The following is a 60,948-nucleotide window of genomic DNA, read 5'->3' on the forward strand; positions in this document are numbered from 1 at the left end:
CTACTCATATTGTATCCATTAATATTATATCAAATCATTTTAATCCAAGTGGTACGGTCCCGAGATAGTTCAACCGAGTTACTCGTTACCACGTGACATAGTCCCGAGATAGTTCAACCGAGTTACATCATGTCACTGCTTAATCCCAAAGTGTGAGTCCCGAGCTAACTCCGGCCGCCGGAAAACCTTACCCTAACACTCTCTAAGTTCAGCCATCACCCTACATATTTCTTTGCTCAATTTCACCATCAAACAACTCTCAAACTCACCAAAAACTCAAAAACAATATCAATTATCATAGCTGAATTCAAACACCAAAATTCATTATATCTAATCATCTCCTAATCCATGAATCTCAAGGGTTAACCAACAAAAACCTCAATTAATAAGGCTAGAGTGTTTACCTTTAATCAATCCATGATTTGCCTCCAAGAATCCTAAGTTTTGGTGAGAATTTTGATGGAGATGGTGATGGGTTGATGTAATCGGCAAAGAGGAGTTTCTTGGAAGAGTTTTGGTAGCTTCTTGAAGACTTAAGAAAGTGAAGAGGATGATATCATATGGCCTTATCTTGTAGACTTCAAATGGAAAAAGATCCAACTTAGTTCCTCTAAGTTTCTTTACGATTTAATCAAATTCCGTAATTTACGTCGCATCAAACTTTAATACGACTTCGAAATTTAACAAAATTTTCACGATCACTTCTTAATAATATTTCATGGAAGATGTCATATAATTTATTATCTTGGGACTAAATTCTTATTCTTATTTTTATTTTAAATTTTCTTTATTATTAATTAGTCCCGCTAATAACCGTCCTAGCGAAATAATAATTTTCCAATTCAATTATTATTTCTCGACCAATTCAATTCATTTATTCTCATCATACTTCTTGACTTGAATCTCATTTCCGGCCTACTTGACATAATTTATTAATTTAGGCTTCGTGGCGCAATCTAACTCCTTAAATTTTTTACGGGTTATTACATTCACCCCCCCTTATAATAAATTCGTCCTCGAATTTAAACCTTTGCCACTTACTTAATCCATTGTAATGTTTTTCACACATTATTACTCCTCGTATCGTCCTTTATAATGATTACGTCTTTATAACAAACTCGTTCTTATTGTGTCCATAATCCTTATATAAACCTCTCATCTATGTTCTTATGAAGTTGCCACTTAATTCTCCGTTCAACAATCGCAACAATTTACTCCTAAACATCCTTTTTAGGAGTGTCATATTTTGATATTGACCCGATCCAACGGTCTCATCTAAAGATATATTGGTTTTATTAATCTCGACGATCTTCCTAATACTCTTTCGTACAACAATTTCTATATTTACTTCTTCTGTCTGTGGTTAAATTCACAGAAGAGAAGTCTAATTTCAACTTTTTATTCTTATTCAAAACGACTAAACTTTTCATTGGTGTTCTCGTTTCTTTTGTATAGTTTACACTTGAATAACGAACTTTGTTATCAAGCTTATGATTCACTTTACGATGTCTGCTAATCTTTTTAAAGATGCTTACCCATGTCATACTTTCTTAGTATGATACTTACTAGCACGTTGATGCCTAATGTCCGTTGTATAAGAGATGACTAATCTCTTCGTGAACTTCCTTCGTTCGCGCATAGCTGTAGACGATTTTTGTAATGGTGGAATAACAACTGATAGGATATTAATTGTTATCCCGTTGGGATTTTAATCCCCTCGTCTATTAACTCCTTGCCTTGTAAGGCTTGTATTCTTTTACTTCTTAGTGTTGATACTCGTCAATCTTTATTCGTCATTCACTTCCTTAATATTATAAGGATAGTGTCATCCTGAACACCAACTCTGAACTTTTTTTTTTATATACTTCCTTATATTTAAATGCCTCTTATAGGAATCCTTCTTTACTGTCTCTTGTTTCTATCTATCCGATAACACCTTCGTGTTATAGCTCAACCCTTTTGTTGAGTCTTTCCTTCCTATTTTTTTTACATCCCTTGATATCTATATGGCTTATTAGCCTTATCGATCATTTACTTGTTCGCTTTTTTTTTAGCGTCGTCGATCTATATCCTTGTTCTCTTTAGGGCTTATGTATTAGCATATCACAACTTCACATCACCGTGTCCATTATCTATATCAATCATATCTCTTGGTATCGATGTTTTCGATCATACATCTAGATGTCGTTACTCTCGATCATCGTTGCACCTCTTACTCTCGAGGTGACTTACTTGCATTATACTATTCTTACTTTCATAGGTTTTACCTATGAGGTGTGAGCTATGTTCACCATTAAACTATCTTTGTACAATCTTTTATATTTGTTATTGCTCTTTGTTAAAGATTATATATTGGTGTCACAAGAAATTCCATCTGGTTTTCTTACGTTTCAAATCAATTTAACTTTGCCTGCAGGACTTTCAAAACAATTTCTTTTCAAATCAAATACAATTCCAATCATATAGTTTCAAAACTTTTAGTATAATTGCGCATCAGAGTGATGACACCTCTCATCACTAAAGAGTTGCTATTTAAAATTCTTTGAATTGCTCATATCAGCGAATGCATGATGCAGAGTAAAATTATGGTTTTATATCAAAATATTTATACATATATGCTGATACTGCAATGTGTTTTCAATCATGTCTTTCATGCTTCCTATGGCACACTACATGTTGGGTCTGCGCACAATTATACTTTCAAAAGAAATTTCAAATCTTTATTTCTTTTGTAAACACCATAAGTCAACTCAGACCGGAACTTCTGTGACATTTTAACTTTTCTTTATATGGCTTTTTATGAGTCTTATTGGTGTATTTTATTCTCGTTCTCTATCTTTATATCACATACTATCAAGCTATGTTCAGCGCATAGCTCAGGTTATTCGGCATATTTGACATTTTGTAGAGAATGTCGAACTCTTTCAATGTATGTTCGATGTGTGTTCAATGTATGTCCTCTACGTTTTGTTCCCTTCCTAAAGGAATATCTTAGGTTATGCACCTAGGTTCTCATTCTCCCTAGTGCATCTTATATTCAATAACGATCTACCTCTGGTAAGATATGTCTATACCATAATGGCTTGCCTTATTGGCCAAACCATAGCTACTATAAGAAATGTGATAGCACAAAGTATATGCATCGTACTTGGGGGTGCTTGACTAGATTCGCCCCGTTCTCATATCACTATTCCTGATCGGTGATCTTTGATTCGCTATTTCTGATCGGCGATCTTGCCCAGACATTCTTGTGAAAGTCCATTTCTCACAAGTCCTTCTTCGTATGCACATTGTGTATGCATACTCTATCATAAATGAAACACGCATTCTTATCACATATACATAATCCATATAGAACAAACAGTGTTTTGCAAAGCAATCGATCATATGGACTCGTATCCTATCGAGGAGAGTGAGAAGTTTTGAAAATAAACAAGGACTTATCAATGATATGACTCGAATCCTATAGCTGCAGTAGTTCCTAGCTTAACCTTGTGACAATGTCAAACCTAGGTACAGACGATCACCTATAAGCAATGGCCTATGAATCTAACCATTGCTCTGATACCACCTTTGTCACGACCCGAAATCTCGAGCCGCGACCGGCGCTAGGGAATGGGAGTGGTAGCTCCGAAACCCGTAGCAAGCCTAGAAATCACTATAAATTTTTCGCGAAACATTCACAAAACGTTTTTATAAAACTTCTTTAAACGATACAAATCGATCTTTAGAAATCAGGGTCTTACAAAGCGATATCCCATATCAAGCAATGCCCTGTTTCTCACATATATATATATATATATATATATATATATATATATATATATATATATAAATGGTTAAAAGCGCAGTCTAAAACCTTTATACATATCAGAGTATAAACAAGATATTTAAAACCGTTTGATAAAACATAATTACACTCTAGGACTCGACTACTGCAGCACTATTGATTTATTCCTTCTTTCTGTACTCGCGGACTTCTGGAATAAGGATAGAAGTCCATTACATCCGATATTATACACCTGAAACATAACACTATTGGGGGGTCAGACAACGCTGAGTGAGTTCGCATTTACTTAAGATATTATAAATATAAATTGCATAAACATATATTAAAACAAACAACAATATTTGATCCGATGAAACCCTAATCTTAAATTAATACTATTTCCTATTCGTATCCTACTCATATTGTATCCATTAATATTATATCAAATCATTTTAATCCAAGTGGTACGGTCCCGAGATAGTTCAACCGAGTTACTCGTTACCACGTGACATAGTCCCGAGATAGTTCAACCGAGTTACATCATGTCACTGCTTAATCCCAAAGTGTGAGTCCCGAGATAATTCAACCGAGTTACTCACTAGATACGGGTCCCGAGATAGTTCAACCGAGTTACTCACGTATCTACCAAAAACATAATCCTCCTTACTCCCATACATAATCATCATTTAACGAGATCATATCAAACATTTTTAAATACAAGCATCTATCTATACTAATTCTATGACTGACTCGGACACTGGTGATCACACAGCCTATTGACGCCCAATAGGTAGCTCGTTTCCTCGGATCATTAAAGCAAACATCACAACTTACAAATAACAACAATATGTCAAATAATGCATCCAAGCGATATTATGAACAAAGCATTCACATGAATTGCCCAAGTATGAAGTAATAATGTATATGTAATGCAATTAATGGATTACCACACAATTAACAACTTATAGTAATAATATACGAAAGTAAATTGCAAAACTCACAAATTGATATCCAAAGACTTCGGTCCTAGCAAAGCGATGTCGCGTTCTTTACATTCCGCGTCCCTTTGATAATCGCCTCGTCGAGTCTATGAAAATACGATAGTAAATCGTAATTAAAATGGATCCTAATTCAAAGGTGTTCTAGCTATAGAATACTTAGCGACTAAATCAATATATTTTTCCTCGAAATAAATTGATAGCGTTTCAAAATTATAATCCCATTTAATAAATAACATTAGTCCAAATGTTATTTATTAGCTGTCCAATTTAGCTAAATTAAATTAATTATCGAGTTAAACTGATAATTAATTTAATAAGTCACTTTTCTCTAATTTATAATTAATCTTAGCTCAAAACGTCAATTTATAACTTAATTAATTAACGACTTTACATTTCGTTAATTAAAACTAGTTTTCCCAAAACTAGCTAACTAGCTGACTTTGGGCTATTAAAACATTTATTTAAAACGGCCCGGCTCCAAACAAACTTGACGTCCTTATAGTTCGTAATCCCGTCTACAACTTTCGTTTAGATTCTAAACTGAAATTATCGTCCTAAGTTGTCGGAAATTGATCCTGAAGTTGTTTCCTTAAAATTGACAGTTTTGGCCTGAAAACAGTTTACTACAGCTGCTGTTTCGGGCTTAGAAACAGAGCACGTAAACTGGTCATAACCCAAAACAAATTTGACATTCCTATAGTACAAAACGTCCTCTACAACTTTCATTTAGACCTCGGACTCAAAATCAAACCCGAAGATGTCGGAAACTAGCCTTGAAGTTGCTAGCTCGGGCTGTTTTGTTGACAGCAAAGCAGCCCTATGTGCTGCTGTTTGCAGCCAATTTTGCAGCTGTCTGGCCACTGTTCTGGCAGCAGCTGTCCTATACCTTCGTTCTTTATTCTGTAACGAACAAAACGACACCAAAATCGACTCATTCCGGCATTTCGTTAATCCGCAATTCAATATCAAAGTTCGCTCCTAATTATACTTTTATAACAATCTAAACAGATTTTGACTTGTTCAAACCACAACTAATTCGTTTTTAATCCGTTCTTTTAGACTTTATTCTCCTTTAAACTTCGATACTTAATACGTCTTAATTCCGTCAATCCATTTTACACTACCTACACTTTAACTTATAATACCAATCCACTTTTCTATCGGATTAAATCGCTATAAACTATCGTCGCTAACAACTCGTCAAACTCACGTTTATAACTCAAACTTAAAAGCATTCGAACAGGGAACGATTTAGCGTCGAATTTCCATCTTCCCCGATGACCGAGGGCTGCCTCAGCTCTGCTCGTTAGAGCAGCTTTGCTGCCCTTCGGCAGAATTCTGCCGAAGCAGAATTCTGCCCGTAAGGGCAGATGAGCTGCTCTTGGTGAGCAGCGTTTGCTGCTCACCGGAGCTAACTCTTGCCGCCGGAAAACCTTACCCTAACACTCTCTAAGTTCAGCCATCACCCTACATATTTCTTTGCTCAATTTCACCATCAAACAACTCTCAAACTCACCAAAAACTCAAAAACAATATCAATTATCATAGCTGAATTCAAACACCAAAATTCATTATATCTAATCATCTCCTAATCCATGAATCTCAAGGGTTAACCAACAAAAACCTCAATTAATAAGGCTAGAGTGTTTACCTTTAATCAATCCATGATTTGCCTCCAAGAATCCTAAGTTTTGGTGAGAATTTTGATGGAGATGGTGATGGGTTGATGTAATCGGCAAAGAGGAGTTTCTTGGAAGAGTTTTGATAGCTTCTTGAAGACTTAAGAAAGTGAAGAGGATGATATCATATGGCCTTATCTTGTAGACTTCAAATGGAAAAAGATCCAACTTAGTTCCTCTAAGTTTCTTTACGATTTAATCAAATTCCGTAATTTACGTCGCATCAAATTTTAATACGACTTCGAAATTTAACAAAATTTTCACGATCACTTCTTAATAATATTTCATGGAAGATGTCATATAATTTATTAGCTTGGGACTAAATTCTTATTCTTATTTTTATTTTAAATTTTCTTTATTATTAATTAGTCCCGCTAATAACCGTCCTAGCGAAATAATAATTTTCCAATTCAATTATTATTTCTCGACCAATTCAATTCATTTATTTTCATCATACTTCTTGACTTGAATCTCATTTCCGGCCTACTTGACATAATTTATTAATTTAGGCTTCGTGGCGCAATCTAACTCCTTAAATTTTTTACGGGTTATTACAATTAAAAATCAACCTGATGCGAACCAGATGTATATCAACTGAACTAGTTTAATTCAATTTTGAATAAATTTTGTATTGCTGCTCTTTTCAATTTTAAATGACATTTTATATAGAGCGAATTTTGAAAGTTAATATAATATACAAATTAAATATCTCTTTTAAGTGTGCTTTATTGACAGTCTACAAAATTGAAAATCAACATGATGTTAACCTGATGTGAACCTATATCAACTGAACTACCTTAATTTATTTTTATTATAAAATTTGTCTTACTGCTCTTTACAGTCTAACTGACGGTTTATATAGATAAAGTTTCGAGATTTAGTGTAATATAAAAATTGTATATCTCTATTAAATAAAATGTATTTGATAGTCTATAAAACCAAAAATCAACCTGATGTGAATCTGATATGAACGTGTATCAACTGAAGTACCTTTATTTATTTATTTTTTTAAAATTAGTCTTGCTGCTCATTACAATCTTGTCTGATATTTTATATAGAGAGAATTTTGAGATATAATCCATCATAAGAATTGAATAATTATTTTTAAGTGAAATGTAATTAACATTCTATAAAACTGAAAAACAACCTGATGTGAACTTAAAATAATACCACATGCTGAACTTTTAGGTACAGTTTCTATTTTCAACAGGCATATTTTGGCTTGTTTCAGATATTCCACAACTTGTGAACATAATAGAGGATTTTTGTCCTCAAACAGCACAATGAGACATACATGATTTACAGAATATTCTCCCGGAAACAAATGCCTGATTCACTACTCAATAGCATTATTAGGTAATCTTTTAAACCAATCGTAACAACATTGGAATGAATCATACTTATCATTTATCATTTGTTCTTATATTAAAAAAATTTGTGTACCATTTTGTAACATAATTCCTCCACTAATTATTAAGCTTAGAGGGCTCAGCTTCATTCTTAATTACTGAGGTTCATGTTTTATTTAGAATTGTTGCAATTAAATTCTTAAATATGAAATTCAAAATCCATGTATAGATACATGCATTAATTTAATTAGTGGACCATCTTCTCCCTTAACTGTTCATTTTCCTATATGTTGTTGTTTAATTATTATCTATGACATCAATTTATTGTAATCAGTATTTGTTCTAAAGGTGCCGCCGGTGGTTAGATCGCCGTTGTAGATATGTCAATTGCCAACTAGCAAAACCCATACATCAAACGGAATCGTCAACCCGACGTAGATATGTCAATTGCTGTAAATAAATCCATAAATATCAAATTCAAAATCAATCTACAGTCATTTTTTATGAAAATTTCAGAGGAATTAATAGACCATCTTCCCCACTTAACAGTCCATTTTCCAATATGTTGGGTAAACAATTGGAACAACTTCTAAAGGCGGCAGGATCATCATCGCTTTGATTTTCCTCCCTCAAGTTACTACTAAAATCGTTATGGCTTATAAAAATCATCATCGGCCTGACCTCAGATCGCCGCCGGTCCGGCCTCCAATGACTAGTATTTGATTTTTTCAGCCATAGATTTACTAGATTTCTCTTGTGATAAAATTGATTGATTCCTTGAAGTTATTCATCGACTTGATTTTTTCAACCATCACCGAGCACTTTAGAGACCATATCCTATAGCCACCAAGCCATCTTTTGAAGTGAGGGTAAAATAGGTCTAAAACTAAAATGAGGCACACCATGAAAACAACTTTTAAAAATTGGGAGATTTCTGCAAAAAAAAAGATGGATTATTAACATAAAGTTTTCAAATTTTGAGTGATTTAGTATAATTTTCTCAACAATAAATCTGCACTGTAGATATCTTAACTTTCAAAAAAAATTCTAAACGTTTTCTTTTTAATAATTAAAAAGGAAAGAGTGTTTGTATAAAAAAATTAAATCTACGACCTAACAGTTTGCTGCATAGCGCTTCTTCCATTTGAGCTATAGTTTAATGATATATTTTATCAAAAAGTTAAATAGTATTTAGTAACACGAATTTGTTATCTAGTTTTTTAGGGTGTTGTTAAATACCGCCCTAATTTGACTAATTACCGCATTAATTATTACAATTTTGGCCTTTTACTAAAAATTGAAAAGAAAAAAAAAACACATTCTCTCAACCTATTCGAATCTCAAAAAAAACAATGATTGATAAGACTTCAAATTCATTGGTATTTGAATATCAAGTACCAGAAACAGATTTCTCAGCTTCTCCCGAGGTATTTTTTAAATTTTTTTATGTTTTTTCACGTTTTTTTTTTCTTTAATTTTTTTCGTACTGTTCACCTGTCGGACGTCCCAGAAAGGGCGTCCGACAGGTATGGGGACGTCCACAAAGGACGTCCCAAATTATATTGGACGTCCTAGGAGGACGTCCCAATTGTAACAGGACGTCCTACCAGGACATCCGGTATAACAGAAAACATCCATCTTGGACATTTCCTTATTGTTGAAATGTCCAAGATGGAAACGTCCATCCTGGATGTTTCAACAAGGTGAAAACGTCCTTCGTGGACGTTTCCACCTGCATAACCTGAAAAAAGGTATCCTTTTAATTTTTTTAAAAATATTTTATAAATTAATTATTAATATATGCACATAATTTTTTTTTATTACTTTACAGGTTCAATTTGAAGTTTTTAGTGATGATATTTTTTTATTACTTTACAGGCTGCCAACGCTCCACAAATGCAGAAAGAAGCGGAACGTTTAGGTGAGCATACAGAGTATCTAAGAGATGTGCCAAACCGGTAAGGTTTATCAGACCCCTAACCTCTTTTGAGGTTTTCTTATACCACAACACCAACTTCTGACAAGCAGAGTATCTGTTCTGGCACTTCATCATGCCTCTAAACTCCCCCTCCCATATATTGGAAGCAACATGACCAAGAAAACTGGGAATCACAGTACCGTCACGGGTCGACCCGACACTGGAGCATGAATGATCCAATCAACAACAAGGTTTACTTGAGATCGTCTAGTCGACTCTATAATTATGAATTCAATTATTGATACAAAATTATATTTTTTTATCAATATTCTCAATTTACGTAATAATTGAATTATACTTACCTACGGACGATGAATCGGTCCTCCGTCGGGAGGGAGGGCGGGGTGCTGGCTCCTCTAAACTCTGAGGATCATCATCACTCTGGAAGAGATCGGGCCAACTATCATCTGAATCAGTAGTCCTCGTCCGGTTTCTCTCTCGTCGTTGTGAGGCAGCCACATTACGGCCCCAGATATGTCGAGCTCCTGACCCCTCAATATCCATACGTATCAGTGGACCCTTTCCTCTACCAGGCTGTCTCTGCATTTACCAATTTAAAATAATATTAATTAAATTATTTGAATTAAGTAACTAAAATTAAATTCAACTAATTAATTTACCCACTAGACTAACCTTAAAAATACAAATGTTAATTATTTTACTGATAAATCATATAATTTATTAACAAATTAAATACCAATAAACTATTTAATTTACTGAATATCTAATTTATAGAAAAATTATTTAATTTAATTAAATAATTTACCAATTAATTATAATTAATTTAATTTTAAAAAAAACTAAAAAAAATTAAAAAGGGGACGTGCTGCTTTTCTGCACATCCACTATGGACGTGCAGCAGCACGCCCGTCGTGGATGTCCTGCTGCACGTCCCGGTGGACGTCCACCGGAGACGTGCGGCTTACTGCCGCACTTCTCCGGCGGATGTCCGCCGCTGCTGCGGACGCGCGTCTGCAGCCAAAAAAATTCAAAAAATTCAAAAAATTAATAAAAATTAAAAACGATTACTTATCGGTTGATGTCGTCCACTTTCCCGGTTAGAATCCGATATTTGATCTCGATATAATGATCGTTATTCTTCGGGTTTGAATATGAGTTGAGAGAGTTTGAATTTGAGTTTTTTAGGTAAAAGATAGAAATGTAATATTTAAGGCGGTATGTAGTTAAATTGGGGTGGTATTTAGCAGTCCACTTTTTTTATGGTTAACTTGGAGTATATATTATTTGTTTTTTTATGGTTAACTTGCAGTATATATTATTTGTTTTTTTATGGTTAACTACGTAATTTCCTAATGTAAAAACTTCCCCTATTCATTGAACAAACCCAAAACAGTCCATTTAACTCCAAAAGCCCCAAATTTTAAAACTGGGCTTATTAATCCAATTTCATCTTCACCCTACCGCCGTCCCATTCAAATAAGCGTACAAACCCTAACCCTAACAATCATAAGAAACTAATCACAGCCGTTAACTCTCAACTAAAACCATATATAAACAAAACCCTTGATCAGTAACATTTCGGCTTCTCATCGTATTGGCAAACTGCGCCTTTGTTCTCCGCCGAGGTACTATCGTTCAGTTTCTGTACTCATTTAGCTAATTCAATTAACAGTTCTGATTATTTCAGTTTCATTCAGTAGGTAGGTTAGATAATGTGTTATAATTTTTTTGTCAATTTTGATGGTTTAATTTTTTAATTCAGCGAGTCAGATCTTGGGTTAGCTGAATTTTATCTGTCATTTTCAAATGTTTGATTTACTGTTGTTATATTTATGATTTGAAATTTTATTTGTGATGGTGAATTTGATTGATATTGAGCTAAGCTAAGTAGTGAATTTGGAATGGCTATCCCTTGTGCTTGAGTAATCAAGGCTGGAATCTCAGAAAAGGGCTCTCTTCAAATCAAATACCCAGAGATTTTGGGTATTTGGTGAAAGGAATACTAAAATGAGCCCTTAGAGAATTGGCATTTACATATTTGTAATGCCATAGGCCTTTGGTTGGGAAGCATTTTCATTTTCATTTACTTTGGCTTTTGTTGTCGATATCAGCTTAATTTACTGTGGTCAGAAGGTTAATTAATGATTGTTACTCCTCTTATTGTGAAGGATGTTTTTTTTTTGACGGCGTGTATTTGTAGCTTCCAAGATGAACTTTCTGTTTTAATTTTTTCAAAAATTGTATTTGTGTGCTTTCATGTTTCAGAACAGGTTTTGAATATATAATGTAATTTCACATATTTCTTTTGATCCTTGTGAATGTTGTGTTATTGGTTATTTGATGCATCTGATTAATTACTTTACTGATATGGAACTAGTTTTCTCTCTGTAATTAAGGAAATGATTAACGAAGTTTATTTGACTTTATTTAACAACTTCTCTTATACAATGTCATAGATTTGTTTTTGTTTAATTAAATGAAGTTTGAAGTTGTTTAGTCTTGCAGTTGAATTACCGAGATTTGAAGTATGTCTCATCGAAAGTTTGAGCATCCTAGGCATGGCTCTTTGGGATTTCTCCCAAGAAAGAGGGCTGCACGCCAAAGAGGAAAAGGTTTATAGTGCTTGTATTTTGTTTAATATTTAATTGATTTTTTCTTTGTTTATGGATTTTGTTGTTTATAAAGTAGCAGCATAGAGTAATATTTTGTGATAGTGCTCCTTAGGAATTATATGCTCACACTTTTTTGTGATGATGTCTTTATTTATTTTCTTTAAAGTTGCTCATACCTTTGTTGTTGTCATCAAGGGTTGATGTTCTATAAGTAAGATTGTTCCAATACTAATGAATTTGACCTTAGTTTGATATGAACTGATTATAGCCCTGATGTATGTTTATTTTTTTTGTAAATAATGGTATTTATGATGTCATGTGTATTGAGAATGTATTGAAATTTTAAATTTAAATCATAGAAAAATAGTTACCCTACATCTTTTTGATGTTTTGGAAGTATATTCATTTTATTATAATTTCAGTTAGGGTCAAAGATGATCTAATATCATTTCCAATTTTTTGCCAGTCTTTCTTGAACTTCGTGTAAAAATTTGATATTGCTTGTACTACCTATTTTTATTTCTCTTCATTCTTTAGAACTTTGTATTCTATGAAATATCTTCATATAATAACAATATAGTTTGCAGTTTCAGTTAGATGTTTTGCACAGACAAACACTTGATGCTAGTTTTTAATTCAAGATTTTAGTTATCATTTTCAAAATTATTAATTATTCATTTGTTATAGAGGTGCGTTCATTTTATGCTATTTACACTTCATTTGTTTTGCTATTTTGAGTCGAGGTAGTGACTCTCTTACATTTCTTTGGTGATACATAGTGAAGGCATTTCCAAAAGATGATTCAAGAAAGCCATGCCGATTAACTGCTTTTCTGGGCTACAAAGCAGGGATGACTCACATTGTCAGAGATGTTGAGAAGCCAGGGTCAAGTGAGTCCTGGTTAAGTTTTGTTAGTACTAGTATGCTACTATATAATAATAATAGGCTCTTGTCATTTAGTTCCTGCTATGAGCACTTGATGTATCTTTATCATTCTGTTTTCCTCTCTAATATTTAATGCAGTACAAATGCGCTGCTGTGTTGTATGCTTAAATAACTTCTAATTTTTGGCTTCCAGAGCTCCACAAGAAAGAAACATGTGAGGCTGTTACGATCATTGAGACACCACCATTGGTGGTGGTTGGTGTTGTTGGTTATGTTAAAACACCTCGTGGTCTCCGTTCACTGAACACAGTCTGGGCCCAGCATTTGAGTGAGGAGCTGAAGAGGAGGTTTTATAAGAACTGGTGCAAGTCTAAGAAGAAGGCATTCAACAAGTACTCCAAGAGGTTTGAATCTGAGGAAGGAAAGAAAGATATTCAAACTCAATTGGAGAAGATGAAGAAGTATTGCACTGTTATTCGTGTCTTGGCTCATACACAGGTACTATACGATAACCAGATTTGTCTTTAAGATCTTTTATAAGCTGTTTTATGCTTTTCCCTTCTTTGCATCCACTTTGCTATTTTCTGTAACTGGAAATCATGAGCTAGCATTTGATTATGATCAAGGCTTTGTTTCTCTGTCCGCAATTTTCGAAGAACTTGTGATTTTTCCTTTTGCTTTGTAAATCGTGTTGTCATTTTGAAGTGTTCATCTTTTGCTGTAATTTTACCTCACTAGGGCCTGAAATTGATTGTGATTCATGCAGATTAAGAAGATGAAAGGACTGAAGCAGAAGAAAGCTCATCTGATGGAGATTCAGGTGAATGGTGGGGATGTTGCCCAGAAGGTGGACTTTGCCTACAGCTTCTTTGAGAAGCAGGTTCCAATTGATGCTGTTTTCCAAAAGGATGAGATGATCGATATAATTGGTGTGACCAAGGGGAAGGGATATGAAGGTGTTGTTACTCGTTGGGGTGTGACCCGACTTCCTCGCAAGACCCACCGTGGTCTTCGCAAGGTGGCATGTATTGGTGCATGGCATCCAGCTAGGGTTTCATTTACTGTTGCAAGAGCTGGGCAGAATGGTTATCATCACCGCACTGAGATGAACAAGAAAATCTATAAGCTAGGGAAGGCTAGCCAAGAGTCTCATTCTGCAAGTACGGAATATGACAGGTTAGCACTTTGGTTCTTGATCTCGTATATTAATCTAAAACGAACTTGTTTTCCCGTATTCATCTATGACGATCTTGTAATTATTGGTATTTTTTTCAATCAACAGGACCGAAAAGGACATCACCCCGATCGGAGGGTTCCCCCACTATGGTGTTGTAAAGGAAGACTTTTTGATGATCAAGGGGTGCTGTGTTGGTCCAAAGAAGCGTGTCGTGACACTGAGGCAATCTTTGTTGAAACAGACATCAAGGGTGGCTATGGAGGAGATTAAGCTCAAATTTATAGATACTTCCTCCAAGTTTGGCCATGGTCGATTCCAGACTACACAGGAGAAGGCCAAGTTCTATGGGCGCTTGAAGGCTTGATTGTTTTGCAAGAGAATAATGTTTTTATTTCCTTGGATTTTAGGATTCTCTGTTTATTTATGCAGTTTAGCTTTTAATAATGACCTGAACTTTTTTTTTTTTTTTTTAAGAATCTCCAACTTGTTTGGTTCGTACAATAATTTTCATTCTTGTTCAAATTACTTTTCATTCTTTTTTTGAAACAATTCGTTCTATTTTATTTAGGAAGTTTGTTTACATTTCTCTACATTATTGCAAATGGGGGACTGAACTGGTATTGCCACTAATTACTGAATTGTCTGTTGTCATGCAATTGATTGCTAAACCTGTTTATTCACTGATTTAACAATAACTTCAATGTATGTTGAAGTAGTAAATTATTTTTAGTTACATACAAAATTATAAAATAAAGATACTTGTACAATATATAGGATTGCTTATATAATATTTTAAGTAAATTTGTATGTGTAAAATTCATTTATATGAAATCTTAAATTTAGTGAACTGAAATTTATATTTAGATTATAAATTAAGTAATAAATAATTTACTAATTCAACATACAAATTAGGGTCATTTATTTTCATTCTTATTAAAATAATTTACTACTTCAACAAACTAGAATACTGGATATTTATTTTATAAACAAAAAATAGGGTCATTTTTAATAGTTTAAGTTTAATTGGTTTGATAATTTTTGGTTTATATCACACTTTCTTGTTAGAGAATTGGCTAATTATGTGCTAAATGTTGCATACGTCAAACCTTGTGCTAAATTTGACACCTAATTTAGCATATATTAAATTCTTTTATTCATAAAATTTAATTATTAAAATGCAATTAATTATAATTTTATTTAGCATAATTGTAACAATACAATTTGTTTTTATAATAATAATAATAATAATATATTTTATTAATTTTTATTCAATACTTTGTGGACAGCCTCAAACGTGATTTTCTTAGCATCAACACAATTACATGAATATTTATCTGCTCAAATTACAATAAATTAATCTTCCACTTTCGATGATATATCAACTCGGCAGGTACAGCGATGGAGGCCTTATCCGTTTAGAATGATCAAGGTAAATTTTAATGTAGCAGTTAATATTGGAAACTGCACTATAGTTGTTGGTATAATTTGTACAAACTCTACGGGTTTTATTACTTATTGTACTTTTCATCGTTTTCCAGGCATAACATCACCTGAAATTGCGGAAGCATTAGGTATACAGAAATGCCATTATGATTATATCTCAACGTGGATTAAGCAATATTATTATTAAAAGTGATTGTTTAAACGTGATCTATGCAACACCCAGAATGAAGGATATATCATCAGCAATAAGAAGTCATAATTCTTGACACCGTTCGCTTATCATCGTCGTTTATTATTTGCAACTTCGCATATGTTAAGTGAATGAGCAATTGGATGGCGCATGAAGTAACTAAAAGATCCTTATAGCCTCCTTTTCTATGAGTTATTTTAGTATATTCTGTTATATATGTCTTACCCACATTATGTACTTCTATTTTCCGAAATTAATATAATTGTCAATTTGTCAAAAAAACTATGTAATTTCCTAATGTAAAACCTCCCTTATTACTTGTAGAAAAACCCATTTTATGACCATAAACTATAGTACTACTTTTAATTATCTGGTTTTTAAATTGAATTTTGTCTTTTCTGATCCTTAAACTAAACTGTCTTTTTCTAATTTTTTAATTTAAGCGAAAACGTATTTATAAGTCCCTGAATGATAAAAAGGATGATGTTTTGTTATATTAGAAAGGCTTAATGTCTTAAAACCCCCCAACCTTTCACCCCCTTTTCAATCCTACCATGACGTTGCAAGTCAGTCAATTTTACCCTAATTTGTATTTTTTCATTTCAATTGTACCCTAAGACATAAAATTGCCTTTTCTTTATTTAACAAAAATTCAGAAAAATTATTTAAAAATGATCAATTTAATATAACAAGTTAATCTAATGCAAAAAAGGTCAATTTAGAGAATTTTTTTGAACTTTTGTCAAATAAAAAAAGTTCAATTTTATGCTTCGGGGTACAATTAAAATGAAAAAAATGCAAAATAGGGTAAAATTAACTGATTTGCAACGTCAGGGTAAGATTGAAAATTGGGTGAAAGGTCGGGGTTTTTTAAGACATTAGGCCTACTAGAAAATGTAAATTTTTATCTTTGATGACATTTTGAAAATGTGTTTTTCCTGAGTTGAAGGTAGGGGTGTAAATGATCCGAGCCGAGCCGAGCTTTAGATTGTTCATGTTCGGTTCGTTTAGCGAATAAGGTGTTCATGTTCGGTTCATATTCAGTCGAGCTTTGAACAGGGTGTTCATGTTCGGTTCGTTTAAATTTTATAGTGTTCATGTTCGGTTCGTGTTCAGCTCGTGTTCGTTCGTTTAGCCGCTAAATGAACAAGTTCGCGAACGAGTTCACGAACAAGCTCGATAAATACTAAACGAGCTCGTTCACGAACAAGCTCGCGAACGAACTCGATAAGTACTAAACAAGCTCGTTCGCGAGCCCGCTCATTTAGCGGATAAACGAACGAACACGAACTTTTAAACGAACAAACACGAATATGAGCTGAATAAATTAAAAACAATCTAATCGAACTCGTTCACGAATATGAGCTGAATAAATTAAAAATATAATTATACAAATTAATCTAAATATGAATTAGTCCGCGAACACCTAATCGAGTTTCTAAACGAGCTTGTTCGTGAACTATATACGAGCTCGTTCACGAACTTGTTTACGAACTCTTAATCGAGCTCGTTCACGAGTTTGTTCATGAACTCTTATTCGAGCTGTTCACGAACATAAACGAGCCGAACACCACTATGTTCATGTTCGGCTCGTTTATATTAACGAACATAAAATCAAGTTCGAGCTCGGTTCGTTTAGAATACGAACGAACATGAACCGAGCTCTTATCGAGCCGAACACCGAGCTGCTCGCGAACGGCTCGGTTCATTTACACCCCTAGTTGAAGGATAAAAAATCACAAAATGTATAACCTAAAAACAGTCCATTTAACTGGGCTTATTAATCCAATTTCACCTCCCACCCTACCGTCGTCGCTTTCAAATAAGAGTACAAACCCTAACCCTAATTTCCCAAAAATTGTAAATCCAACGGACAACAAAAATCATAAGATACTAATCACAGCCGTTAAATCTCAACTAAAACCATATATAAACCAAACCCTTAATCAATACCATTTCTGCTTCTCATCGTATTCGCAAACTGCGCCTGTGCGCTCCTTCGAGGTACTGTCGTTCAGTTTCCGTACTCATTTAGGCTTTAGCTAATTCAATTTACAGTTTTGATTAATTTCAGTTTCAAATTCATTAGGTAGGTTAGATAATTAGTGTTATAATTTTTTTGTCGGTTTTGATGATTTCGTTATTAATTTTGATCTGTTAATTTCAAATATTTGATTTACTGTTGTTATTTTTATGATTTTGTAAATCTTTGATCATGGTGAATTTGATTGATATGGAGCTAAGCTAAGTAGTGAATTTGGAATGACTATCCCTTGTGGGTGAGTAATCAAGGCTGGAATCTCAGAAATGGGCTCTCTTTAAATCAAATACCTAGAATTTTGGGTATTTGGTGAAAGGAATACTAAATGAGCCCTTGGAGAATTGGCGTTTACAGTTATGTAACGCCATAGGCCTTTGGTTGGGAAGCATTTTCATTTTCATTTACTTTGGTTTTAGTCGTCGATATCAGCTTAATTTACTGCGGTAAGAAGGTGGATTAATGTTTTTAACTAGGCTTAATTACTTAAAAAACCCTCACCTTTAACTTTGTTTTCGTTTATACTCTGACCTAGGAAAATTGTCACAAATACTCATGACCTTGTCTTTATGTTATTTTATACCTTTTTCTAATAAAAAAATTACAAACAAATACTTCATCTATGAAAACGCTCAAATAAGTCCTAAAATTAATTAATTTTATAATTTAAATAAAATAAAATAAATAAAATATTTATTATACTCCAATATAAAAAACCGCTAATATTATTATTTTCAAAAAAAAAATTCAATTTTTGTATAATTAATAACATTGACGTGTAATTAGAATATATACTAAAAATGAAGGACTATTTTAAACTTTTTTTAAATGAAAAGAGGTAAATTTAATACCTCGAGGGTAGAGGTGAAACATAAAAATAAGGTCATGAGTATATGTGACAATTTTCCTAGGTCAGGGTATAAACGAAAAAGAAGTTAAAGGTGAGGGTTTTTTAAGTAATTAAGCCTTTTTTAAATGAAAAGAGGTAAATTTAATACCTCGAGGGTAGAGGTGAAACATAAAAATAAGGTCATGAGTATATGTGACAATTTTCCTAGGTCAGGGTATAAACGAAAAAGAAGTTAAAGGTGAGGGTTTTTTAAGTAATTAAGCCTTTTAACTATTTTTAATTATGTGAAAAAATAGTTTTTTGTTTTGTTTCAGTGTGTCTTGTAGCTTTAAAAATTATTATTTTTTTAGAAAATTGTATTTGTGTTTGATGATTCAAACATATTTTGACTTTATCAAGTATCGAGTTTTATTTCTTTTGATCTTTGTGAAAGTTGTGTTTTTGTTTATTTGCTGCATCTGATTAATTAAATTACAGTTTTGGAAGTTGTTTTCTCCATATTATCAAGAAAATGGTTATTGGAGTTTACGCTGTTATGGATTTGTTTTTGTTTAATTAAACAAAGTTTGAGGTTGTTTAGTCTTGCAGCTGAATTACTGAGGTTTGAAGTATGTCTCATCGAAAGTTTGAGCATCCCAGGCATGGCTCTTTGGGATTTCTCCCAAGAAAGAGGGCTGCACGCCAAAGAGGAAAAGGTTTATAGTGCTTGTATTTTGTTTGATAATAAATTGATTTGTTCTTTGTTTGTGGATCTTAATTGTTTTTAATATAGCAGCATATTCTAATATTTGCGATAGCAATGCTTAGGAATTATATCCTTTTTTTGTGATGATCTGTGTTTAGTTGTTTCTTAAAATTTGCCCATTCCATGTGTGTTCCAATACTAAAGAACATTGCCTTACTTTGATAAGAACTGATTATAGCCTTGATGTACATGCATTTTTATTAGTAATGAATTGTTAGAATATTGAGAAAATGTTGATATTTTAAACCAAGTCATAGAAAACAAATTATCCTAGATTTTGTTGATGTTTGAGGAGTATATTCATTTCGTTACTTTTTCAGTCATGCCAATCATGATTGAAATAATCTCTTGTCATTTCCATTTTTTTGCCATGTTCTTTCATGAATCTAGTGTTTAAATTTTATAGTGCTTGTACCACCAATATTGATTTCCTTTCATTCTTTAAAACTTTGTACGCTGCAAAATATCTTCATGTAATATTCTTAGCTATAGTTTGCAGTATCAACTAGATGGTTTTGCACAGACAAACAAATGATGCTGTTTTTATTTCTAGATTTTAGTTTTTCATTTTCAAAATTTTAAATCAGATTATTTGTTATATTTCATTGTATAAAATATGTGCTGCTTTTATACAATTTTTACAAATTATTTGTTTTGCTATTTTGGCTTGAGGTGGTGACTTTTAATCCTTTTTCTGATACATAGTGAAGGCATTTCCAAAAGATGATCCAAGAAAGCCATGCAGATTAACTGCTTTTCTGGGCTATAAAGCAGGGATGACTCATATTGTCAGAGATGTTGAGAAACCAGGGTCAAGTGAGTCCTGATTATGTTTTGTTAGTACTAATATGCAACTATATAATACAAGTCCCCAACCTTAATGAGTTGTTTTAGGTTTCCATGATTTAGTTGCAGCTATTAGCACTTGATGTTTATTATTATCACTTTTATCTTTATCATTCTGTTTTCATTTCTCTAATAATGTACCAGAAATGCGTTGCTGTGTTGTATGATTAAGCAATTTTTAATTTTGACTCTTGGCTTCCAGAGCTCCACAAGAAAGAAACATGTGAGGCTGTTACGATCATTGAGACACCACCATTGGTGGTTGTTGGTGTTGTTGGTTATGTTAAAACACCTCGTGGTCTCCGTTCACTGAACACAGTCTGGGCCCAGCATTTGAGTGAGGAGCTGAAGAGGAGGTTTTATAAGAACTGGTGCAAGTCTAAGAAGAAGGCATTCAATAAATACTCTAAAAGGTTTGAATCTGATGAGGGAAAGAAAGATGTTCAAACTCAACTGGAGAAGATGAAGAAGTATTGCACAGTTATTCGTGTCTTGGCTCACACACAGGTACTCTAATCCAGCCTTTCTTCTAAGTTATTTTATGATTTTGTGTCCATTGCATTCAGTCTGCTATATTTTTTAACTGGCAATCATGATCTAGCATTTACGACTTGTGATTTTTCCTTTTGCTTATTGTGAATTGCAATGTCATTTTGAAGTGTTCATCTTTTGTTTAAACTTTAAATATTTCTTCAATGCCACCATGGTTGACTCTTGCTGGAGTCAATCTACTGTTGTTTGCGTGTGGGTTGAAATTAACTTTCCCTGCTTCTGCAGATTAAGAAGATGAAAGGATTGAAGCAGAAGAAAGCTCATCTAATGGAGATTCAGGTGAATGGTGGTGATGTTGCCCAGAAGGTGGACTTTGCCTACAGCTTCTTTGAGAAGCAGATTCCAATTGATGCTGTCTTCCAAAAGGATGAGATGATTGACATAATTGGGGTGACCAAGGGAAAAGGATATGAAGGTGTTGTCACTCGCTGGGGTGTGACCCGACTTCCTCGCAAGACCCATCGTGGTCTTCGCAAGGTGGCCTGTATTGGTGCATGGCATCCAGCCAGGGTTTCATTTACTGTGGCAAGAGCTGGGCAGAATGGTTATCATCACCGCACTGAGATGAACAAAAAAATCTATAAGCTTGGGAAGGCTAGCCAAGAGTCTCATTCTGCAAGTACAGAATATGACAGGTTAGCACTTTGGCGCTCAATCTCTCATATATTAATCTAAAATAAATTTGTTTCCTTGTATTCATCTATGACGATCTTGTAATTATTGGTATTTTTTTCAATCAACAGGACCGAAAAGGACATCACCCCAATCGGAGGGTTCCCCCACTATGGTGTTGTAAAGGAAGACTTTTTGATGATCAAGGGGTGCTGTGTTGGTCCAAAGAAGCGTGTCGTGACACTGAGACAATCGTTGTTGAAACAGACATCGAGGGTGGCTATGGAGGAGATTAAGCTTAAATTTATAGATACTTCCTCCAAGTTTGGCCATGGTCGATTCCAGACTACACAGGAGAAGGCCAAGTTCTATGGGCGCTTGAAGGCTTGATTGTTTTGCAAGATAATAATCTTTTTATTTCCTTGGATTTTGAAGGTTTCTGTTTATTTATGCAGTTAAGCTTTTAATAATGACTTGAGCTTGTTTTAAGAACCTAGTACAATTTTGCTATATTTATTTAGTCGTTTATTTCTTATTCAAATAAATTTTCATTCTACTTTATTTAGGAAGTTGGTTTAGATTTGCCCTTTGAAATTACTGCTAATGGGAGACTGAACTGGTTTGGCCACTAATCGCTGAAATGGTGGTGTTATTAATTGCTAAACCTGTGTATTCACTTATTTAGTTATAGTCCAATTGGTTTAATAGTTTTTGGTTTTTAAGAAATTTTCTTATTATTAGGATGATTTTTATAGTTTTTTTAGCAATAATTTTTATAGTTTAGTTGGTTTAATAATTTTTTGGTTTAAATGAAATTTTCTTTTAAAGAGATGAACTATATTTTTGGTTTTTAAGAAATAGTCAACTAAACTGATTTCTAGTATTAAACTGGTGGATCGGTATTAAATTGGTGGTTCCGTTTTATTCTTCAAAACTAGTATGGATTAAGTTTCTATCAATTTTATTTCAACTCGATGTGTCAAATTTAATGGATTAATATCATTTTTTACAAAATGAATGATGTTGATTAATTTAATTAGAATTGCACTCTTTCAATATGCACTATTCATTCCCTAAGAAATGTCGAAGATTAGTTGAACTTGACTTCTCAAATTTAAGTGAAATCAAAAAGATTACGATATTTTTAAAATCCAATCAAATAGAAAATTCGACAAATACTACAATTTGTATAACGAACCTAATGCCGACTTCCAATTAAATTAAATAATATGAATTTATTTATGTGAGATTTGAGACTTAAGTTTTAACACCGATCAGTTTTGAAATTAAATTTTTTCCTTATCCATTATAGTTTTTCCTTTACTTTTTTTTCCTCCTAAAAAGAAGCACTTAATTTTGAATCTAAATTCTCCATCTAAATTTTGATTTGTCACTAACAATTCAAGCTAGTCTTTTGTTGCAATGAGATACATTAACATGTGCATGAACTTTTTTGTTTGTATTGGATATAATGAACTTAGAAAGTACAAAAACAATGCGAAATTAAATTAACTTATCAATTGAAGAAATTATAATTATGCAAAATTCGTATTAATTATGGACCTAATTATTTTAGATGCGTAAATAACTAACAAGTTTGCTATTAACTCCTTGATGCCAAGCCAAGGCATCATTCATACACGTGTGTGCAAGTGGGTGGTCACTTGGTGAGTGAATGAGCCAAAAGTAGAAAGCAAAACCATGTTCAACAAATTAATCATACACCATAATTTTATGCATTTGATGTAGATTTATCATTCGTACAATGTGTCTTTTTGTATAATTTTTCCTTAGCATTTGAAAATAATATTTCAATAATCGTTCGGACGGGCTGATCAACCGGTTTTGTCATAAATCGAAGGTCGGTTAAGTTTGATTTTATCGTAAAAATTAAAACAATACTTTAATAACCGATTCAGACTGCCTAATTCAACCGGTTAATTGTAAGCCAAAGATCAGTTGAGTTTGATTTTGTCGTAAAAATTACATTTTCAGTTCAACTTTTCTGAATCTTGAAGTTGCATAAATCAAAAACTATTAAACTGGTTAAACTATAAAAGTCGCCAAATTTTTTATCCATTAGCCAAAATGTGATTCGTTTATTAACTATAGTTAATAATATGCGTTTCAATTTAAATTTCAATTACATAAACATGTTTACAAAGATATGTACATTATATAATTATAAATATTTTCTATTTTACTGGTTGTATTATTTAAAATAGTTGTATAAGAAATAATGTCTTAAACTTTGAACCCATGTTACACTAAAAACCCATGGACCATAACTTAGTATCCATATTGATTTGGCTGCAATTCAATTTGTAAAATAAAGCTTAAAGGTGTATTATATAAAAGAAATATAAGTATTATATTCTAGGCATAGTAAAATATACTATATGCTTATTATTATTTGTTGTTATTGAAGCCGTGAAGCGGTGCCAATTTCTCTTAGAGAGAGAACATATTCTAGAGAGAGAAAGTTTAATTTTCTTCGGTTTTGAGACTATGGGACAGTGATTTTCGACTTTTAGTCAGATATTATCGTCTCTTAACTCATTTCTTTCAACGTCTTGTTGTTTGTTTGAATAAATTACTCCGTTTTTTGGAGTTTTTGTTGGATTTTTATGTATTTTGTTCTGTAGATTCTTGGTTCGTTCAAAACTTTTCAGTGTTTGTTCAATCTTCACCTTCACGTTTTTGAAGATTTAAGGCTTTCTTTTCATCGAAGTATCTTAGCAGCGGAACAAGTGGTTAATAGAAGTTATGGCATATGATTGGTGCCAGCGATTTTTCACATTGGAATTCATCATGTTTTTAGTTACCTAGTAAATTTGTATCTTTAAATTTCTATTTTTATTTCGTTTTTTTTTATAGATCGATATAAAATTTTAGTTGTTGTTTATTTTTATTATTTTGATCTACGATATACTTCGACGGTAGGATATAAACTGTTAATGTATCAATATTACTACCTTTTAACAAAAAAATATATTATTATTTATTAATATGATGAGATATAGACCATTCATATCAGTCATGTCAATATTTGCAAGATATGTCTCTTATAGGTGTTATTGAAATGATATCTATATAGGTCCGTTTTCATGTAACCAAAGATTGAAATAGATCATACATACACATCACCCTACTTCCAAGTTGCAAGATGGTTCTCAATATTAAAAATCCAGTATTGCCTAATTTCAGTGTATATATATATATTTATGAGTTAATGTAAAAAAAAATCACGAATTTTACATATTTTTTCATTTTAATCACATAGTTTAAATTTTCTTATTTTTATGCACAAACTACCATTTTTTCTCAAATTCATGCACGGTAATGAGGCAGCACTCATTCATTACTGTAAAATGACCCTCACCTCAGCAAATTACACTAATGGAACCGTGACACCTCAGCACCGTGCATGAATTTAAAAAAAAATGATAGTTCATGCATGAAATGAAAAAATATAAACTGCGTGATTAAAATAAAAAAACGTGCAAAATTAGTGAATTTTTATGACATTAACCCTATATATATTCACAGTATTATCTTAATCGTTCCTATATTATTTCTCAAATCAACACCCTATTTATTCATTAGAATAATGATGTCTCAAGCAAATGTATTAATAAATATAATTTTTAATTTTAGGTAAACATGTTTTACAAATGTTCTTTATTAAATTCGCTTATAATGTTAATGAAGAAAAGTTTGGCTATTTTTTTTACTATTTAGATCCTTATATTCTTATTCATATTTGTCTACCCTCTAATTTTTATTTGGTATGTAAGTTATTGGTCCTTCAATTTTTATCTACATGGACGATGGCGTCTGTTTAATAAAATAAAAATTCCAACTTGGTGATTTCTTATCATAAGTACTAGTTATTAATAAAAAAAATTATACATAAATATAAAAATTGCAATTGATTTGTACAAAAGAAAATTTAAAATAAAGAGACCTTAGGATGTAGTATTATTTTCCTTGTACTAAAAACTTGTAATAAAATTTAGTTTTGTTATAATTTTTCATTGTACTAAAAACTTATAATAAAATTTAAATTTGTATTAAAAAATTACCAACTGGTTTTCGATAGTAAACAATTGAAACATACGATAAGTTATGAGTTTATTTTTTGCCACAAACGCTTATTCTTTTTAATAATAAAATAAGAATATGATGTGGATATAGAAATTTTTCATAAGATAAACAAAAATATAAAATGACATCTATATATTATCAATTTACAAATATGAGAAAAATAAAAAAATACATATATTATAAATTATATATTAATAAAATTTTGAAATTTAAATTTATAAGATCATCAACTATCTATTATATTATTTAATGTAAGTTGGTATATGACTATGTATATATGTATGTATATTCATGCAACTTTTTTGGTTGCACTTTAATTTTGATTTGATTTGATTTAAGAGAATATATAAGACATTTTTTTTGTTGGCAAATTGTTGGAAAAGCAAAGGGCTTGCTTGAGATGTAGACATTAGTTATGAAGAAAAGAAGAGAGACAAAAAGAAAAGGAGAAATATATGCTTCAATTCAATCTATTTTCAACTCTTCTTTAGAGTGCTTTCGTATCATGGGACCCTTTTTTTCTCTTTTACATCAAAAATGTTAAAGCAATTATCTATTTTTGAAATGACCTTTGTACATCAAAATTCTCAATTTGTCTAATAATTTTGTCATTTGAAAACAAAATGAAATGTCATTCATGCTTTTATGTGATGTGATAAGTTATGAATTTTGGGTTCTTTTTGCAATTAAAATTAAAAGGCTAAATAATAAAAAAAATACAAATCTTTCATGAAAATTTCATAAAAATTTAATTTTTTCAGTTTTATCCAATTTATCTTGAAACACATGATTTTATTTCAATTTTGTCCAATTATGTAATTTTACTCATGTGACGCCTACATGGTGCTGATGTGGCAATACCACACATCAGGGTCACATAAGTAAAATTGTGTAGTTGGACAAAATTAAAATGAAATCATGCGTTTCAAGACAAATTGAATAAAATTGAAAACTTTAAATTTTTATGAAACTTTTATAAAAAATTTGGTCTTTTTTAATCATTTGGCCAAATTAAAATAATTTTTTTTAGATTTAATTATCTAAAATATACTCAACCTTTTTTTGATTTATATTTCAAACTTTCTAAAAATTAATTTATTTTATTTTTATTTTTTAATTTTAATTGTACTTTTCTAAATTAGAGTTTTTTCATTTAAAAAAATTTCAAATATACGCTTCATATTTAACATATAATTTTATTGTGGCAGTAGGTATGAGATGTGATTTATGTGATCATATGGAATAAATGATCATATTCTTATGCATTGTAGCTAAGACATATCTTCCTTTAATGATTTATCCATTTAGTGAAAAGCTTAATGTGCTTAAATAGTATTGTTTATAGATTTTTTTTTTGTCAAAGATGGTAATCGATTCTTAGAGTCTCAATTGTTAGTTGTTAGTTATCGAGGCGTGGTTCGAACCTACAACCTCTCAATGTACTTAGAGACGCTTTAGCCATTTAAATTAGGCCCACATTGGCGCTTGTAAAATTTAACGGTGTGAAATTTATGAAATAGTAGGAATAATAGATTTTTTCAACAAAGACAGAATAGTATTGATAATTTAGTTAATAAATGCTTCATCAAGGCATGTATAATTCCATCTTTTTTGTAATATTAGTTAAAAATCATGTTAACCCAGTAAAATTCAGTTTTTCAATAAAATTACCTCAAATTATGTTTTAATAAAATCAATTTCTTTTTCCGATATAGCCACATGACCATTTTTCTCGGACACATTCAAGTTCAATAACAAAAATAAGCAAGAAGGAGCTCTAGGACATCTTCAACGATGCACTAAAAAACCTATTTGATGTGAAAAATTATTCCAATAGTATATTTATGTCTAATTTAATCCAAAATTTTATATTTACTATTAATAATATATTAGTTTAAACGACAATTTAATAAAACATCCAACAACAACATGAGAATAAAAATATCAGAAAGTACAAATAAATAAAAATATATAATTGGTAATTTAATAAATCAGAATTAAACTGACTAAAAATATTAAATATTCACTATAATCATCTGAGGCTGGAGGTGGTGGTCGGTATAATTGACTATTTTATCTTTTTAATCTATTTAGCAATTACAATGAATCATTTTAATTTAAATATGGATTTTTATGTTTTTTTAATTAATATATTTTAATGTCATTATTTATTTTTGTTAATTTTCAAAAGGCTAATCCCCTGAAAAAACCCCTCACCTTTCAATTTCCTTTCATTTGCACCCTCACCTTTCAAAATCCCCAATTTTACCCTAATTTTCACCTTTCACTTTCAATTACACCCTTAAATATTAAATTGACCTATTTTTACTGCAAAAAGTTCAAATTAATACTTTATATTTCAACAAATATTATAAATAGTATCTAATTTAATTAATTTTATGGAATTAAAACAGTAAAATTAAATAAAAGTGAATGTGAAATTTAGTAATTTTTGAAATATTTTTTTAGAGAAAATGCTTTTATTGTTGAAATTTTAACATTTAGTACTATTTAGAAAATGAGTAAAAATAAAAAATATTGATTCAAAAGTTTTTTGAGTGAAAAAAGGTTAATTTAATATTTTGAGGGTGCAATTGAAAGTGAAATGTGGTAATTAGGGTAAAATTGGGGATTTTGAAAGGTGAGGGTGCAAACGAAAGGGGGTTGAAAGGTAAGGGGATTTTAGAGGATTAGCCTTTTCAAAATATATATGGAAATATAAATTATTATTTTTATTATTAATATTTATTTATAATTTTTATTATAGATAAATATATAAATAAATTTTGTAAATATTCAATAAAACTAGTATAAAAATATCATTTTTAGTGCTGAAAACAGTGTAAACTATTACTGTAGCACATAACTTTTGGTGTGAAATTTGCATATTTCCTAAAGTAAGTGTCCGCGATGGAGGACAATGTGTATTGTTTTTGTTCTTTAGAATATTATCGGAGCAACATTGTTTTCTATAACTTTTTTTAATGTTTCTAATACATAAATATTTACTTTAATAATTATTAAAATTAAAACATTCCTGTTGGTTTGAGTTGGCAGCCTCCTCCGCCCTCACAGTTAAAATTAATACAGATGCAGCAACGTCTATCATATTCAACTCGTTGTTGAGGATGGTGTTGCTATTTCTTTTAATTGCTTGGTTTATTTTCAGCATGTTAGAAGATCTTGTAATCATTGTCGCCCATGCCACTGCTAAATGAGGCATGTTTGTCAATAGAAATTGCTCGTTTGAGGTGAAGTTCCTTTTCTGGTCAATCAACCTATCCCGATCAATAAACTCATTATCAATTTCCCTTAATTAATAAAAAACAATTTTTTCTCTCAAACATTTAAATTAAACCAGGTGAACCGATCAGATTATGAACCACACATGAAATCGATTTGATCTCCATTTCCAATTTAAACAACATCTTTTAAAATAACTAAATGTTGAAATTTTTAATTCTATGCATTAAAGGTTATAAATAGCACAAAAATTAGCTGAATATTCATATCTTGAGTTAGATATTGTAAAAATCTTTATATTTGAATAAATTAAGAAATAAATAGAAAGGTGGTAGTTTGTAAAATAAAAAGAATGATGGCTCCTTTCAAATTAAGAGGATTGTGATGGGATATGGGTATTAGATAAGCTTTCATTGTCATTATGAGACAAGGTGATTATCATGTTGACATAAGAGTCCATTTCAATGTGTAGTTGATGATGGAGCTTCTTTTTCTTTCTTAATTAAGTCTTCTAGTAATATAACTCTATTTGTTATTTTGTTATTACTTAATTAATTTCTCTAAACAATTTGAGATATAGCATAAAAGTGGTATTAGTTTACTAATAAAACTTTGGAGTTAACTCAGTTTGGCACATGCTATACATAATTTAAGAAGTATTGATTAAAAAATATGATTAAAAAAATGGAATGAAAGATAAATGGAATTTTGAAAATGGTATACATATGAAAAAAATTAGGCTTAATTGCACCAAAAATCACCAACTTTCGCGTGTTTTTGGTATTTAACGTAATCTTTTTTTCTTGATATAAAAGATCACTAACTTTTATTTTTTGGCATATTTGTCCACATAATCGTTTCCTTTGAAAAATTAAGCGCAAAACGGCGCCGTTTTATATTCGAAACGACGTCGTTTCACATCCCGTGGACAAATATGCCAAAGGATGAAAGTTTGTGATTTTTTATGCCAAGAAAAAAAGATTATGTTAAATACCAAAAACATGCGAAAGTTGGTGATTTTTTAAACAATTAAGCCAAAAAATTATTACCAAAAACTAATCTATATAAAAAGTGCATGGATCACACTAATTTTTTAATATTAGAAAATTTAAATAAGTTTTTATTTATTTATTTTTTTAATATATGATTGGTTATGTTCAAGCATATCGAGTCCAAATAAGACTTTTTTTATACAAGTCGTCTGAGGTTCATTTCAGACAAACCTGGTCGTCTAAGAAGACGAAGATGATGCGAGGAGCGCCTGAAGAGCTGTTACTCCTCGTTTGAGGAGCAGATCTGCGAGGAGGAGCAATCTCCTCCTTGAACGGAAAACAATTGGGCGAATTGAAGGTGGGGGAGGTGGTTTTTGGCGGCAGATGGGTTGGTGTCGATTTTAAGTTTGGTTAGATGATTTTAGATTTGATTAGGTGATTTTAGATTTGATTAGGTAATTTTAGGTTTGGTTTTGTTACGTTGGATCTGGTCAAATTATTTTAGTCATTTTTTGGGCAAAAGGATTATATATTAAATTAAAGTTTAAGGGACTTATAGACCGAAAATGAAGTTTAAGGACTATGGTAATAGAAGGCTCGAATGAATTGGGCGAATTGAAGGTGGGGGAGGTGGTTTTTGGCGGCAAATGGGTTGGTGTCGATTTTAGATTTGGTTAGATGATTTAGATTTGATTAGGTGATTTTAGGTTCGATTAGGTGGTTTTAGGTTTGGTTTTGTTGGGTTGGATCTGGTCAAATTATTTTAATGTATTTTAGTATTTTTTGGGCAAAAGGATTATATATTAAATTAAAGTTTAAGGGATTTATAGACCGAAAATGAAGTTTAAGGACTATGATAATAGAAGGCTCAAATGTCAAGTACGACATGAGAAATTAAGCCCAATTTTAAGGATATGTTAGTGTAATACCCCAAAATATTTAAGTATTTAGTTAGACCATGTGTCCAGTTCTGATTCGCTAGGGTGGCGATATCGGAAATAAGTTCCAAGAAATTAAAGTACTTATGCGGAATTTAATATCATATTCCAATTCTAAAGTTGGAATTTTAATTAAAAGGAAAAATGTCAAGAAAAGTCCCAAACTAGAGTTCAGGGACTAAAGTGGTACTTTAACCAGTTAAGTTCCAAAAAGGGAAATTATTTCTCCAAGGTCCGCGAAATGTTTCATAGTATATATGGTAAAAGTCTCGGGTCAATCGGAGACCTTTTAAAATTTGGACGCGGATGCGTTTTGGACTAAATTGTAACTTTTTAAAAGTTTAAGGACCAAAGTGCAAACTATCCAATTAAATCTTGAGAATAGTAATTAAAAGATTATGGACGGAAAAATATTAATATTGGGATTCGTATTATTTATCGGATATAAATAATACGTATAAGTTATGATTAAAGAGATAATCGATTTAGTTATGGACTAAATTGAACAAAAGAAAAGTTTAAAAGAGAAATGGTTTAAGTTAAAGAAATGAGGGACTGAAACGGATAATTAACCAAACAATATAAGATAACATTAAAGGAATCAGATGATTCCAGAGAAAGAAAGAAGAGCAGAAGAAGAAAAGCTTCAGTGAAGGGGAAAATTGACGATCATTTCGATCCGCCGCCGTTTCGCCGTTTCTCGTCCAAATCGTGCGTTCTTTATATCGATTTGTTCGGAATTGGAAGCTCTATCAATCTTAAGCTTCATTTCAAGGTAAGATTTCGGATTTGAGTGTTAAAATCGGAGGTTACGGGCTGTTTCGACGAAAAACGCTATGTTTGAATCGAAACGCCAAAAACACGTCGTTTTCCACCATTTTCGTATAGATTCTTGATAAGTTTTGAGCCTAGATTATTTAGGTATGCATTGGTATGAATTTTGAGGTATTTGGAGCTTCGGAAATGGTCCAGAAGCATAAAAAAACGCTGCCCCCGAAGTGCGCACGACGTGCTGCACTTCAGCACGTCGTGCTGGTGCGCGACGTGCACCAGTGAAGGGCACGTCGTGCCCTTCATGAAAAATGAAGGGCACGATGTGCCAAGCTGGCACGACGTGCCCTACTTCAATCGTGACCTCCGGGGGACTTCCGGGAGCGAAAATTGGCTTCCGATGACATGATACGGGCGTAGAACTCTGACAAATGTCTTAAAATGAATATTAATAAGACATTATAGCAATGAGCATTAACATGATGAGTAATCAAAATATGAATAGAGATCTATAGAGAAAGATACGTTTAGAACACGACGGTTATGTTTCGTATTTTTGTCGTGTTAGGTACCTAGTGCAGTTTTTAAGAACAGGATTCTCTAAGTATATGTTTTAACGATAGAATCCTGTGATAGATGTGACGGACTATCGATCTACGAGTATGACGAAGCAAGAAGCTCAACGAGGATTGACGGACCAGTCTCCTGGAGCTTACGTTTGGATATAAGGGATAGCAGTCACTGTGAGTGGCAAATTACTTTCGCGTATTATTATTATTATTATAAAAGTTATTTTCATATATTATGAATGTTGTTATCAATACATCGCATTTATATGATTTGTTTTTATGAGACTTTGTTATGTTTGATTGCTTTGATACATCAACCTTGTGGTGATGTTTATGGTCTGCATGATATATTAGATTGGTTTGTGTGAGTTGAATCAGATACATCGGTTGGCTTTTCTATCGATGTCAGACATATCAGATACATCGGTTGGCTTCGCTATCGATGTCAGACGTATGCGATACATCGGTTGGCTTCGCTATCGATGTCAGGCATATAGGATACATCGGTTGGCTTCGCTATCGATGTCTGGCATGCAGGATACATCGGTTGGCTTCGCTATCGATGTCAGGAGGATGAGGTTAAGTACGATAGTTATGAAATGAAAAGCCATGAATTATATTCTGAGTATGCGATGTTATAAATTTAATAATACCGTTAATAATTTGCATACTCACTCAGTATTTTCCCAAATACTGACCCCTCACTCTGATGTTTGCAGGTAGTAGAAGTCGGATCAGACAAACCATATTCATTGTGCCAGAAGTCGTTGGACTTGCACAAGTATGAGGTCCTAGAGCTGCAGTAGTCAATAGGAGTCAATAACAGATTTGTGAATTGACTTCAAATGATTCATTTTAATGTAAACTCTGATATGATATTTTAATATCTATAATTATATTATTTAAAAGAGTTTTCTGAAAATGTTTTATATACAGTATTATACTTTTAAATGCAAAAATTTATTAGTGGTTTTAGGCTTGCTACGGGTTTTGGAGCTACCACTCCCATTCCCTAGCGCCGGTCTCGGCTCAATAATTTGGGTCGTGACAATTGTGGTATCAGAGCAGTTGGTCCAGTTACCTCTGCTAAGATGCGTTTGTCGGTCAAGTAACCTAGGAACTACTGCAGCTATAGAGTGAAGGTTTGTCTGATCCAGGTCGTTAGTGTGATTTGCTTTGTGATCAGTATGACAGATTGATTTGTGAAATATGTGTTTGCTTCTTATGACACGTGTATATGAGATACATACACGTATTTTCTTTTCGATTGGATAGGCACGCATGATATGCCTATTGGAATGAAACTTCTAGGAGATGTATTGCCTCCTGTGGAAAGAATATAAATGATATGATTTTGATTTGATGTCATATATATGTGTGCTTAGCATCAGATAACGTGATAGATGCTATAAAATTTGATCGATCGAAATTTCAGAAAGAGTGAGAAGAAGGAATGCAAAGTTGTAGAAGTTGAGGAACTTTCCAGAAGCAGAGTTTAAAGGTCTAGAGAACTTACAAAACTCGAAGTTTATAACTTTTAAAAGTTATTTATTTAACGATTCTGAAAGCATAATTGTGCCTAGACCCCGATACAGAGATACATGATTGCCACGACATTGATAGAAATGCATCACTACATACATCAATACATGCATTAATAGGACATGCATCATATGCATTATGTTCAGACGAAGAGGTGAGATGTGGCAACTCTTTGGGGATGAGAGACGTCATCACCCTAGTGCACGATTTTGCTAAGATTTAAATGAAATTTTCAAATGAATCGTTTTATTTGAAAGAGTTTTCAAGAAGTTTTTTTTTATGTAAGTATACCTAGACCAGAACTCTGTGATGAAAGTGAGATGCTCGCGAGCAAGCTGTGATCTAGGCTATGAGATGAATGAATACGTATAGTTGTGAGAACATAGGATTTGTGCCTCTAGCTAATGAATTTAGCCTGGATAGTAGATATGTGTTCGGATAATAAAACATATCCGATTAATGACGTATGATATGTATGTTATATTTTAATACTCTTGATGTTTGATTAAGTCCATGTGAGCAGAATGCTCACAAGACTTAAGTTACAATACGTAATCAAGGAAATCTAGGGGACACTGATTTTCTTGAATCCGGTCAACATAGATGCTTATAGCTACGATAGTAATATGTGTGTGACATATACAACGCGAGTATATGTTTTGATAATTTGCTAAGTCTACAATGAGTCAGAACACTCATAAGACTTGCAATAAGAGACGTAACCCTAAAAGGTCTAAAGGAAGGAGACGTTCCTAACGTCCAACTTACGTGAAAAGCGATTAGTTGTGATGACTAATAAGCGTTATATTTTAAGGAATTTATCAGTATTCCTTTAAATAATCGCTATACTATGAACAAAGAACTGCGCGAACGTGTGCTGTTGCACAACAAGTATATGAGGCGCGAGAAGAAGGTCGAAGTAACCAAAGTGAATGCAATCTACTCCAATTGGCCAGTAAAGGCCAGAGATGAGATAAAGGTCAACGGGAAATTAGCAAAGTAAAGTGTGAACATACAGGCATCGAAAGTGCCGCAGTAGCTCAACGTCATTCTGAATCAGTTAGCCGTAAAAGCAATTGATAAAAAGGAACTGTGTACCAATAATAAGACGATGGATACAAAGACAATATTAGCGTGAAGAAAGAGATACCTATAAAGGTTTGGTAAAACTATGATGACTTTAAATTGAGCCGTTGGATCAAGTTGATATCGGGATATGATGTTTTTAAGACGAGTACCTAAGTATTAATCACTGCGATCGTTGAAATAGGAGCTTGAAATAGTTTAATAAGAGTATCAATGGCAGATGTATATGGATAAAGATGACGAGCCAAGAGGGCGTGTGACAAGAATACAAAAGATAGAGCATAGAATGTGATTAACTAGGTACAGATAACGTCAGAGTTACATGAGATTGAATAGTTTGAAGTGTAAGATTTGGCTTGCTGAGTACAGCCAACACCAACCCTGTATGAGAATGAATAGTTGGAGGTACACGATAAGAAAGATCAAGAGATGGACGACAAGTGAACTAGAAGTTAGAATCCCCACCACAGGTTGTGATTATAAAGCAAATGAAAGAGTAGAATAAATATAAGTATGATAGATGTACGCGAAGCACGAAATACTAAGTTCGAGTTTAACTAATAAGGAGTAAAGTGAATAGTGCAATTGATCTAAAAGGTTAATAGTAACCCTAATGAGAAGATGTAGATATAATATATGAACGGTTAAGAGATGGTATATGACATCGAACGTGTCAGATATACGATTAAAGTTTAGTATGTTGAAATAAGTGATAGAATGTAAAGCAGAGACTCAATATTGGAATTGAGCCATACGAAAGAAAGTAATATCAGATAAATCGGACGAGAAATTAAGATGTGAAAATAAGGTATGCTAAAGGTATAAGATATACATTCGATGAGAATTAAGAAGGGATTAAGGATATTAAGAAATCATTCAGGATGATAAGCATTAAGAAAGTGTGAATAGCTTGCGTATGTCGCTGTAATAACCTGGAAATTTAAGGAATAAATTATAGCCACGTGTCTAATATTTTATTAGACGGGAGTAGGTAAATTAAATTTAAAGATAAATTTGATTTACAAGTGTCCTTAAATTTTTAATATGGCTATAGGATTGCAAATTTAAATTTTTAGAATTTAAATTTGATTAGTTATATAGTTAACGGAGAGAATATGGATTTATGAATTGGGTGTAGAATAATTCATAAGTCCCTAACGAATATTTTTGGTACTAATATTCGCGGAATATTTTAAAAAGGTTATCGTGAAAATTTGATAAAATTTGGAAGCAGAAATTTTATCAAGCGCAGTCAATGCGGGCTTAATAAATCGAAAATGATTTATTAAGAATAAAATATAAGTCGGATGGGAATAAAAATTATATTTTTATTCTTGTTATATTTTATTAGATTTTTGGTAAAATTTTCACGAAATTTGGAAGTCGTTTCCGTTTGAGCTACGAACGACTAATTAAGAAGCTAGTACTAAAGTGGACATTTAGCCATTACTATATATATAAACCTAACTTAACAAATTGAAGGCAGAGCCTTCATTCTTTCATTCTGAAAGAATATATTGAGCTGCTTAAGCTCTGAAGCACGGTGACGATTAGGGTTTCGCGCCGTCGATCCGTTTCTCGATTCTAACTCAATTTCTTCAACGATTACTCACGTAATCGAGGTATTATATCTGTATTAAACGTTTATTTCGATTTATTTCGAATATAAACTCGTTTATAAACGGTTACCGTATCGAATTATCGTTTTAAACGTCCGTATTGATTTTGAATTGTGTATACGTGATTGTGGAAGTTAGAATAGCGTTTTTGGACGTTTTAAGTAGGACGGGGGGTCCCGGAAATTCATTTCCAGGGCTGTGCGGGTGCGCAGCCCGCTGTGCGCGAGCACAGCACGGTGTGCGGGCGCACACCATGCTGTGCGGACGCACAGCATGTGCTGTGCGGGCGCACAGCAATAAAATGCTGTGCGGCCGCACAGCTAAGCTGTGCGGGCGCACAGCTTGTACTGTGCGACCGCACAGTACTGCTGTGCGGGCGCACAGCAACCCCGACGGGATGTCGGGGTTTGTTTTCTCCGGTCTTTTGGGGGACTTTCCGGGGGCGATTCCGACGTGCTTTCGCCTAATAACCCGAGGTGTTTTCCAACCGAACCTAAAACATTTTTAATAAATGTTTTTAAATCAAAGTTAGATATTTTAAAACAATAACTTGTGTTAGAAGAAACTGAAAAGGTTTTATAACATAAACCTAAAGACTTTTAAAAGGAGATTTTAAAAGTAAAGTTAAACGTTTATAATGGACTTTAAAAGAGTTAAAGTCAACGTTTAAACAGTTTTAAATATTTAGCAATTGTGTTGCTAAATACTTAGTATATGACCGAGAATTTGTTTTGACAATTAGGTCTATACTATAAATGGTTTTCTTTAGGTATTGTGATACCTAACCAGAGAGAAGTTAGAATGTTTTCTCAAAACGAGAATTTATAATATGGTTTTAAAAAGAGACCATAAGTGCTATATGTTTGAATGATTATATGTTTGACCTAGATCTGGGTTTAAGGACCTAGAAGTTTTATAGGAAACATATATTGATGTGTTTTATCCTGTTTGCTTTGTGTGTTTAGTCCGACCAGCTAGCCAGCAGTCTGACCACAACCACAGGATTAAGTTCCAGACCTAGCGGTGTTTGTGAGTTCATTTGTTTACTTTTGAATATTAGTATTCAATTGTTTTTAAATCCATAAATCGCACTAAGTATGAAACTTAGCCAAGGAAGATCCACTGAAACGAGCTATCTATTGGGCAACAATAGGACTGTGTGATCACCGGTGTTAATGAACTAGATGAGAGGTAAATATTATAAGCATACATATTGAGATTAGGTTTTAAGCCAGATGCTTGTAAAGCGGCTTAAACCTATCGGGTAGTCCTGAGGTGGCAGTGATTTAAGTTCCGGCCCAGCAACCCTATACAGAGTCAAGATGGCTGTGATACATATGTATACAGCTCATCCTGTATTAAACAAGAGTTGTGCATATGCATTATATATATATGATAGCATTATAACGTAATCAGGATTAGGGTTTCATTTGGATCGAGGACTGGTAATATTTTTATATACCGATATTTTGTCTATACGCGATTTTGGTATTTAACTGTAAACCTATCTACTCACTCAGAAATATTTATATTTCTGACCCCGTTGTTGTTTATCATTTTCAGGTACCTAGCTACCGGGTCTGGTCGAGCTTCCACCCTTTTCCATCAGGGAAGCTTATTCTGTTGTTATGTAAATAACACTTTAAACTCTTAGATGCTGCAATAGTGTATATAGGTTTGATATGCCTGTAGCCACGTCATGGTTCCTCTGTCTATATACTCTGATAGGAACCTGACTTTGTTTAGCTCTAATAAGTGGCTACTTAATAGGCATATGGTGTTTTATGGTCACTACTAGAAAACAGGTGTTTAGCGACGGATATTTCCGTCGCTAAACACCTGAAATCCGTCGCTAATTACAATTAGCGACGGATTACCGACGGACACCGTCCGTCGGTACATTTTGGGTCGCTAATTGTAATAGCGACCCAAAACACAGTCTGTCGCCAACTTACCGACGGAATATTCCGTCGGTAAGTTGGAGGCAGAAGGTCGGTAAATTGGTCGGCCAGCCGACCAATTTTCCGACGGATTACCGACGGAATTTCCGTCGCTAACTTGGCGACGGAATTTCCGTCGGTAATTCCGTCGCTGTTTCTTTCAATTGGCGACGGAAACATCCGTCGCCAACTGCAAGAAACAGTCGTGTCATGATTAATTAGCGACGGAAATTCCGTCGCTAAAGTTAAAAAAGGTAGTCGCTAAATTACCTATTTTTGGCAAAATTTTATTTTTTTACGGCTTATTTTCATATTTTTTCTGTTATTCGTTAGACCTGTTAAATATACCATTCACATACATAAGAAACAATAAATATATATAACCAAATCCGTAATATATATATATAAACGTCAAAAAGCATACAAAAAACATTAATATTAAAGTATACGAACAAAAAACATAAATATGTCCAAGTGTATCACAAGCCTACTCTAAACTGGTGGTGTCATCAGCAGGAGGGGGTGGGGGTGGTGGGAACTGCGGGCGTAACTCGGGTGGGAGTGTAGTCATCAGCCGCGCAAGCTCAGTACGGATCCGCTCGTCGAAACCCGCCTCCACACTACGGATCCGCTGCTCGACCCGCTCTTCGAAACCCGCCTCCACAGTACGAATCCGCTGCTCGAGCCGCTCCTCAACCTCCCTAGCAATACGCTGCTCTATGTCCTCAGTACTAACGTTCCCCTGCTGGGATGATCCGCCGCGGCGCAATTGGCTAGCGCTGCTCTGGCCGATGTAGGATGCTGAAGCCGATCCAATACCGTAGACTCGCTGCTTCTTGACTGCCTCGAGAGACAAAAACAGCTCGTTCTCGTCGATCGGCTCTGGAGTCGACGAACTCCCTTCTCCAGCTGCCTGAGACTGTGTTGCTGCAGCAAGCTCTGCCTGAAAACGGTCCTGAGATTTAAAAAATACAAATTTTTAAATTAGTTAAACCTACATTTCTAACTAAAATTGGGCAGCATTTTGTCTATAATTTGATCATCACCCATTTTTCAGGGACATCCTGCAAAAACTACAGACACTCTGTTCAACTATAAGTAACAGCAATCACAACACTCACAACAAACACGTAAACATCCTATAAACAACGTCTATATAATTAAAGTTATATATAAGTCATATTAAACAGTCACTTAAGGTTAAAATAAACTTACATTTTTATCCTTTGATCTCTTGTCAACAAAGACAGTCCGATCTGCTTTGGTCAGGTGCAACCGTACATGCAACTCAGCCAAAGTGGGCTCTCGACCAAGCTCCTCAGTCTATTATATGAAATGAACAAATTAATTAATAGATAAACAAAATATTTAACATGATTATTAATATTAAAAACATACCATAACTGTCTTATGCCTCGTAGCCGATCGTGATCCTGCGGTATGTCGAACAGGTCCGGTGCCAGCTCCGGACGGCTCACTCATCCGATTAGCTCGTGCTATATCGGACTTTTTCTTAGCCTCAGCAGTATCCCAGTCTCGCTTCCATGACGCCCAAGTATCAGCACTAACACTGCCCTCTTTTTTATCCGGCTTCATGTTGTGGAGAGTATCTTTATACCGATTGCCCGCATGTCGGTAGAAGACCCCTCTAATCAGATCCTCAGGGTAGGTCGGGTCCCAGCAAAAACCCTTCTGCAAACCATTAAAAAATAAATATAATTAGAAATCAAAAAGAAAGTTAAACATATATTTAAAATTTTAAATATTTAACAACCTTGAACTCCTCGAAGTAGAATCCCTTATGCTCTGCTGTAATCTTCTTCCACGAGGAACCCTCAGCAAACCATCTAGATCGGAAAATGGGCAAGATCGCCCTAGATGTTGTCCCGCTGTCGTTCCTGCTATCCAGTAATTTTTCTCTGCACATTACAAAAAACACTTAGTTTTCACATTTTTTAAATTAAATTATTTTTTAAAAAAAAGTTGTCAATCATACCTTGCAGCATCTGGTGTAACTCTAACCCTCCCAGTCTCGTCCGTCGCTGGTGGCTGGCCCTGTGGTTGCGGCTGTCTCGCCGCTCTCCGCGGCGCAGGTCTAGCAGCTAGCACCTGCTGCTCAGCCCCGGGATCCGAGTCCTCAGGGGCATCCTGCTCTGGGTCGCCGCGTCCACGTCCGCGTCCCTGAACTGTATCCCGACCGCGGCCTCGGCCGGCAGAAGAACCACCTGAACCTCTCATATCTGCAAAAAAGATTACAAAAAAATATTCGACAAGAAAAAAATAAACACAACTATTATAAAAACCATAACACATAATTTATAATTAACAAAATAAAGTTACCACATCAACAAATGTAAATAAAAGTCAAAATTCTACATAAATGACACTTAAACGAATCATGCAATTTCTATATTATCTGCCGCTCCAATGTCTTCATCGTCTGATGAAGATGGTGGATAATCATCTTCCGTCTCCACTAATGGAGGGTTATGTAATGCAGCCTCGTCCGCCTCGCCATTCGGATCAACTAAATTTGTCGGTTCTTCAGTAACATTCCGACGAAAATGATGGCCCGTAGGTAAAAATTTTCTGTGGCAATCAAACCAGGACTGTTTACCACTATCGGGCAACGTGAATGCCTCGGTATTTTCCATACAATGCGGACATGCCAGTCTTCCTGATGTGCTCCACCCAGACAACATTGAATAAGCGGGAAAGTCATTAATTGTCCACATAAGCGCCGCCCTCATTTGAAAATTCTGCCTCTTTTGAACGTCATACGTCCGAATTCCAGATTCCCACAATTGATTCAACTCCGCTATTAACGGCTGCAGGAATATATCCATCTGGTCTTTTGGATTTCCAGGTCCCGGGACAAGTATTGTCAAAAACATAAACTCATCCTTCATGCACATGCCTGGAGGCAGATTATACGGCGTCACAATGACTGGCCAGGAAGAATATTGTGTTCCAAAACTACCAAATGGTTGAAACCCGTCAGTACATAAGCCTAGTCTGATATTTCTTGTTTCATCAGCAAAATCTGTATGCAACTCACTGAACCGTTTCCACGCCGGAGAGTCAGAAGGATGACACATCTTCTCGTCTTCCATTTCATGTTCAGCGTGCCATGTCATATGTTTAGCCGTGGCTTTGGAAGCGTACAACCTTTGCAGCCTCGGAGTTAAAGGGAAATAAAACATTTTTTTATAAGGAACGTTAGCCCTTCTTTTGGCCGAATTGCTTTTCGTAACAGGTTTCCACCGAGGAAATGTGCAAACTTTGCAGTGGGTTAAATCCTCGTCCGCCCCCCAGTAAATCATACAGTTGTGCAAACAGCACTCAATAACCTCAACCGGCAACCCGAGACCTTTCACCAGCTTCTTGATATTAGCAAAATTTTTCGGCATTTTGTTGTTCTCTGGAAGCAGTTCTTGTAATAAACGGCAGGTGTCGTCAATTAAAGATATCGACCCCTGATGTCGACACTTAATATCCAAAATTTCAACAGATGCGGACAGGGGTGAGTGTCTGCTATTTCCGGGCCATATTTCTTCTTCTGCCGCACTCATCATATCAAAAAACTTCTGAGCTTCTTCATTCGGGGTCTCTTCCTCAAAAACTTCAGGACCAGCAGCATCAATAACCATTCTCTGACCGGAGTTTAAATCTCCCCCTCCCTCATTATAGTAATCGTATTCATTAACCGGCTGCTGAACAACAGGAGGGACATTCACCTCACCGTGGTGAATCCAGACATAGTAATCTGGAACAAACCCAGACTGCAAGACATGTAGTTTCACAACTTCGACATCTCGAAAATTCGTATTTCTACATTTTGTCCTAGAACATGGGCATTTTATCTCTTCTCCATTCATACACTCGGGATGTTGTACAGCAAAATTCACGAACTCTTCAAGATTAGGGAAAAAATCTGGCGGCAGGAAGCCTCTGTCATGCCTCGTATACATCCAGCTGCGGTCTGGATTCATTTCTGGAGGACGTACAATTACGTACTGGTTCATAAGCTCAACATAGCAAAGTCAATGTAATTGACTGCTAAAAGGGTAGGGTCCTATCCCATTCGCAAAACTGGCGCCCCATAATTCGATCACGATATATGCATGAATACGGAAAAAATATTCGGCAGCCTTCCGGCGTCGTTCCCCAGGTGCATTACATAATATAGGGTGTGTAACGCTAATTATATATTCCGTAAGGAATAAGCGTTACACAGCCTATATTAAATAGCCACCCGGAGAACATACGCCAGAAAACTACCGAATATTTTTATACCATATCCATACATATATGTTTTTTCGTGATCAAATTACGCAGACGACGGCAGTTTTACGAACTGTACACACGTACAATCCCGTGTCGTTCAATCGCTTGAACACACGGGACGGGTTTCTACGGCTAGGTAAGATTTTATTCGGTGTGAATAAAATCTTTGTTAAATAAATTTAATTGTTATTCAATTTACTCTAAATACTATAAATTGAATACAAAAATGCAGTAACACTTACTTGTTGAAGAGCAGAACCGCAATAAATAAGAGAATGTGGATGGTAAAAACGGTGTGGGTGGACGACAATAGAAATAACCGTAATAAGGACAAAACCTACAATAATAATTTCAAATAAGTCTGTTAGAGCACTACAAGTTAAGAAATTGAATGTCTCTTTGAGTACTACTAAATTTTTTTTCTAATTATTAACAAAAATCCGGCAGCATTTCCCTTAAAAATGAGCATCACCCATTTTTCAGGGAAATCCTGCAAGCAAAATATTACATATTCAAAGATATTCAATACACCAATTCCATCAATTCATTATATCATTAAACCATCATGAATTATGTCAATTTTTACATAATTTTACAAGTATTATAAATGACCCTAATTTTAATTGTGTAGATCAACTTAAACAAACTAATAGTATTCTCTACTAATTTCAAATAATCATAATTAACTATAAAAATCTAATTATAAATGACCCTAATTTTATTACTATTTTTAGAAAATTAATAAAAATTTACTAATTAATAATCTAATAAATTTAAATAAACTATTTTATTTTTTTAACTAAAATAAAATAAAACAAAATATCCTAACCTAATCCAATAATACTAACCTAATTAAAATAAACTTAAGGATTAATTAAAATTATCTATTAAATCAAAATAAATACTAACCTAATGTAATAATCTGAAATTTTAATAATTTAATTCTAGAAATTAAATTAAAACCTAATCTAATTTAAACCTAATCTAATTAAAATCTAATTATATTAATATCCAAAATCAGTAATTAGAACAAAATAAATGGGACTAACTCGGTGAACGGACGTCGGCGGGCAGACGGCGGCGGCAAGTAACCGGCGGCGATGGGCTGATGGCGGCAGCAAGTAACCGGTGGCACGGTGGCAGTGGCTGCCAAAATAATACAAAACGTTAAAATTAAAATGTACCGGAAAAGGAAAGGGAAAGGGAGAAGAAAAACGTACCGGAGGCAGAGGGAAGGGAGGCAGACGGCAGAGGGAAGGGAGGCAGACGGCAGACGGCAGAAAAGGGAAAGAAGAAAGAAGAAAGAAGAAAGAAGGAGAGGGAAGGGAGGCGCAGCGAGTTTATTAGGTTATGATTTAGCGACGGACGGTTTCCGTCGCTAAATCAATAAATGTTGTCGCCATCCGTTAATGAAACGGAGCGTTTCATTAACGGATAAGATTAGCGACGGATAAGTTTATCCGTCGCTAACATTAGCGACGGATTTACTAATCCGTCGCTGAAACAGGCTAAGTAAAACGTTGAGTTTTGCTTAGCCCATGCATTAGCGACGGTTTAGTAATTCCGTCGCTAATGTTAGCGACGGATAAACTTATCCGTCGCTAATCCGTCGTAAAAAATAGGCGGGAAGCTTCCCGCCTTCCTTTTTGTGGGATTTGCCGACGGTAACCGTATCCGTCGGCAAATCCGTCGTTAAGGTGCACATTAGCGACGGAAATTAAATCCGTCGCTAAATTCCGTCGCTAATGTGCTGATTTCTAGTAGTGGGTGTCCCCTACGGGTGGCCAAGCTTCGTGTCTTTGGTCTGCAAAGACACTGTGTGTAGTTTTAGCTGGCCTTACGTTTGTGTGCCTGCTGTGCATGTTTTTAAATATGTTTGATACAACGCTTTGAAAAGAAAAGTGTTCGATATATTTTATTAAACATATTGTTCGGGTACGCGGTTTGAGACAGGGCTGCCTGCGAGGTAAGGCACGTGAGCCAAGTCCCTGTACCACCGCACCGGTTTTCAGAAATGCGCGTGGGTCAGAATAACTAGGGTTATTCAACCAGCATTTCTGAAAACGCGATTTCGCCTATATGAATATTTTCAGAATGTGATTTCCACGTTAAACGGAAAAATGTTTTAACGGTGTTTTCTGAAAACGGGTCGTACGCGAGGTACGATCTAGATTTATATATATTTATATTTAGGAGGCGAAAAATTTATAGAGGTTTTAGGCTTGCTACGGGTTTCGGAACAACCATTCCCATTCCCTAGCGCCGGTCTCGGCTCGAGTTTCGAGGCGGAAATCGGGTCGTGACAGTCGCAAGGAACTCCATAAGAGAGATTGAGGTAAGGAAAATAGGGGTTACATGGGGAAACAGTCAAGGAGATTAGAGAAATGGAACTCTATGTAGTCGCGGACACATAGGAACAAGAAAAGTAAATATGATAGAGAGATATAGGATTGGATTCACTGACAGTTAAGACGTCAATAATAGTACAATAGTACAATAAGTAAGTGATCGAAAGCGCACTATGTCGATAATTCAGACAAAATAAAATGTAATCCATTATTTAGTTGGTGATCGACGTTAGAGTGCTGAAACAAGAAATATCAGCAGTGCAAAATATAATAGAGATGATACCAACATATAATTGGCATTATGGACAGCCATAATGTTAGTACGAATACGATAAGACAATACATATACGATTGAGAACGTACTACATCGGGAAATTTAGACGAAAAGACCACGATTCCCTATTAATGATCGATGTTGTGGATATTAAAAGCAAGTAGTACACGATGTACAAAAGACGCTGAGGAGGAAAGCAAAGAATGCAATAGAAGATAATCAAGAAACACGATAAGAACGTGAATTAGGAACGCAAGAAGAATACCAGAGGATCATAGCATTTAGACTATTGATCTTATTGGTTAACTAAGGACAAGAAATCAAAGAAAGTTACAAAGAAGTACGTCTGCAATATGGACGAAAGTAGGAATAATAAGTAGAATAGCAAGATTATGGATAGTAAGAGAAGTAAGTTTAACGCTACATGATAGTAAAGAGGAATGAATTGGAAGTTAGGAGCCAAACTAAGATTGAGAATTGAAAGGAAGATATAGATAAGAAAGAGTTGGATTATGACGATAAATGCTAAAAGCATTTTTGAAAGTCAAAAGACGAACAATGTCTAAAAGATGACAGAGAAAAGAAAAGCGTAGACAAAATGAGAAAGGATAATGAATAAAAGATCAAGCATAGAGTGAGCCATGATGTCATCAAGGAACATTCAGATGTAAGTATATGAGTGGGAAAAGGATTAAGATCTTCACTTAAAGATTAGAAGCAAAGAAAGCTTACATGAGCATTGATCACACGCTGTCTTATTAAGATAAGATGTCAGCGACAAATATGAAATATCCAGATGCAATAAGAGAATTAAGTAAGTTTTGCAAGAAAAGTAAAGACCTTATAAGGGTACGTCCTGAGGATTCACCTCATAGATAATCATGATTAGTGATGATAGCGAAAGAATCTTCATACGAGAAGTGAAGCAACGAGATAAAAGGAGATAACAGATAGTGGGATAAAATCCTAGTACTATTATGAATAACAATGGGACGACAGCAACAACAATATAAACGAAACTACATAAGTAAAGAAGCATGAACTAATTGAGTATTCACATTACTCAATGAGGAATGATGGTAAGATCAGACGTATTGAACAAAAGTAAGGAATCAAGAACAGAGAACCGTAAGCATAGATGAATATGACTAGTATCATCATAAAGGAAGATGTCGAATGACAAAGATTGTCATCTTTAGTGATAAGACGTCATTAAGACGAACTACCATTTGGTATCAGCAAGGAACTGAAAGTTCAAAGAGAAGAATCAAAAGTAAGGTTGTCAGTGATAACTGACATCAAAGTGCAAGAACTACAAAAATTGGAATGACGATTCCTTGCGCTGACCAGTATAGTAAAATGAACACGGTATCCCTACTATGAATAAAATTCTAGATGTAAAGGGAATTAAAAAGTAAGAAAAGTATATGAAAATTCGAGGACGAATTTTTATAAGGGGGGAAGAATGTAATACCCCAAAATATTTAAGTATTTAGTTAGACCATGTGTCCAGTTCTGATTCGCTAGGGTGGCGATATCGGAAATAAGTTCCAAGAAATTAAAGTACTTATGCGGAATTTAATATCATATTCCAATTCTAAAGTTGGAATTTTAATTAAAAGGAAAAATGTCAAGAAAAGTCCCAAACTAGAGTTCAGGGACTAAAGTGGTACTTTAACCAGTTAAGTTCCAAAAAGGGAAATTATTTCTCCAAGGTCCGCGAAATGTTTCATAGTATATGTGGTAAAAGTCTCGGGTCAATCAGAGACCTTTTAAAATTTGGACGCGAATGCGTTTTGGACTAAATTGTAACTTTTTAAAAGTTCAAGGACCAAAGTGAAAACTATCCAATTAAATCTTGAGAATAGTAATTAAAAGATTATGGACGGAAAAATATTAATATTGGGATTCGTATTATTTATCGGATATAAATAATACGTATAAGTTATGATTAAAGAGTTAATCGATTTAGTTATGGACTAAATTGAACAAAAGAAAAGTTTAAAAGAGAAATGGTTTAAGTTAAAGAAATGAGGGACTGAAACGGATAATTAACCAAACAATATAAGATAACATTAAAGGAATCAGATGATTCCAGAGAAAGAAAGAAGAGCAGAAGAAGAAAAGCTTCAGTGAAGGGGAAAATTGACGATCATTTCGATCCGCCGCCGTTTCGCCGTTTCTCGTCCAAATCGTGCGTTCTTTATATCGATTTGTTCGGAATTGGAAGATCTATCAATCTTAAGCTTCATTTCAAGGTAAGATTTCGGATTTGAGTGTTAAAATCGGAGGTTACGGGCTGTTTCGACGAAAAACGCTATGTTTGAATCGAAACGCCAAAAACACGTCGTTTTCCACCATTTTCGTATAGATTCTTGATAAGTTTTGAGCCTAGATGATTTAGGTATGCATTGGTATGAATTTTGAGGTATTTGGAGCTTCGGAAATGGTCCAGAAGCATAAAAAAACGCTGCCCTCGAAGTGCGCACGACGTGCTGCACTTCAGCACGTCGTGCTGGTGCGCGACGTGCACCAGTGAAGGGCACGTCGTGCCCTTCATGAAAAATGAAGGGCACGATGTGCCAAGCTGGCACGACGTGCCCTACTTCAATCGTGACCTCCGGGGGACTTCCGGGAGCGAAAATTGGCTTCCGATGACATGATACGGGCGTAGAACTCTGACAAATGTCTTAAAATGAATATTAATAAGACATTATAGCAATGAGCATTAACATGATGAGTAATCAAAATATGAATAGAGATCTATAGAGAAAGATACGTTTAGAACACGACGGCTATGTTTCGTATTTTTGTCGTGTTAGGTACCTAGTGCAGTTTTTAAGAACAGGATTCTCTAAGTATATGTTTTAACGATAGAATCCTGTGATAGATGTGACGGACTATCGATCTACGAGTATGACGAAGCAAGAAGCTCGACGAGGATTGACGGACCAGTCTCCTGGAGCTTACGTTTGGATATAAGGGATAGCAGTCACTGTGAGTGGCAAATTACTTTCGCGTATTATTATTATTATAAAAGTTATTTTCATATATTATGAATGTTGTTATCAATACATCGCATTTATATGATTTGTTTTTATGAGACTTTGTTATGTTTGATTGCTTTGATACATCAACCTTGTGGTGATGTTTATGGTCTGCATGATATATTAGATTGGTTTGTGTGAGTTGAATCAGATACATCGGTTGGCTTTGCTATCGATGTCAGACATATCAGATACATCGGTTGGCTTCGCTATCGATGTCAGACGTATGAGATACATCGGTTGGCTTCGCTATCGATGTCAGGCATATAGGATACATCGGTTGGCTTCGCTATCGATGTCTGGCATGCAGGATACATCGGTTGGCTTCGCTATCGATGTCAGGAGGATGAGGTTAAGTACGATAGTTATGAAATGAAAAGCCATGAATTATATTCTGAGTATGCGATGTTGTAAATTTAATAATACCGTTAATAATTTGCATACTCACTCAGTATTTTCCCAAATACTGACCCCTCACTCTGATGTTTGCAGGTAGTAGAAGTCGGATCAGACAAACCATATTCATTGTGCCAGAAGTCGTTGGACTTGCACAAGTATGAGGTCCTAGAGCTGCTGTCACGACCCAAAATTGAGGGCCGCGACCGGCGCTAGGGAATGGGAATTGTAGTTCCGAATCCCGTAGCAAGCCTGAACTTCACTAAAACTTTTTCGCAATTATCATATAAAACCTGACCTTACAAACGGAAACATTTAAACAAAAACACATTTATACACTGGTAAAAATCATACAACTTGCTCGGACTTATCATTTCCGTATCATATACGTACTAGCCCGGCATAAACTACTAGCGTCAAAGTTACATCACGGAAATCTACCTCCGTGGTACAAAACATAACTATTGTAGCCAAACCAAAATATGCACAACAGACAGCAACTATAAACAACATACAATTTTTACTGTTCTACTAGGCCATGACACTAGTCAGACATTATACTACTGCAGCAGACATGGAAGTCGGAACTGTTTATTGGAACATTGACTTCTGGTCAGAGACGGACTTCTAGCCACGTCTAGAATCTAGGTACCTGAAAAACACACTATTTGGGGGTCAGCTATTAAGCTGAGTGAGTTATACTTTACTTACCATATTATCAAAATAAGCATCGCATTTAAAACATTTTTAAAATATATATATACAATCACATTTTCAAACAATTCCAACATATACAATCACAGCGATTGCAAACAATTCACTTAAAACAAGTATTTGATCCGATCGAAACCTTAATCTTAAACTCCTTAACCTCTCCTAATCCGTATCATATTCGAATCATATCGTCCGAGTGGCCGGGTCCCGAGATAGTTCGACCGAGTTACCCGCTACCACGTGGCATAGTCCCGAGATAGTTCAACCGAGTTACATCATGCCACTACTTAATCCCAAGTTGTGGGTCCCGAGATAGTTCGACCGAGTTACCCACCAGATACGGGTCCCGAGATAGTTCGACCGAGTTACCTCGTATCTGCCACAACTATAATCCTCCTTTCCGATACCCAAACATATTCCATTTCATAATCATAAATATAATCAACATTTAATGAGCTCATATCAAACGTTTTAATGTACGAATATCTAGACTCTTATAAACACCGGTGATCACACGGCCTATTGACGCCCAATAGGTAGCTCGTTTCTTCGGATCGTATACAAATTCACATTCGCAAATAATCGACAAGTCATGAGCAAAGTAATACAATTCATATATCAAACAAGTCAATCCATAAACAAACAAGTTGAATATAATTCAATCATATACCAACAATCCAAATCAAACAATTCAACTCAAATAACTAATGCGATGCATTTAATAATAATAATATATAGTATATATAAAATAGTTTTTAATACGATAATAAGAGTGAGTAAAATATACTCACCGCTTGCTATCCATAATCTCTGATACTAGCTAAGCGATGTCGCGTTCTGTAAGTTCCGGGTTCCATTGGTAGTCGCCTCGTCAATTCTACACAAATTCGATAATAGCTCGAATTAATTACACTCTAACTATAATTAATTAATCTAAAACTATGTTTCTAGCCAACTTCGGCTATTGAAACCGTTCACTTAAAACAGTCCGACCCCTAAAAAAAATTGACATTCTTAAAGTTAAGAACGTCGCCTACAACTTTCATTTAGGTCTCGGACTGAGATTATCACCCGAAGTTGTCGGAATTTGGCTCCGAAGTTAAGACCTTGGGCTGTTATAAAATTATAGAACTGCTCTACGCGACTTAATGTTCTGCCTTATACGAGCAGTTTAGAGTCCGATTCGACAAAAAGTTAAACTTAGACATTCGTAGATAACATCATTAAGTTTCCGTACCAATAAACGGAACTCAATTTGGACGTATACAACTCGAGATATGACCCGCGCACTAAGGCTGTTTTGCACAGAAAATTCTTGCAAAATGTCCAATTATCGTTTATACATTCGGATTGAAACTATTACGTGACGGAACTAAACATATCGATATCATATTTCAACATTACAATAATCCAGCCCTAATACATGACCTATTCCATCAATTTCATTCAACAAAATCTTAATCCAAAGTTCCATTTTCAAAACTTGTTTTACATCCAAATCAATCTAGCTCATAACGCTTAGCGTTTTCATCAATTATGAGCGTAATTGGACCTCGGGGAAGGGGTGACTTCGGCCCCTTCCTCTACTCTCTGCCCTCCCTTGCTTTGATAAGGGGAGGGGCTGCTCATGGCCATCTCACAACAATTAACTATAAAACTTATCAAAACCGATCAATTACAACACGTAAACTTCATTTTTAAGCCTCAAATCATTATGGTCACCATTATTATTCAAAACAGCAAATTAAACTCTAACCCTTAACATACATCACACATAATTCACAACTCTCAAGTCTCACCAATTCAATCATTAAACTTTGCATAAACCATCAATTTACTCATCATAACCATCATCTACACCATTAGAATCATCATCACCATTTATACTTACAAATCCCGAAAATCACAGCTCAAAACCTAACCAGATTTAGTGATTCATACCTTGATTAATAGGTCTAGATCAGTAGAGCTCCTCCTCCTCGTTCCGTGGCCGCAAGAATCGCCCCAATCGGAGCTAAAACGAAGAAGATATGAATTTTTGAAGATTTTTCCATCATTTCTTCTCAAGGAAGAAGAAGACCACCTTTTCTCTCTAATTATTTTGTTGCTGTCATAAAATGAATATTCCAGCAATATTATCACATATAAGTGATAATCATGGGTTGGAAAATGTCCAATTTGATCCTTAAGTTTACCACCTCCTCACGCTTCGATTTTTAACTTTTCTTTCGTCCAATTTAGTCCGTCGATCACTTAATCTTTTGATCTCGATAAATTGTGTATTATTTATGTCCAAATAAATAATATCGACTTAATATCTCATAATTCTATCTCCGATAATTCATTTTTGCAATTTTTTAACTAAAAACGCTCAAATTCCAATTTGAGCTAAAATGAACTTTTTCTCACTTTTTCCTTTTAAATTTTGCTTTAACAAATATCGATACCCAATTATTCGATATTATTTTTTATAAGTTCTAATTCCCGTCAATAATCTATTAAATTTCCATTTTCCGGGAATTGAATCCTAATTTTCCAATTTTCGAGCCTAAGTGCACTTTATCCACTTTTCCATATTTTCCTTTTTAAGTCTAATTCCATTTCCTTTATGGAATTATTGACATTGAAATTTTCTTGTTAAAATATCAATATCGACCTACTCGCGTCTGTCCTTATTTATTCTTCTGTTTATTTTCTTTCTGGCCGCTTTACTTATCTTGAATCGGGCATGTTGCCTACTTTGGCAACGCCAGACGTACGGGGTATTACATTCTTCCCCCCTTATAAAAATTCGTCCTCGAATTTTCTTATATTTCTTTTTCTGGTAAACATCTTATCATTTCCTTACATCGTTTACTTTATTATAACGATGGCGCGTAAACTTGTCACTTCGATTATTGCGCGTCCTTTGCGTCCTTTTGTAGCTGTTTCTTATACGTCTTTTCACTATACTTGGATCCTCTTTAATGTACTTTTAATCTTCGTTCTGTCGTTGGCCAATTCCTTGCATCATCTCATTTATTAGCGTTGATATTTTTCAACGTTTATTCGTCGTTTCTTTGCAATTCCTTGCGAGTCGTACTTGTAGCGTATCATATTGGATACTATCTTAAAACGTCCTTTAAATACCTTTTATTATTAATCAAAATCTTAATTTGATTAATTTAGAATAATTTAATTGAATAACTTAATATTTTAAGTTATTTTAAACTTATCCAAAATTACTCTTCTGGTCAACTTTGACCTTTAAAATCTCTTATATCGAGTAGCTCGTTTGTCAAACAAAATTAATAAACTTATAGTACGCAACGTTATCTCCAACTTTTATTTGAACATCAGGTTCAAAATAGTTCCCAATGATGTCTGAAACTAGCGCTGAAGTCGCTTCCCTGATTTAGTTTTGGGAGCTGCACTTAACAGTTCTTAGAGGCTATTGCTAAAGCCTATAATTCAAGCGTTTAAAAACGTCTTAATCTGAATTAAATTCAACATTCTTATATTTTGATATCCAATCTACAACTTTTGTTGAGAGTCGAACTTGTTTCGACATCTCCCTGACCTTCGAAATCGTCCTCAAAGTTGGCTTCTAGTCACACTTTTACCCTTCGATTAACTTATGTTTTTCGCTCACTTTTGAACTTGAAAAACAATCAATTCAATCAAATGATACCATGATTAAATTATCCAAATTTAATCTATGCAATATCCTTTACTTAAATCCATTGATTCTGATTACATATCATCGGGTTTCGGGATCCGAACTTCGCCCGAAACATAGCCTCATGGGCTAATTTTGAACCCCGTTCTATCGTCGCCAATTCTAGTTTACCTTGCCTTGGAAATTCCTTTTAATATCTCCACTTAACATGCATTTATACTTTTCATATTAAGTACAAGGTTGATCCTTTATCTTATCTCGCACCTTATTCCTTGATATTCGGGTTACCATGTTTGTCTGAACCAAACAACGCGTAACGTATTACCTTATACCCGGTTAACATCATTCCTTTACTCTTCCTTCTTAGTCTCGATCTATTTCTCGATATGTCATGACCATCATGTACTTCTTATCCCAAATTAATGGGTGTCCTTGTCCTTGAGTTTTTTGCATCCTTCAATATTCACAATGAATTAATATTCCATAATAACTCTATTGGTTTTCTTTCGATCGTTTCTCAAATCTTAATTCTAACCCTGACTTTTTCTTGTTAGGTTATACTATCCTTGGTAGTCTTTACCTCTGTCTTGTATCGTATAGCCTTTTAGAGTTTGTTGGAATCTGACGTCATTTTTCTTGACGTTTCTCGTCTTTCCCGTATCTGATCATGTCTATACTTATCTTTTCCTTTCACGTTTTTGATGCGACACTCCAATTAACCATTTACTTCATAACTTAGTCAACGGTTAGATTTATACGATCGTTCGTTTGATATCCTTGTCAAAGCTTGATGGTATATAGGAATCTTTCCTTTTATACCAATAGTACACTTCATTGTCCTCTAGTGTTGAATCTCATGAAGTTGAATGCTCGCTATACATTCCTTAACATATGCCGCGTCCATCTTTCATGGCGCAACTCTTACCTCTCGACCTTTTCACTTCAATCGTCCAAATCTGACTTGTAATACCTTTACCATTGTTCGATGTAATCCTTTCCTTTCCCTATTATGTTTCTCGGTTATTTCATCATTCCTATTATAATACTTTTCGATCACTTTATCCATCTCATTCCAATGTACATGTTGTACATGATACGTTTTGGTTCTTACAAACATATGACTACGGATTTCTTTATCATCGTCCGTTGAAGTTATTGTCTTCGTCTTATCGTATTTTTCGATCTTCTTGTACTTCTTGTTTTGACATGTCCAATACCGTTTATCGATAGGAGGTAAACTTGCTCCCTGCTCGCATTTGTCAATGTATTGCATCTTTCAGTTAGCCTACCTTATTACGGTCTACTCCTCTTCTCATTCATTCTCATCCAGTATTTAAGTATTGTACGCGTATATTTTTAATCGTTCTTACCCTTATATGGTCTTTTCCATGGTCCGTATCTTCCTTGGATCTATACCCTTTCTTTTCTCGCTTTAGATGGCGTACTTTCACCCCGTATTACGCTTGGGTAAGCACCAATCTTAGGTACCTTACCGATATCTTACACGTCTCGCATCGATAAATTGCAATAATATTTATTATCATCAGGGCTTCATTCTTACATTGGGATGTATTTTATCACACACGTTCATTCTTGTTTATCAAGAATCTTTTATTATTGTTGTCGCAGGGCTTTACATCTGAGTTTCTTACAAAACAAATATATCTCAAACATTGCTGGTGCACCAGTCTTTCAAACTCTTCTTTCGACTCAAATTCTTTTACTTTAAATCGTTTGAAAACATTGGTACAATTGTAGCTCAGAGTGATGACACCTCTCATCACCAAAGAGTTGCTGAATAAAATCACGTCTTAAAAATTTTGACACGAGTATGATGCATGATTTACATTTTGAAAAAATGTATTTTATACAGAAAATATATATATGTATACTCGTATGCATTACTACCGTGATTATGACATGCCACATATGATGACTGAGCACAATTGTACCATTAAATTACAAAATTTTCTTTCCTTGAAAATAATCGTAAGTCCCTTCAGATTACACACCTTGCGACATTAATGGCTTTTCATTATAATTTATTGGGGTTTATTATAATTTTGATATTGTAATTTTGTTATCCATTAACACTTATCGAAGTGTTTTATAGCCAATGCTATCCTCTACTAGCATTGCTAAATGAATATCCCGTTCCTTGTCTTTTAATACTCATGCGTCTCTATAGTTCATCATCTCGATCGTACTCTTATCCCACGTAGCCCTTAGGCTCACGTGTCAATCTTTCACATCATACTTTCTTTGATATCATTTACGATCCTTGTGGTAATGAAAACGTAATATAGGGAATTACGTTTCACGCCATATACATTATGTATGTTATGTATTTTATGCATTCTTAGTTTCAATTATTGTAAAGCAACTATGTTTACGATAAAGCCTATATGTGCAGGTTTCTCAATCTATCTCAATAGGCATTATCCTAATAATACACAATTCTATCAATGTATGTCATATCAATCGATCACAGAATAAACAAAACAATACAAACATTTCAATCACATAAACATGTTTGGCACATAAGCACAGAAAGCATTTCGTACTTGAGGGCGTCTCACTGGACTCACCCTTCTCGGGTCGCAATGCCACATCCGCGTCCTCTAGCGCGTCTAGCACTGCCTCTACCTCTATGCATAATTGCAGGGTAATGCCAAATACTTGGAGCAGTACTCCTACGAAAAGGGAATGTCAGTCTCTCACGTCGAAAGAAGAGAGGTGGAATGGAATCGTCATTCCACTCATGATCGCTGGCTATTTGACGAGCTTTAGCGAATAACATTCCAAAATGCTTAGGTGCATTATTGTATTACTCAACAAAGTCGGGTCCTAAACCCCTAATGTACTGATGGTTCACCTCTTCTGATGCTTCCTCTTCGGATAGGTCTTCCTAACTTTCCTCACTAATTTCCATCTCCGGGACAATGGTCCCACCTCGAGTTTGAATATCTGATATGCACTCATTCTGACGTATCTCTGATAGTCTGTCAGTATCTACATGAAATCCATTTGATAAATAGGAGGCGCTTCCTCCTCTTCTGATACAACATGTAGCTGAGCCCCATTTTTGCTCAGATATGCTGAACAAGAACAATACTTAATCATGTGATACTGTCCAAACCACTTTTCCACAATATCCAATAATTTAATATATGATATGCACTATCTAACTAAAAGCTTGACTAAGTATCTAAGCATATCACATTCACTTAAACACTTAGGAAATCTCACACACACGCGTTCCACTCGGAAATAGACAGCCTATAACATCTAACAAATTCAATGAGACACATATAATCAATAAGGCTCTACTCTATACGCTGCAGTAGTTCCTAGGTACATAGGGTCAAACAGACACTTTTCATAGACTGGCAGTGGTAACTGGACCTACTGCTCTGATACCACCTTTGTCACGACCCAAAATTGAGGGCCGCGACCGGCGCTAGGGAATGGGAATTGTAGTTCCGAATCCCGTAGCAAGCCTGAACTTCACTAAAACTTTTTCGCAATTATCATATAAAACCTGACCTTACAAACGGAAACATTTAAACAAAAACACATTTATACACTGGTAAAAATCATACAACTTGCTCGGACTTATCATTTCCGTATCATATACGTACTAGCCCGGCATAAACTACTAGCGTCAAAGTTACATCACGGAAATCTACCTCCGTGGTACAAAACATAACTATTGTAGCCAAACCAAAATATGCACAACAGACAGCAACTATAAACAACATACAATTTTTACTGTTCTACTAGGCCATGACACTAGTCAGACATTATACTACTGCAGCAGACATGGAAGTCGGAACTGTTTATTGGAACATTGACTTCTGGTCAGAGACGGACTTCTAGCCACGTCTAGAATCTAGGTACCTGAAAAACACACTATTTGGGGGTCAGCTATTAAGCTGAGTGAGTTATACTTTACTTACCATATTATCAAAATAAGCATCGCATTTAAAACATTTTTAAAATATATATATACAATCACATTTTCAAACAATTCCAACATATACAATCACAGCGATTGCAAACAATTCACTTAAGACAAGTATTTGATCCGATCGAAACCTTAATCTTAAACTCCTTAACCTCTCCTAATCCGTATCATATTCGAATCATATCGTCCGAGTGGCCGGGTCCCGAGATAGTTCGACCGAGTTACCCGCTACCACGTGGCATAGTCCCGAGATAGTTCAACCGAGTTACATCATGCCACTACTTAATCCCAAGTTGTGGGTCCCGAGATAGTTCGACCGAGTTACCCACCAGATACGGGTCCCGAGATAGTTCGACCGAGTTACCTCGTATCTGCCACAACTATAATCCTCCTTTCCGATACCCAAACATATTCCATTTCATAATCATAAATATAATCAACATTTAATGAGCTCATATCAAACGTTTTAATGTACGAATATCTAGACTCTTATAAACACCGGTGATCACACGGCCTATTGACGCCCAATAGGTAGCTCGTTTCTTCGGATCGTATACAAATTCACATTCGCAAATAATCGACAAGTCATGAGCAAAGTAATACAATTCATATATCAAACAAGTCAATCCATAAACAAACAAGTTGAATATAATTCAATCATATACCAACAATCCAAATCAAACAATTCAACTCAAATAACTAATGCGATGCATTTAATAATAATAATATATAGTATATATAAAATAGTTTTTAATACGATAATAAGAGTGAGTAAAATATACTCACCGCTTGCTATCCATAATCTCTGATACTAGCTAAGCGATGTCGCGTTCTGTAAGTTCCGGGTTCCATTGGTAGTCGCCTCGTCAATTCTACACAAATTCGATAATAGCTCGAATTAATTACACTCTAACTATAATTAATTAATCTAAAACTATGTTTCTAGCCAACTTCGGCTATTGAAACCGTTCACTTAAAACAGTCCGACCCCTAAAAAAAATTGACATTCTTAAAGTTAAGAACGTCGCCTACAACTTTCATTTAGGTCTCGGACTGAGATTATCACCCGAAGTTGTCGGAATTTGGCTCCGAAGTTAAGACCTTGGGCTGTTATAAAATTATAGAACTGCTCTACGCGACTTAATGTTCTGCCTTATACGAGCAGTTTAGAGTCCGATTCGACAAAAAGTTAAACTTAGACATTCGTAGATAACATCATTAAGTTTCCGTACCAATAAACGGAACTCAATTTGGACGTATACAACTCGAGATATGACCCGCGCACTAAGGCTGTTTTGCACAGAAAATTCTTGCAAAATGTCCAATTATCGTTTATACATTCGGATTGAAACTATTACGTGACGGAACTAAACATATCGATATCATATTTCAACATTACAATAATCCAGCCCTAATACATGACCTATTCCATCAATTTCATTCAACAAAATCTTAATCCAAAGTTCCATTTTCAAAACTTGTTTTACATCCAAATCAATCTAGCTCATAACGCTTAGCGTTTTCATCAATTATGAGCGTAATTGGACCTCGGGGAAGGGGTGACTTCGGCCCCTTCCTCTACTCTCTGCCCTCCCTTGCTTTGATAAGGGGAGGGGCTGCTCATGGCCATCTCACAACAATTAACTATAAAACTTATCAAAACCGATCAATTACAACACGTAAACTTCATTTTTAAGCCTCAAATCATTATGGTCACCATTATTATTCAAAACAGCAAATTAAACTCTAACCCTTAACATACATCACACATAATTCACAACTCTCAAGTCTCACCAATTCAATCATTAAACTTTGCATAAACCATCAATTTACTCATCATAACCATCATCTACACCATTAGAATCATCATCACCATTTATACTTACAAATCCCGAAAATCACAGCTCAAAACCTAACCAGATTTAGTGATTCATACCTTGATTAATAGGTCTAGATCAGTAGAGCTCCTCCTCCTCGTTCCGTGGCCGCAAGAATCGCCCCAATCGGAGCTAAAACGAAGAAGATATGAATTTTTGAAGATTTTTCCATCATTTCTTCTCAAGGAAGAAGAAGACCACCTTTTCTCTCTAATTATTTTGTTGCTGTCATAAAATGAATATTCCAGCAATATTATCACATATAAGTGATAATCATGGGTTGGAAAATGTCCAATTTGATCCTTAAGTTTACCACCTCCTCACGCTTCGATTTTTAACTTTTCTTTCGTCCAATTTAGTCCGTCGATCACTTAATCTTTTGATCTCGATAAATTGTGTATTATTTATGTCCAAATAAATAATATCGACTTAATATCTCATAATTCTATCTCCGATAATTCATTTTTGCAATTTTTTAACTAAAAACGCTCAAATTCCAATTTGAGCTAAAATGAACTTTTTCTCACTTTTTCCTTTTAAATTTTGCTTTAACAAATATCGATACCCAATTATTCGATATTATTTTTTATAAGTTCTAATTCCCGTCAATAATCTATTAAATTTCCATTTTCCGGGAATTGAATCCTAATTTTCCAATTTTCGAGCCTAAGTGCACTTTATCCACTTTTCCATATTTTCCTTTTTAAGTCTAATTCCATTTCCTTTATGGAATTATTGACATTGAAATTTTCTTGTTAAAATATCAATATCGACCTACTCGCGTCTGTCCTTATTTATTCTTCTGTTTATTTTCTTTCTGGCCGCTTTACTTATCTTGAATCGGGCATGTTGCCTACTTTGGCAACGCCAGACGTACGGGGTATTACATTCTTCCCCCCTTATAAAAATTCGTCCTCGAATTTTCTTATATTTCTTTTTCTGGTAAACATCTTATCATTTCCTTACATCGTTTACTTTATTATAACGATGGCGCGTAAACTTGTCACTTCGATTATTGCGCGTCCTTTGCGTCCTTTTGTAGCTGTTTCTTATACGTCTTTTCACTATACTTGGATCCTCTTTAATGTACTTTTAATCTTCGTTCTGTCGTTGGCCAATTCCTTGCATCATCTCATTTATTAGCGTTGATATTTTTCAACGTTTATTCGTCGTTTCTTTGCAATTCCTTGCGAGTCGTACTTGTAGCGTATCATATTGGATACTATCTTAAAACGTCCTTTAAATACCTTTTATTATTAATCAAAATCTTAATTTGATTAATTTAGAATAATTTAATTGAATAACTTAATATTTTAAGTTATTTTAAACTTATCCAAAATTACTCTTCTGGTCAACTTTGACCTTTAAAATCTCTTATATCGAGTAGCTCGTTTGTCAAACAAAATTAATAAACTTATAGTACGCAACGTTATCTCCAACTTTTATTTGAACATCAGGTTCAAAATAGTTCCCAATGATGTCTGAAACTAGCGCTGAAGTCGCTTCCCTGATTTAGTTTTGGGAGCTGCACTTAACAGTTCTTAGAGGCTATTGCTAAAGCCTATAATTCAAGCGTTTAAAAACGTCTTAATCTGAATTAAATTCAACATTCTTATATTTTGATATCCAATCTACAACTTTTGTTGAGAGTCGAACTTGTTTCGACATCTCCCTGACCTTCGAAATCGTCCTCAAAGTTGGCTTCTAGTCACACTTTTACCCTTCGATTAACTTATGTTTTTCGCTCACTTTTGAACTTGAAAAACAATCAATTCAATCAAATGATACCATGATTAAATTATCCAAATTTAATCTATGCAATATCCTTTACTTAAATCCATTGATTCTGATTACATATCATCGGGTTTCGGGATCCGAACTTCGCC

At 34.3% G+C, this 60,948-nt stretch overlaps 3 protein-coding genes and 3 long non-coding RNA genes across 8 annotated transcripts in view; 2 read left to right on the forward strand and 4 right to left on the reverse strand.

Moving 5' to 3' along the window:
* Positions 1–6,558, reverse strand: part of LOC126662201 (uncharacterized) — a 6,901-nt gene extending 343 nt beyond the window's left edge. Inside the window, exons 1-2 of the long non-coding RNA XR_007635721.2 lie at positions 6,422–6,558; positions 4,771–4,856 (exon numbers count right to left, since the gene is read on the reverse strand). This is a non-coding gene — a long non-coding RNA (uncharacterized LOC126662201). The remainder of the gene's footprint in view (positions 1–4,770; positions 4,857–6,421) is intronic.
* Positions 6,559–11,187: 4,629 nt separating this feature from the next.
* LOC126662197 (60S ribosomal protein L3-2) lies at positions 11,188–14,978 on the forward strand. 2 transcript variants are annotated; one of them, XM_050356098.2, is made up of 6 exons: positions 11,188–11,362; positions 12,235–12,349; positions 13,129–13,239; positions 13,428–13,732; positions 14,001–14,410; positions 14,517–14,978. In XM_050356098.2, the coding sequence occupies exons 2-6, from the start codon at positions 12,265–12,267 to the stop codon at positions 14,773–14,775; spliced, it is 1,170 nt and encodes a 389-aa protein (XP_050212055.1). In that variant the 5' UTR covers positions 11,188–11,362; positions 12,235–12,264; the 3' UTR covers positions 14,776–14,978. The 2 variants fall into 2 exon arrangements, with proteins under 2 accessions (XP_050212055.1, XP_050212053.1); XM_050356096.2 differs by having other exon boundaries at positions 12,243–12,349.
* Positions 14,979–17,862: 2,884 nt separating this feature from the next.
* Positions 17,863–22,248, forward strand: LOC126662198 (60S ribosomal protein L3-2-like). 2 transcript variants are annotated; one of them, XM_050356101.2, is made up of 6 exons: positions 17,863–18,048; positions 19,513–19,627; positions 20,383–20,493; positions 20,726–21,030; positions 21,301–21,710; positions 21,819–22,248. In XM_050356101.2, exons 2-6 carry the CDS (start codon positions 19,543–19,545, stop codon positions 22,075–22,077), a joined length of 1,170 nt encoding a protein of 389 aa, XP_050212058.1. In that variant the 5' UTR covers positions 17,863–18,048; positions 19,513–19,542; the 3' UTR covers positions 22,078–22,248. The 2 variants fall into 2 exon arrangements, with proteins under 2 accessions (XP_050212058.1, XP_050212056.1); XM_050356099.2 differs by having other exon boundaries at positions 19,521–19,627.
* Positions 22,249–38,872: 16,624 nt separating this feature from the next.
* LOC126661518 (uncharacterized) lies at positions 38,873–46,276 on the reverse strand. The gene is made up of 10 exons (XM_050355368.2): positions 46,272–46,276; positions 45,961–46,106; positions 43,831–43,927; positions 43,254–43,271; positions 43,024–43,118; positions 40,491–40,734; positions 40,269–40,413; positions 39,893–40,186; positions 39,710–39,817; positions 38,873–39,449 (listed from the first exon to the last, which is right to left on the reverse strand). Exons 1-10 carry the CDS (start codon positions 46,274–46,276, stop codon positions 38,982–38,984), a joined length of 1,620 nt encoding a protein of 539 aa, XP_050211325.1. The 3' UTR covers positions 38,873–38,981.
* A 2,884-nt stretch (positions 46,277–49,160) lies between these two features.
* On the reverse strand, positions 49,161–51,877 carry LOC126662200 (uncharacterized). Its single transcript, XR_008789643.1, has 2 exons — positions 50,352–51,877; positions 49,161–49,510 (listed from the first exon to the last, which is right to left on the reverse strand). It is a non-coding gene; the product is annotated as an uncharacterized LOC126662200 (long non-coding RNA).
* A 4,903-nt stretch (positions 51,878–56,780) lies between these two features.
* Positions 56,781–59,497, reverse strand: LOC130014709 (uncharacterized). The gene is made up of 2 exons (XR_008789635.1): positions 57,972–59,497; positions 56,781–57,130 (listed from the first exon to the last, which is right to left on the reverse strand). It is a non-coding gene; the product is annotated as an uncharacterized LOC130014709 (long non-coding RNA).
* Positions 59,498–60,948: the final 1,451 nt, after the last annotated feature.

This window comes from Mercurialis annua, linkage group LG8 (assembly GCF_937616625.2).
Source record: "Mercurialis annua linkage group LG8, ddMerAnnu1.2, whole genome shotgun sequence".
Lineage (NCBI taxonomy): Eukaryota > Viridiplantae > Streptophyta > Magnoliopsida > Malpighiales > Euphorbiaceae > Mercurialis > Mercurialis annua.

What these genes read in the sequence shown, in the direction of transcription:
- LOC126662197 (XM_050356098.2), top strand. Translation starts at nt 12,265, where the DNA reads ATGTCTCATCGAAAGTTTGAGCATCCTAGGCATGGCTCTTTGGGATTT. An exon ending in TGTTGAGAAGCCAGGGTCAA is followed by an intron (nt 13,240 to 13,427) that starts GTGAGTCCTGGT and finishes TTTGGCTTCCAG; the next exon opens with AGCTCCACAAGAAAGAAACA. An exon ending in GTGTCTTGGCTCATACACAG is followed by an intron (nt 13,733 to 14,000) that starts GTACTATACGAT and finishes TGATTCATGCAG; the next exon opens with ATTAAGAAGATGAAAGGACT.
- LOC126661518 (XM_050355368.2), bottom strand. An exon ending in TCTGTCATCTTTTAGACATT is followed by an intron (nt 43,928 to 45,960) that starts GTTCGTCTTTTG and finishes TTATTTTGGCAG; the next exon opens with CCACTGCCACCGTGCCACCG. An exon ending in TCTACTTCGAGGAGTTCAAG is followed by an intron (nt 40,187 to 40,268) that starts GTTGTTAAATAT and finishes AATGGTTTGCAG; the next exon opens with AAGGGTTTTTGCTGGGACCC.
- LOC126662198 (XM_050356101.2), top strand. Translation starts at nt 19,543, where the DNA reads ATGTCTCATCGAAAGTTTGAGCATCCCAGGCATGGCTCTTTGGGATTT. An exon ending in GTGTCTTGGCTCACACACAG is followed by an intron (nt 21,031 to 21,300) that starts GTACTCTAATCC and finishes CTGCTTCTGCAG; the next exon opens with ATTAAGAAGATGAAAGGATT. An exon ending in GCAAGTACAGAATATGACAG is followed by an intron (nt 21,711 to 21,818) that starts GTTAGCACTTTG and finishes TTCAATCAACAG; the next exon opens with GACCGAAAAGGACATCACCC.